At 40.5% G+C, this 72,089-nt stretch overlaps 3 protein-coding genes and 2 long non-coding RNA genes across 5 annotated transcripts; 1 reads left to right on the forward strand and 4 right to left on the reverse strand.

The window, feature by feature from the left end:
* Positions 1-17,436: 17,436 nt before the first annotated feature.
* LOC113737475 (uncharacterized) lies at positions 17,437-19,797 on the reverse strand. Its single transcript, XM_072083809.1, has one exon. The coding sequence runs from the start codon at positions 19,795-19,797 to the stop codon at positions 17,437-17,439; it is 2,361 nt and encodes a 786-aa protein (XP_071939910.1).
* Positions 19,798-23,354: 3,557 nt separating this feature from the next.
* On the reverse strand, positions 23,355-24,360 carry LOC140038700 (uncharacterized). Its single transcript, XR_011842266.1, has 2 exons — positions 24,299-24,360; positions 23,355-23,568 (listed from the first exon to the last, which is right to left on the reverse strand). It is a non-coding gene; the product is annotated as an uncharacterized lncRNA (long non-coding RNA).
* Positions 24,361-32,813: 8,453 nt separating this feature from the next.
* LOC140038701 (uncharacterized) lies at positions 32,814-37,242 on the reverse strand. The gene is made up of 2 exons (XR_011842267.1): positions 36,869-37,242; positions 32,814-33,030 (listed from the first exon to the last, which is right to left on the reverse strand). It is a non-coding gene; the product is annotated as an uncharacterized lncRNA (long non-coding RNA).
* Positions 37,243-56,974: 19,732 nt separating this feature from the next.
* Positions 56,975-58,777, reverse strand: LOC113737477 (uncharacterized). Its single transcript, XM_027264706.1, has one exon. It carries the CDS (start codon positions 58,775-58,777, stop codon positions 56,975-56,977), a length of 1,803 nt encoding a protein of 600 aa, XP_027120507.1.
* A 5,218-nt stretch (positions 58,778-63,995) lies between these two features.
* Positions 63,996-69,275, forward strand: LOC113737478 (uncharacterized). The gene is made up of 3 exons (XM_027264708.2): positions 63,996-65,005; positions 65,112-68,822; positions 68,936-69,275. The coding sequence occupies exons 1-3, from the start codon at positions 63,996-63,998 to the stop codon at positions 69,273-69,275; spliced, it is 5,061 nt and encodes a 1,686-aa protein (XP_027120509.2).
* The last annotated feature ends 2,814 nt before the right edge of the window (positions 69,276-72,089 follow it).

A 72,089-nucleotide genomic window follows, 5' to 3' on the forward strand; every position in this document is an offset into this window, starting at 1 on the left:
TATGCAAAACTTTATTGATAAAACGTCTACCTAAAAACCTTACAAAGCAAGCCTATTTATAGGCTAAAGTGACTGAAACCCTAAAGGGACTAGGAAAGGGAAAAGTCGGCCCATGGTCTTGGGACAAGATGGGCCGGCCCATGCTCTTACTTAAACACTAATCAATTGCTAAATAACTGCTAAGGCCTAAGGCCCTATTCGGCCAACTCATTTGGAGGCCCACTTGACTCTTCATGGGCTTGGGTCATGGTGTAGATAACCCGATTAAAATCCTTCAAGCCTTCGAGGTCTCTATGAGAGTCTTGAGTTAAAGCCGCTATCCATCTCGCCATCCGTGCACACATCAGTCCCCTCCTCTTAAGAAGGATTTGTCCTCAAATCTGGATGGAGATGAATGATACTAACAAGAGTTGCCAGTATGACGCCTCAAATCTCCACATATTGGCCCTCTTGGATTGAATAACACTTGTACATGTTATGATTAATATAATTCGGTGCACATGTCTCTTAGTCAGCTTCAAGGGCCTCTCGAACAAGGACATTCGCCAAGGTAAGAAGGAACGTGTGTAAGGCTTGTGAACGTTCCAGGTTGCAACACAAAGCTCTCCAATTTGTCTTCGAGTATGGGCATTCATGTGCACTTGATATCGATGTTCGTTGGGACTAAAAAAACCCCGAATCTGGTTGTGCAAGATGGTACAGTTCGACCCTAGGCATTGCTGAATCGACTCAACTTTCCAAGCTGGAGGTAGGACACTGAACCACCCATGTTGTACACCCATATAAACATGACCCAGGGAGGTAGGGGTAGCATTCGGATTGTGATTGACGCACTTGTGTGCATCACCCAACATAAGCGGTAGTAATGAAGTGACACGCACTCCATACGAATCACATGCGTTCGCGCCACATGCATCTGGAACAAGTACGAAATTAGGTTGCAACTCCTTAGTCATAGTTGGGGAATTTTGGCCAACTTTACAACCTACAAACACAAAATAACCTTCAACTTGAAACAATTCAGAAATTGGATGAAGAAATAATGGAACATTATTAACTAAATAGTAAGAAGGTTTAGAGCAAGATTTAAATGTGAGAACTCCCTTTGACACTTCAATATTTCTTCCACCAATTGATTCAACTTGAGAGTCCAGTGCTAGTCCTTCCTCATCAAGATCTACGTAAGAGCAACAAGAGTTAGTGCTAGTAACATGCTCAAAATAAGGCAAAGGTGATGAATGAACCATAGGTAAAGGACAAGAAGTAGAATCTGGAATTTCCCTTTTAAGATGAGCTTGAATGAATCCTCCAATGGCGCGGACAGATTTGATTGGACATTGTTCCATGAATTGATACCAAAGAGATTTAGTTCCTAAAAGACAAACTCCATGGAAACTCACAAAGTGTCCAAGTGACTTCCGGATGGAACATGTCATGACCAACTCTACTTGACTTTGTTTAACCTGTACAAACGAGGATATACTAAACAAAACATATGTTATCCGGTTAGCAAACAAAGTGTTCACACGTTCAATGTTTGCAGACATGGTCAACTCTTTTTCTTGACGCTTCACTAAGGCCAAATTGTTCTTGCTTATCCCCACTCCCTTCTTCTCGGACCATTGATCCTTCATTGCACTTGAGTTTTGTTTTTCATTGGGGAGCTCTTGTTCACGGCTCGGCAGCAACTCATTCGTACGTGGCTCTTCAATCAACGAGGGACTAGACTGAATTTTTCCTTTGTTACCACCGATTGGCACATGGTTAAGTTGCTCCAAGTGTGAATCCAGCACTTGGCTAAGTCTTTCCATCATGTAATCAATCAATGCTTTAGTCCGACTTCGGAATTTATCCTTTGATTCACGAAGCTTTGACTCAATTCGTGAATTCTCAAACTCCTCGTCTTGATTGTCACGACACTTCTTAGATGAACCTCGTTTGCTTGAAGGTGACCTTGATTTAGATGCTCTACACAAACTGCGGTGCTCCTTCTCATACTCATCACAATCTTGTTTATACCTTTCATATACACACAAAGCACGGTGGCGTTGCATCTCCTCCCGGAGTGAATGATACCCACGTTGTGAACTGGATGGCATGGAACTAGAGTACTTGAGAGTAGTCTGCTTGGAACCCCTCCTCTTGAGAGGCTCATTCTCCAAGAATTCTTGGTTGTATGAGTAAGAGGCAACTCCCCTAGGCATGATTATGTGACCTGCAAAAATGGTTAACAAAGAAAAGGAATTTTCCTCCCACACACAAGCTCACGTTTGTACACTCGACTCTCGTGTATCACTCAGGCTGATGACACTCTAATGGTCTTACCATTACACTTACGTTGCCGGATTGAGTAACTTGAGCAATGCCGCACAAGGTCCAAGAATTGTTCACCAAGTTTCGCACAAGAGTAACCAACGAGCAAAGATACTTTGGACACACTTGAGATACTGTTTTATGACCTAAATAATGTAGGTGAGCAGCCCAAGATGATCGACACTAGATAAGGCACAAAACTCAAAAGCTGAAATTTTGGAATCCCTAGAAAAAACTCTACCCGATGACCCAAATTTTTTTTTTTTGGAATTTGTTGGGTTGCTGTTTGCGCCCTTTTTGGTCAGGTTTTTGTTGTGTTTTGGGTGCTGCTTTGGGTGAAGAGTCAGTCCTTAGATTTGGTCAGCTCGGGCCACAAGGTCTGCCCAACTATGTTCAAGTTCACGGGCTTCGTTGGAGAGTAGAAACGTGGTGGCGGTTGGCTGGGTTTGGGAATCTGATTTGCTGTGGCGGTTGGCTGGGTTTTTGGGGAAACTGAATTGGTTAGTATATGGGCGGTGGTGGTCGGTCAAGACATTTGGGAAATGATTTTGGTGTGGTGACCGAATGTGAGTCAGAATTTGGGAAACTGAATTGTTCACTGACTTGGTTATATGTGGGCGGTGGAGGTCGACACGAAACGAAAGGAAACGGCACAACAAAATACCAAAGCTAGCGAACAGAATTTTTTTTTTTTTAACAAGGCAGCGGAATTAATGAAAACTAAGACACAACTACGGATATAACGGAAGATACCTCCACCAAAGCTCTGATACCAACTGATACGCTCCTCGATCAACACGTTTCGAGACACGTAGCACGTTTGCCCAAGGATCTAGCGAGGATGTCCAACGCTTGGAATTGCGGGATCTAGAACCAAACGGACGACACGATTTGATTCAAGACGGTAGACGACACTCCGATGAAGGTGAATACTCCAGGGGAATAGGTCGGTAGAACAATCTAGGACAGGACACAAGACTGCTCAAAACCCTTGCCAAAGCAAGTAAAGGGGTCGAATCTCTCTCTCAAGAAGAATCGAAAATATGCAAAACTTTATTGATAAAACGTCTACCTAAAAACCTTACAAAGCAAGCCTATTTATAGGCTAAAGTGACTGAAACCCTAAAGGGACTAGGAAAGGGAAAAGTCGGCCCATGGTCTTGGGACAAGATGGGCCGGCCCATGCTCTTACTTAAACACTAATCAATTGCTAAATAACTGCTAAGGCCTAAGGCCCTCTTCGGCCAACTCATTTGGAGGCCCACTTGACTCTTCATGGGCTTGGGTCATGGTGTAGATAACCCGATTAAAATCCTTCAAGCCTTCGAGGTCTCTATGAGAGTCTTGAGTTAAAGCCGCTATCCATCTCGCCATCCGTGCACACATCACACCACCATCCGAACAAGCAATAAACTTAGAAAGACATCATGCGAAATTCTGGAAAAACATGCAAAACATGGTTCGGCAACCTGGATGTTTTTTTTTCCAGCAATTATTCAAACATGATTCAAGTGTTTCTTTTTTTCGACCCAAACACACAAACTCAGTACCAAACCTTCCATTTCTTCCCTTCAACACCAGGTTAAACATGCAACTTAAGCGTAAAGATTCATTGAGCAGCCATTTCAGCAAACCAAAAGGCACACAAGCTGTCCGCACGCACTGCTGCAACAAGCTGAGAGCTTCATGCTCGTTGCAGCAGCTGTTGTGTTCTTAAACCTAAGCCAACATACTCTGAATCCAAGCCATGGCATCAGCAAGAAAAATTTTTTTTTAACATAAAACTGGAATTTAAGCACAAAAGGATCAAAACACAGGAACTTGCCAATCTGGAAATTTGTTTTACAGCTTGTGTATTCATTTTCACCTACGGGTTCCATTACCAAACACTCACATGATGCAAATCAATTCCAAGCCAGCAAAATATATACATCTTATACCAAATCACGGCAAAGAAACCCACACCAACAAACGAAAAGACAAGACAGCAATGGATGGCACATCAATGAACAGATGATACGAACTCGACCCAACAAGAACCTGTCTTGAAGAACCAAGTCGATCAGGCAGCGGAAGGATCTATCTTGATCAGGCTATGGAACAATAACTACCTTGCTAGACCTAAAGAGAACCCGTCTCTAGAAACCTAGTGGATTGCCTATTGGCTTGAAAGAACAAGATGATGTAATCATCTTGCCTTGAACACCACAAGTATCCAAGCTAAATACTTGATACAGTTCAAGAAGAAACTCAAGTTCCATCAAGGAACTCCATAAAAGGAGACAACTCTCTTTTTATTAATTCATCTTCAATATCATCCTGAATAGTTAAATAAAGTTGGCTATTTATAGCCTTACAAGACTCAAAACCCTAATCTAAATTGGAAACAATACAAGTTTCCTTATTTGACTTGACACAACTTCCTAAATAAATTTGGAAGCAATTAACTACTTTTCTAAAACTCTAATTCAATTAGAATGGGAAACTAACTGACTCAATTGGCTTAACTATGGTCAACATGACCTTAGCCTTTATTTCCCTTAATAACTCAAGACTAACTAACAAGTATTGCTGGAAACTTACTTAAATAAATAACAAGAAATAAGCATGACAAATCTTGAATGATTCTTAAGCCCGATTGCACCATCAACTATCAAACAAATTTCCTTAAACTTCAAAGGGATCCAAATCTTCATGTTCTCATCAACAGATTTACCGAAACTCTGTGGTATTCTTCTGGGTTTCGTTCATCGCATATACAACAGCCATAAATCTTAAACAAGAACTCATGATACAACCTCATGGATAGCCTAAGTTTCTATCTCAAAAACCCTAATTTAACTTCATCAAATCCTCTACTCCCCCCCGACCACAGATTCACAGAGAAATAAACGTAAGGGGGAAAAACTTCAGCACATCCCATATCAAGTAAGCTAAGAACAGACCAAGTGAAAGGTATTACCTTTATCCCCTTCCGAGGGAAAATCAGGGTCTGGGGTGATCGACAAAAAGGGGTCTTTGCTCAACCCGAAAGCTCTACCTTCCGGCTCTCAAGCGTTCCTTCTTTGGTTTCCTCAGCAAAATACCCATTCCTTGGTTTTCCTTTGCTCTCTCTCGCTCACTATCTCTCAATCTACTCTGTTTTTCTTAGTTCCTTGCCCTTTGTTCTTGCCTTTCTTTCTATCCCACCGACCACTATCTGAGTTCCTCACCTCCTCCGCTGTTTTTCATTTCCTCTCCCCCCAGCCGTCCTCTTTTTTGCTCTCTTTTATCAGCCGTCCAAACTCTCCATCTTTTCCAAAACTCCAGCCGCCTCTCCCCATCCTCTTAGACTTTCCCCCCCTTTCCTTTTTATATCAGATTCCCAGACTTAACCTCATCATAATGGTTCAGAAGCAGCTTCAAATCTCCGTTCCCCTCTCAGCCATCGGATTAGCTTCCATTTCTAGATTGCTCTGGGCTTGTAGATGAAAGCCAAGTGTAATTGTACTGTGATGATCTAACGGAGCCCAAAAAATGGAGAAAAGATGGAAGAAAACTGGAAGAAAAACAAGCCAGGGCCGCGCTATTTTTGCTGCCTCGCACGAAACTGGAACGGAATGCAGCGCGAGTGCCTAGCATGAACGCGTGGCTTTCCTTTTTTTTTTTTTTTAATCACTTAATTAAATAACAATAATACAAAATAATAATTTAAACAAAACTTAAATAAAGTGTACAAAACTAGTAACAAAAGATAAAACGAAAAACTAAGATTTTTCCTGTGTTGGATTAATGATTTTTCCTCTCTTTTCCTCTTTTTTCCGATTAATAAACAGTAAAAGGAAATAAAAGATATTTTCCATGCATAATTTTCTCTTTTGACAAATTTTTTTTGCTAAAACCTTACGATAAGAAATAAACAGCTAAAGGGCTAAACTAATGCAAAAATAAAAACTAAACTAAAAATAAAACAACAGATAATAATAATCTAAAATGCTATACAAATGCTAAAAGTCTAAAAACTAAAATCATGGAATTAACAAAATAAAAATAGATAAGGATTATTACTAAAAACAAAAATAAAATTAGGATAAAAAATTTTTAAAAATTTGGTGTCTACAGTTTGCCCCTCTTTGTCTGAGTTTTGGAAAAACTTGAGACAAAAAAGTAGACACCAAATACTTACCTGCAAACCAACCAAACGACTGTTGTTTTTTGAAACGAGAACTGTCCCCTTTTGATGAGACTGACTCGGACAAGCAATTTGAAATGGACTGACCCAAACAGAAAATTTAAAAATCAGGACTGACTCGGCACAGGAATTTAAAATCGGGACTCACCCGGAACAGAAAATTTAAAATCGGGACTGACACGAAACAGGAATTTAAAATCGGGGCTGACCCAAAACAGAAATTTAAAATCGGGACTGACCCGATCAGAAATTTAAATTCGGGACTAACCCGAAACACGAATTTAAAATCGGGATTGACCCGAGATAGAAATTTAAAATCGGGACTGACTCGAGACAGAAATTTAAATTCGGGACTGACCCAAAACAAGAATTTAAAATCGGGACTGACCCGAGACAGAAATTTAAAATCGGGACTGACCCGAGACAGAAATTTAAATTCGGGACCGACCCGAAAGACAGAAATTTAAATTCGGGACTGACCCGAAACAAGAATTTAAAATCGGGACTGACCCGAGACAGAAATTTAAAATCGGGACTGACCCGAAACAGAAATTTAAATTCGGGACTGACCCGAGACAGAAATTTAAATTCGGGACTGACCCGAAACAGGAATTTAAAATCGGGACTGACCCGAGACAGAAATTTAAATTCGGGACTGACCCGAGACAGGAATTTAAAATCGGGACTGACCCGAGACAGAAATTTAAAATCGAAACTGACCCGAGATAGGAATTTAAAATCGGGACTGACCCGAAACAGAATTTTAAATTCGGGACTGACCCGAGACAGAAATTTAAATTCGGGACTGACCCGAAATAGGAATTTAAAATCGGGACTGACCCGAAACAGATATTTAAAATAGGGACTGATTCGAGACTGACCCGAAACAAGAATTTAAAATCGGGACTGACCCGAGACAGAAATTTAAAATCAGAAATTTAAAATCAGGACTGACCCGAAACGGGAATTTAAAATCGGGATTGACCCGAAACAGAATTTTAAAATCGGGAAAAATTCCAGTATACTTATCGTTTTGTTGTGCCTTTGCTCAGACCGGCTTGCAGCTTGTCTGATCTACCTTTGTTCGCTGGTAGTCCTTCCGATACCGACTCCAGTACGAGGTGTGATCGTTTTCCTCCATGCATGAAATTTTCTGCAAAAGAGAAAGGATAAGGAAATTGCCACCATCATTTGACCCGGTTCCCTTTGAGAAACGTGTAATCATGAGTCTTTTGATGCCTTTGTCAACTTCGGCTGTGGTATCTGATTTAGTTGGATTTATTACTTCAAAGACTTTCTGATTCTTCTCAGACTGACCAGGAATGCATTTAGCCATATTATGAGATCTGTGTACTGGGCCCTACTGAATCACGTCCATTTCCAAAAGATGACTGGATCCAACGTATGCTTTGCACAAATCACGGGGATTGTCATTTATTAAAACTCAATGATTAGAAAAAATGATGTATGTAAAATAAGTTTACATATCATGCGGGGATGAATATTCAAAAGGATGCAAACACGATCAATCATGCCTAAACCCATGAAAATGTCATGAATACAAATAATTGAGGAAAAATGAACTTCATGAGAATGTATTTGCAAAAGAATATCTATTCAAAATGAGACACAGCTTTTGGCCAACAGATGTCACATTCGAATCTCTGGATATCTTTGTCCCGGAATGCAATATTGACAGAAGTGTTACAAAACGAAGAGAAATCCAAATGAACCAAGTCACCAGCTGCTCCTCCTCGTGCTTGCTCGTTGCAGAACCCTACCTTGGCGCCCTTTCGGGTTTTCACCAAGGTTGCCCCCACCCTTTTTGCTTTTTGTTTGTTTTTTCTTTTCTTTCTTTTCTCTTTTTTCTTTCTTTTTTTCCCTTTTTTTTCTTTTTGCTTTTGCTTGCTTTTTTTTTTAAAGGGGTGCCCTTTCGGGTTTTCACCTAAGGAACAAAGGAAAAGCTCGACCATGATCGACTCAGGCGTGTGAGTTGAAGATCGCTGGCATCAGTAAATGCGCTTCCCTTATAAGTTTAGGCAAAGGCATTATGGACATCACTTGCCAGTTGATTAGCGAAATCCCTGATAGAAAATACAACAATTGACGAAAGCCAGGACTTTGGGCTTTTGTAATGAGGTCAGGTGGGGTGTTTTTCGAGAAAGTTGAGGCTTGAAAGCAAAGATTTTTAATGAAAAGCGTGAAATAACCTGAGGTTGCATCATTTTGAAGTCATCTCCAATTTGAACGAAAAATGAGGAAAACTTTGCCCCAGTTTGATTGGATTTCTCTCTTTGCATTTTTCATTGCATTTTTTTTCTTCTTTTTTTGTCTTTTTCTTTTTTTTGAACTAAATTTGCCCCAGTGTGGGGTTTGCAATCCTCAGGGGTTACCAAACGAAAGTTATTAGTCTGATAACTCAAAAGGGACGACTAGGGATTGAATGTTTCAAACGTAAAAGAAGATGGCCTAACTTGCATTTCATCATTTGCACGAATTTCTAAAAGAAGTTTTGCATAGTCAAATGAAGAACTTCTTGCACATGTCCGAGTTGATAGGTTGAGGAAATGTTTGTCCATCCATTTCTGCCAAAATGAGTGCTCCGCCAGGTAATACCTTTTGAACAATGAATGGCCCTTGCCAATTCGGAGCAAATTTGCCTTTGGCCTCATCTTGCACTGGCAAAATCCGCTTCAGCACTTTGTCGCCTCCCTCAAAAGTATGCAAATGGACCTTCTTGTTGTAGGCCCGGACCATGCGCTTTTGGTAACATTGGCCGTGACAAATGGCATTAAGCCGTTTTTCATCCATCAAAGATAGTTGTTCATGACGCTGCTTTATCCAATCAGCCTCTTCCAACTTGGTCTCCATTAGAATACGCAATGAAGGGATTTTGACCTCGGCAGGTAGCACAGCTTCCATTCCATACATGAGCGAGTACGGTGTTGCCCCAGTTGATGTTCGGATGGAGGTCCGATACGCCATTAATGCGTAAGGAAGTTTTTCATGCCAGTCACGATGCTTTTCAGTCATCTTGCGAATGATCTTCTTCAAATTCTTGTTTGCGGCCTCCACGGCTCCGTTCATCTGCGGTCTATAGATGGCAGAGTTGCGATGTCTGATTTTGAACTGTTCGCATAGCCCGTCCACCATATCATTGTTGAGATTCTTGGCATTGTCTGTAATCAATGTTTCCGGCACCCCAAATCGGCATATGATGTGATCCCTTAAGAAATTCGCCACCACCTTCTTTGTCACGTGCTTGAATGATTCCGCTTCGACCCATTTGGTGAAGTACTCAATTGCCACCAATATGAATCGATGTCCATTTGAAGCAGGATGATCGATTGTGCCAATCACGTCCATACCCCACATTGAGCAGGGCCACGGAGCAATCATGCTATGCAACTCGGTAGGAGGAGCGTGTATGACGTCACCATGCATTTGACATTTAATACATCTCCGGACAAAGTCTATGCAATCGCGTTCCATTGTAAGCCAAAAATACCCGATTCTTATGATTTTCTTCGCCAACAAATGTCCATTCATGTGAGGCCCGCAGACACCACTATGCACCTCCTTCATCATGTATTGAGCTTCATCTTCATCGACGCACCTTAAGAGGTTCAAATCTGAGGTCCTTTTGTATAATACCTCTCCATTTAAGAAAAACTTGTAGGCCATTCTACGCAGGAAACCCTTGTCATTTGTACTAGCTTCTGGAGGGTAAGACCCGGTTTTGATGAATTCCTTAATATTATTGTACCAAGGGCTATTGCCAGATGTTTTGTCTATGACCCAACAATGAGCAGGCTTGGCTTGAAGTTGAATCCGGATAGGCTCGATTCCTAATTCGTCCGGATATTGTATCATAGAAGATAGGGTGGCCAAGGCATCTGTAAATGCATTTCGGGCTCGTGGGAGATGTCTGAATTCCAAACTTTGAAATTGTTTAGCCAAATTGAGCAAATTATAGTGGTATGGCAGAATCTTTGAATCTTTGGTTATCCATTGCTTCAATGTTTGGTGCACGAGTAAATCTGAATCACTGAAGGCTATTAACTCCTTAACCTCCATTTCCAAAGCCATTTTAAGACCAAAAATACATGCTTCATACTCGGCCATATTATTTGTGCAAGCAAATTGCAATTTAGCGGCTCCAGGGTAATGCTTCCCTTCTAGGGATACAAGAACTGCTCCTATCCCGACTCCAAAAGAATTGGCCGCACCATCGAAAAACAATCTCCACTCAGGGCACTGCTCGCTCATATCTTCTACGGCACCAACAAATAAAACCTTTTCATCAGGGAAATAAGTATGGAGCGGTTAATAATCATCGTCCTTTGAATTTTCTGCCAAATGATCGGCTATAGCTTGCCCCTTGACGGCCTTTTGCGAAGTGAAAACAAAATCAAATTCTGAAAGAATCATCTGCCATTTGGCCAGACGCCCAGTTGGCATCAGCTTCTCCAAGAGGTATTTCAAAGGATCGGAGCGGGAGATGAGGTAGGTAGTATGACTTAGCAGGTAGTGTCTTAATTTCTGAGCTGCCCAGGCCAATGCACAGCAGCTTTTCTCAATAAACGAATAATTAGCCTCATACTGCGTGAATTTCTTGCTAAAATAGTAGATGGCTTGCTCTTTCCTTCCCGAGTCATCGTGCTGCCCCAGAACACACCCTACTGCTCCGTCGAGCACAGATAAGTACATGATCAAAGGCCGGCCCGGGTTGGGTGGCACTAGGACCGGAGGCTGCAGCAAATAATCTTTAATCTTGTCAAAAGCCTGTTGGCACTCCTCATTCCAATGCAACGGCACATTTTTTTTAACAACTTGAACAGTGGCTCACACGTCGCGATTAATTGGGCAATGAATCATCCAATGAAGTTAATCTTTCCCAAAAAACTTTTCACATCTTTCTGCGTTTTCGGCACTGGCATGTCTCGAATTGCCTTGATCTTTATCTGGTCTATCTCTATGCCCTTCTTGCTGACAATGAAGCCTAACAATTTACCAGCTGGTGCTCCAAAGGCGCACTTTGCAGGATTTAATTTCAAATTGTATTTTCGCAACCTTTCAAACAACTTCCTTAGATCCATCAAATGGTCCTCGGCCTTCTTGGATTTGATTATTGTGGCGACCCCACTTTCCCCTAAGGTGAACCAAAGGGTTGGCGGGCCGCCTGCCCAGCTCTCGCCAGGACTCACGCAAGCATTCTAACTTAAAACCTTCCGATGATTAACCTAAACTATTACAAAACAACTTTTCCAGAAAAGGATTATCCTTAAAGCCACATTAACTTCAGAGATAGCACAGGTAAAAATAACCAAACGGTGCTCTTAAACGACCTACGCTACGTACCAAAGTACAAAATCGCACCAAACCGGATAGATACACACATAGATCCCAAAACAAACTTACAAACCAAGTATTCGAATTAGAGATTACACTTTTCCAGCTTCAAGTGGCAATCCAAAATGAAAAGTACAATACTTAGATTACAATCCAATACAATCCGCAAGTTACAATCAAATTATTCAAGTTCAACCATAAGAAATACAAACTACGCAAATACTTTCAACCTTCCCATCCTGTAAGGAAAACAAATAAACGCGGGGTGAGCTAAAGCTCAGTGGTGCCCCAAAACATGCAGTCACATAATTCAAACAACGAGTAGTCATTTAAACAGGCTAAACAATTAAGAAAGCGTGTAACAACACAAGGTAGGATACAGGGGCTCTCAGGAGCCATTTTCCTCGCTTGAACACCGTTCTTCGTAGTTGACCCTCCGTCAACTCTCACTACTTATAGTCCATGTAGATCCACTCATTTTAATCCTAACCCGTCACCATTCATACCTCTACTCCGGGCCCGTACTTCGTCTACCGACGCAGTATACTCGAGATATACCCGTAATAAAAATTGTCGAGGGATTCACCCAACGACTTTATTGTAGTTCGATTCAGATGTCGAGGGATTCACCCAACGACTCACTACATTTAGATTCAAGGTTTTGTAGTTAGATTCAGATGTCGAGGGATTCACCCAACGACTAACTACATTTAGATTCAAGGTTTTTGTAGTTAGATTCAGATGTCGAGGGATTCACCCAACGACTAACTACATTTAGATTCAAGGATTTATTAGGAAATGGTTCACACATGTCACCACTCGAACGGCTAGTGCGATAAAGTACACACTGCTCATTTCGATGGATCAAAACTCATTTCTTTGCAATTTATCACATATCGAGTCAAGAAAGCACTTAATTCAAGTAGGAAAAGAACAGGCAGGGACACTCACCAAGAGTGGAGTTCAGATAACGGGTTGGGAGTCGAAATCCGTGTCCTCGAGAAATCCTAGAAATCAAATTTTGAAACTATAAGTTTCTATGCAGTTTTTAACTTATTTGCAAACGAGTTTATTTAATTTATTACTAGTTACTTCCTCAAGGAATTTCCAAAAATCTATTTAGATTGAAGCTCAGTAAAAGTAGTAAAAGTGTTTCTTACTTTTATACTTAGAGATGGTAACCAGTATTACTTACTAGAAACAAGTCAACAAACTTCTCAAAACAAAGTTGGAAGGTTACTTTGAGTATTTCTCTAAACTACGGCTTTTATAAAACTTATATGTAAAAACTACTTTCCCCTAGGGTAGGGTTTCTTGCCGAGCAAGTATCCCAAGCTTTTCGCTAAAGTTGGTAAAACTTGTATTTTGAAACTTTCATATAGTTGGCTATCCAAGTGCAAAGCTTAGGGAAGGAAAAGAATTAAACTATAACTTAGGGTTTCCGAAAGCTATATAACTTAATTTCTAGAGCTTAACAAGGCTAGTTTGCGTGAAAGGAAATTTTTGAATTGGAAAGTTTTAGGCAAAATGCTAGATATAGAGCTTTATAATATAATGCTAGCTGAAGAATATTTTTTTGGTAAATTTTCGAACGCAGCTACTCGAGTTCGTAAGATCTATACAATTTCCCCGCTCCGATTCCATTTTGAAAACGCAATATATATATCCAAATATGGCAAAAATCACATAGCACGTTACTAAGGCTTCGTCAATCATTAGCCTTAGCTTTCAACAATTGCATTTCCGAATAACATAAAATAGTCAACCAAGGCTTCATCAATCATTAGCACTTGGTTTCAGCAACCCAACATAAGCAAATAAAATAAAAGTAAGGCCTTCAAGGCATTCCAGAAATTTAACTTCCAACATCCGGTAATACTTGTAAAATCATGCTAATGGCCAAAGGCTTCATCAATCATTAGCCCTTGACCTCATCAATCACTTCCAACCACAATTTAATCAGGAATTTAAACCACAAGTAAGCAAGAATCTCAATCCAAATCCAAATCCAGTTTCCCCAGGAAATAGGATATTCAACCAAAACAGTCCACTTTAAAAAAATTCACAGGCAGCAGTACACATAGAGGAAAAATACGAAATTTCTACAAGACAAAGGTCTATGATTCTAGTTTCAAATGCCACTGACGGCACCTTAAACGAATTTTCCTACATCAAGATATATACATTTTACTGGGACTGGTCAGTGGAATCCAAAAATCTGGAATTTCATTTTCCACTTATGAAAAAACTCCCTTTTTCTCTTTTAACCGCCAACATGTTTTATTCGAACCATCCTTACATTTCTTAAAGACTCCCAAACAACATATTCCAGGCATTTACATCCTTCATGCTTCAGGGGAAATTTCCAAAAACCAAGAAATTTTCCAACTCAATTTTCGGCTATCACAACCAAAAATTCCAGCAATTATACACTAACATTTTTTTTTTGTTCCATCATCTAGTATATAAATATTCATTGCTAAACTACTTATACCACGCAATTAATCCACTCTTAGGTATTTCTAAAACATTATAATCCAAGGGAAAAGCACAATAATTTCCAGAAACCAATTTAAACTTCCCAAAAGAAATCTGAAAAATTCGAGTTCATCATACGGCTTCCAAAATTTTCCAGCATCCAATCTGCTTTAGTTCAAACTTTCCCTTGGTTTTAATATGGTGTTCGGTACTCAAGTTCAGCGTTTAAACTCTTAGATAGTAAGTAATCATTTCCATATCAAAATTCGAGTTCAAACTATCATTATTAACATCACAATTTCCAGAATTTTTCCTGCTTGGGCTCGGATGATCTTGCATTGAGGCAGGTTGCCCTCTTAATTTTATTTCTCTATTTTAACGAACTAATTGGCTACATGCAGGGCCTAATTACTTGTTATTAGCTATCTAATTATAATTATAGGCTTAAACCACAAAATTAAAACCAATTTAGGCTGTAATAATCCAAGCAAGCTCACGGCAATTTCAACATTTACACATAGCAGAAATTCTTGTTCAAAAAAAAAAAAATTCCATTCGAGTGCTTAACCTCAGCATGCATGTCCCTAGCTAACTTTTCCTTATTGTAATTGATTAGTTAAACACTTAATCTACCTCAAATTGTCGCAGGAAATCAGAATTAATGTTACGCGTCTAATCCAGCTACTCGGCTGAGATGTTTAACCCCAAAACAGAATTCTTCATGCTATACTCACATCATCCGAAGGCTCAAACCAACATGCATGGTATTCATCATCAAGTTTTACCCAAACTAAAGACATTTAAGAGTTCAAATTATCACCGAAAAACACAAATTAAGCTGCATTGCTCAATCAGCTTCTCGGCAGAAATGGTTTGCCCAAAACAGAATTTTCCACAGCTTTGGTTTCATCATTTGATTACACAAATTAACACATGCAAGGCCACAGCTAGCTTAAGCCACCTCTGATCATCCATATTTATTCCAGAAAATTTACCTCACAGCAAGCTAGTTCACACACGAAATTCTGAAAAAAATCTCTGCTCCCTCTCGGCTCTCACACACACGGCAGGTTTGATGATTCTGGCTTGGTGTAGTGGCTTCAACTGATGGAGGTGGAAGCTGGTGATGTTGCAGCCGTGAAGTTGGGTGCAAATGGAGTTGATGGTTCCCTGATCTCCTCCCTCAGCTTACGGACAGGGCAGGAACGAAATGGAGTTGCAGCTCGCGGCTTCTTCCTTAGGTCGATACTCACGAGGAGCAGCTCTCACTCACTTGCTCTCGGATGCTACAATGAAGGTGAGGTGCAGCTGTGGTTTGATATGTGAAGTGGAATGAATGAAGTGGTGCCGTGGTTATGGAGATGTTTGTGGGCAGAATTGGTGGAGTGTAGGATTTGGTTTGCTTGTAGAATTGGTGAAGTTGTGGTTGGCTAATTGGGGCGGCAGTGGAAGGCTGTAAGAGGGAGTGTTTGGCCGTGCATGGTGAGGTTGTGGTGGAATGGAGGTTTTGTGAAATTGTGAAGGGCACTTTGGTCATTTCACCTTGCTCCCTAACCTCGACTAAACTCTCAATTCTAATCTTAATTCCAACAATAATCCCCAAGTGTGATTTGAAAGCCTACTTATACGTTAGAATACTTAAACTGTTATATCGAATATACGCCGATTACGATTTAGTATAAAGGTTCCTGACATTCTTATTTTATTAATTACTTATTAAAATCAAGTTTGACCTTGTAATAAAAATCTAGCATTTAACATTCTTGTTTTATGAATTAATCTATTAAAATCAAGTTTGACCAATATATAAAAAATCTAACATTTTATGCTAGTATGAAAAGAGAATTTAACCTAGCTCTACGAGTCTTAACTTAGATTAGCGGAACCAAAGAATTCTTTTTTGGAAATTGTATAACTTTCCGCATAACCATGATTTACGTACTTAATTGCGAACAAGTAAAAGTAGTACTAGAGATTAGAAAGAATAAAAAGGGTGTGAAAGACATACGAAATATTATTTATATAAGCATTTTTCAGGTTCTCACAATTATAATGTCATCCACGTAGACCTCCATCTCCTTGTGAATCATGTCATGAAACAAAGTAGTCATAGTCCTTTGATAAGTAGCTCCGGCATTCTTTAAACCAAACGGCATTACTCGATAGCAAAAGGTGCCCTAAGGGGTGATAAATGCAGTCTTTTCTCTATCATCTTCAGCCATTAAGATCTGGTGATACCCAGCAAAACAATCACAGAAAGATTCAATTTCGTGTCCGGCGGTATTGTCTAGAATGATATGGATATTTGGCAAAGGAAAGTCATCTTTAGGGCTGGCCTTATTAAGGTCCCTATAGTCGACACAGACTCGCACTTCTCCATTTTTCTTTGGAACAGGGACTGGATTGGAGAGCCAAACAGGGTAATGGGATACAATGATGATATTAGTCTTAAGCTGCTTTTCGATTTGCTCTTTTATTTTGAGGCTCATATCTGGTTTGAATTTACGGGGTTTTTGCTTTACTAGTGGAAAAGCTGGGTTTGTGGGTATTCTGTGCACCACTACATTAGTCGAAATGCCAGTCATATCATCATAAGACCATGCAAACACATCTTGAAACATAGACAAAAATTCAATCATCTCCTCTTTCTGCTTTTTATTCAAATGAATGCTGATTTGTATCTCCTTAACCTCAGTCTCAGTACCAATGTTAACAACTTCTGTTTCTTCAAGGTTCGGTTTAGATTTCTCCTCATATTGTTCAAGATCTTTTGAAAAAGAATCAAACACTTCCTCACTATCACTCTCGTTTTGAAATTCGGATTCCGTAACTTCCAAATCGTGAGTGATATAGAGATTGTCATCATCAGATTCCAGAACAGTGATATCCAAAGGGTCAAATAATTTTACTTTTGGCCTTCTGAAAGAATTAAGAAATTCGAGACAATAAGTAAATAGACACATGAATGAGCGGCATGATAAAACAAACTATGCACTTTCATAAAACTTCAAATCAAAACGGAAACAAGCTAAAACATAAGTGCAAAAGATACTTTCATTGAACTATTTACATATGCAAGAAAAGTTTTCATGAACTTTAATAAATGACAACCCCCTGTAGATTTACCGAAACTCGTTTCGCACGGGGAAGTACTCGGCGGTCCAGTTGTGTATAGCTCCTTGGGGAATGTCTGGGAATTCGGCATCATCTGACGGGCCATTTTGGGATATTGCTCCCACAAACAAATGAGTCAAGCTTGTCTCCACTTCGTCAATTGGACTGAACTCAGACGTAATGACTTCAGCTGGCTTTGGAAAGGTATAGCGTAATGGCGGAATGTCTAAAGCACCTAACTTGCCTTCCTTTTCTGCCCTTTTGCGTGCTTTCATCTCCTGTATATCCCTAGCAGTTGGACGGAATCCCAAACCAAATTGGTCCTTCTTTTCGATGAGTTCCACGGGCTTCAGCATGCCTTGCAGATTGCGTCCCAACCCCTTATCAAATTCATATCCTCCGCGAATCATCTCCTTGGCCATCATGACACTGGCCGCTGGCAAAAATATTTTGTCTTTTGAGTCCTTACTTGTTACCCAACTCACGGAGACAATATCAACTGCACGATAGGAAGACACAGAGGCATTTCGGTCACCATCCTCCTCGGGCTCGGAATCGGCAATTACAATGCAATCTTCTTCAGCAAAAATGGTTATCAGCTGGTCATTTACCACGAATTTCAATACTTGATGCAAGGAAGAGGGCACAGCGCCCGAGCTATGAATCCACGGTCGCCCGAGTAAAACATTATAGACACTGGGAAAGTGCATAACTTGGCAAGCTATCTGAAATTGAGCGGGCCCCATTTCGACCACCAAATTTACTTCCCATATGGGCTCCCTTTGGGCTCCGTCAAATCCTCGTACTACGGTTTCTGAGGGTTTTAATCTAACATCTTGCAGCCCTAACTTCACCAACGTGCTCCAAGGACAAATATTGAGGGCAGACCCATTGTCGATCAATACTTTAGGCAACATTTTTCCATTGCACCTCACAGCTACATATAAGGCTTTATTATGACCAGTTCCTTCCGCAGGCAGCTCTTCATCAGAAAAAGTGATTTGTTTAGCAGCCAATACATTTTCAACCATGTGCGAGAAATTGTCAACCGAAATATCCTTAGGAATACGAGCCTTAGTCAACACTTCAAGTAATGCATCCCTATGCAAGTCGGAGGAGAAAAGCAAGTCTAAGATGGAAATTTGGGCAGGCATTTTGTTCAGCTGCTCAACCACATTATATTCACTTCTCTTAAGCCTCTTGAGAAAATCCCACGCTTTTCTTTCGGTCACTGCAAGTTTGGTAGTCGGCTCACGATTGCTTACTTGAACTGGGGCGCTAGCAGCGGATGGACTTGTAATCATCCCTGACCTCGTAACAAGAGACACTTCTTCCTTCAAAACTGGTTTACCTCCGATTTGCAAAATGGGCTCACTATAATTCCACGGCACTTGTCGTAGACTTAAAACTGGCACTTGTTCTGGGAATTCAATTATCACAGGTTCTAAGGCCGCACTTTCGGATGGAGTTAGGTCTAAAATGAAGGGTCTTTTGTCTTCCTCATACGATGCCTTCTCTATCACAAAAGGTTGGTCCATTATCCCAAATACTTCTGTCTCATTTGACACGCTTCGGACAAGCTCCTCAAATTCCTTATCATCCATAATAACTCCGACAGTATCAGGGTGCTCCGGCAAGGGGTTCTTGCTCACATTTGGTCCTTGCTCTTCTCTTTTCCTAACCACGATTTCTCCTGCTTCGAGCATGTCTTGAACCCTATGTTTAAGGAGTCGACAATTGGCCGTGGAGTGACCAGGCGCTCCTGAATGATAAGCACAAGTAGCCTGTGGATTATACCCAGTTGGCATGCCATACGGGTAAGTTGGAGGGGGAATCACACCTATTTTACCGGTAGCCTTTAATTGCTCATACAACTGATCCAAAGGCCTGCCAAGGTTGGTGAATGTTCGAGCACGATTTTGATTGTAGGTTTCAGTAGGTTGGGGGTAGTTGTAGGTGGGTCTGTTTGGTGGGGGAAATCTTTGGTGGTAAGGAGGTCGAGGATGAGTTTGTTGAAAGTTAGGTTGAGATACTTGTAAAGGGGCCGTAGGTGGGTTGGCGTAGTTTGGGCGAGGTCGGGGGCGCGAGATATTGGTATTGTAGACAGGGTAAGGATTTGGATAGTAGGGATAGGGTGAATATGTTGGTTTATGTTGAAATCGGGGTCTTGGTGTAGGGTTTTCATCCCATATGAAGGCAGCTTCCCCCTCTTCCTTTTTAAATTGCGGCTTTTTCCCACTACTCCCTTGTCCTTGTAAAGCATCCAACTGGGATTTGAGGGCAGAGACATTGACGATCTTCCCAGCTCTTACAAAGTCATCGTACTCCTCAAGCTTATTGACAATGGCGGCGAACGAGCTTCCAGTCATGCGGAAAATTTCTTCAAAGTACGGCGGATCATGTGCTTTAATGAAAGTGCGTATGATTTCGTCCTCAGTCATTGGTGGCTCGACTTTTGCAGCTATTTTTCTCCACCTCTTGGCATAAGTCTTGTGATCCTCAGAGGGTTTTCTTTTTGTTCCTTCCAACGTGGTTCGTGTCGGAGCCAGCTCGCAGTTATACTCGTACTGCCTTACAAAAGCATTGGACAAGTCAATCCAGGTTTTTACTTCTTCGGGTTTCAGATTGGAGTACCAGTCGAGTGCATCCCCCTCCAGACTTTCCGGGAACAACCTTAGAGGCAGATTCTCATCGTTTACGGGCTTTCCCAACTTGTTGGCAAACAGCCGGAGGTGTGTTTTGGGATTACCCGTCCCATCATACTTGTTAAATTTAGGGGTTTTGAACCCCTCGGGCAATTGCACATTCGGAAAAAGGCAAAGCTCATCGTAATCCAAAACTCCTTGCTTGTTTAACCCCTGACTCTTCCTCATAAATTCATCAAAACGGTCAAGGCGCTTGAGCAGTTTCATATCAACGGGAGCAGAAGATTCTCCCATTTCTGGCTTGGTTTGAACAGTATGGTCTGGCAGGAATGGCTCAGCAGCAGTGGGATAAAAGGTATGTGGCTCGGGTGGTATATTTGAAGTGACGTGGGGTTGTGGGCCTCGCATGTGAGTAGGAAAAAATAAAGGATTAGGGGGGGTAAGTGTATGGTAAATTTGTGGTAGGATAGGTGAAAGTTTTTTCGGGTGGAATAGGGAAGGATGGAGTAACGGTGGCTTGAGTCAAAGGTATGACAAATGGCTCTTGCTCAGACTGCCTGACGGGTACGGGCTCGGGTTGAACTCCGCTGCTAATTAGCTCGTCAATCAATTTCCTTTGGGCCGTCATCTCGGTAGCCATCTCACCAAACTTAGTAAGCATTTCGGTTAGCTGAACTCCTAAACTCGCAGTCTCGGGTTGGGCGGTGGTAGCAGACTTATCCGATGGTTCCGGTTGTGAACTCATGTTTACACGACTCCTCTGGGCTCGACTACGGGATCGCGTTATGATGGGGCTTCGACGAGAAGCTATGTTTAAATATTACCTGAAAATACGAAATGGCTTGCTTCTAGATTTTAGCCCTGGCTTAGCTTTCCCAGCAAAACAAAATAAAATAAAGAAAAAGAAAAAGACAAGAGTTAGTAAATATCCGAAAAAATTCGGATGCATGTCCTATTGGGGAGCCCTTTTTGCGCCAAGGGTAGGCCTAGTATGATGCAACACCTTCAAAATGGGACCCGTAACACAAACCTGTTTTTGACAACAATCCTAAATGAGTGCAAAAGAAAAATCGCTTTCATTGATAAACTTGCCAATATTTACATCATGTCACGAAGACAATTCCGTACAAGATTGCCAAAACTTCTGAGCCTATCTAATACAGAGTCCCTGGTTTCTCTAGCATATGGAATTCTAACATGTTCAGCTTGGTCATACAATTCTCCGCATTTCCTTTTCAGCTCTTGACGCTTTTCTCGTTCATTTTCATACAATTGCTTGTTTTGCTGCGCTATCCCTTTGTATGTTTTGACAGACTTACTTAACTGCAGAATTTCCCTATCCTTTGCCTCAATAATGGCTTTCAACTTTTCCACTTCCTTGGCTGGTTCATCTTGTTTCCCTTGTACAGTGGATCTTCTCACCCAGTCTTCGTATTGTGGAGTCGTCAAACCCTTCTGCTTGAGCTCCGGGACATATTTAAACCTCTCGTCATCAGATAACGTCACCCATGCCTCAATAATCCGATCTTTCATAGGGAATTGACTTGGGCACGTTTCTTCATTAAAAACGGTGGTAAACTCACTCACATCAAGTGCAGGCGGGACTTCTTGGGTACGTCCTAACTGTCTAAGAAACCTCTTTGGTGTGTATGCGGTGATTCCTTGGGTACCCAGTAAGAGAACATATTTGGATGCTTGGGTGCGAAGAACATACTTAATACAATTGGTCCAATCCAACACCCATCTAATATTTTGATCGGTCATATTCTTCAAGAAATCCACAAACTCAGATGCATTACATGGCAGACCCTCTCTGTTAACCCTCTTATTATGTGTGGCTATCCAGTTGTACGCAGACATTAGTAGACTCTCGGGAATAGACGGTCGTCTCATGAAGTGCTCCATACCCCATACATGTAAAATCCAATTTGAACCACAAAAGAACTTTCTCCCTCTCTGACAGGTAGTGCAGGCTACGAAAATATCGGCCAAAATAGTCGGTATAATAGAACACTGTTTATCTTTCACTCCTAAGAATAGGTCGTACAAGATTTTAGTGAGCTTGAAGGCTATCTTTTTGTCTTTCCTAGGGAAAAAATAGATTCCAGCTACAACCAACCCATACACCCAAACTCTCTTTCGTTCCCAAATTTCCTTGGAAGTGAACGAGAAATCTCCTAGGTGCCTCTCAAATCCATCCCTTAACGCGAACCGATAAAATAAGAACTTTGCCTCTATATTTTGGTCCGACCCTCGTATTGCTGATTCCCTTAACCCGGTGAAATGACAAAATTCGGCCTTATTAGACACTAATGGAAATATCACGGCAGTTCCCTGAATCGGTAAATTGAGAAATCCAGCGACCTCCTCAATTGTTATGGTCATTTCCCTCTTTCCTAGTCTAAAAGCGAAACAAGTGGGGTCCCATAGATGCACCAAAGCTTCCACCAAATAGCCGTCGGACTTAATGTCCTTGAAATCCCCGATGTGTCCTAATCGAGCGGCTACCTGGTTAATCTCACTAGGTGAAAGCAACGTGGGCCATCTTTGTACCTCCAACGGTACTACTAACATCTGTTGGACTCGACGAGGACTTTCCAACTAGAAACAAAAGCCGGTGTCAAATACCTTACCTACAGGTCCCACTTCTCTGGTTAAACATGAATTTAAACGTGCAAATCCCAAGATAGGGTTAAATACCCATGGGAATATAGGGTTGGCTTATCCCTAATGTGGGATTCCCTAAGTGGCATTCCCTCTAGGGTTTATGCATGATGCCAGTTTATTAAAGCGGTAAATATGCAATACACAAATGAAACGTGACCTAAAGGAACCCCCTTTTTGTATGCCGGGGTGAGCCTAAAATGAAATGTATTCATGTTACGCATGCGAAGCATCGAATTTAAACGTGTCACATCAAATGGGGTAGGCTCCTAGAGAGTGCCATGCCAGGACCCTTATTTCCTAGGGCTAATGAATGCAATAAAGACAAAAACCAAGAAAAGTTAGTTCAACACATACACATAACACATTGTAGCAAAGCAATATAAAGAGGTAAAGCAATAAAAAGAAAAGGGGGGTTGGATCCTGTGGCGACCCCACTTCCCCCTAAGGCGAACCAAAGGGTTGGCGGGCCGTCTGCCCAACTCTCGCCAGGACTCACGCAAGCATTCTAACCCAAATCCTTTCGAAGAGTATCCTAATCTATTACAAAACAATTCTCCCGAAATAAATCAAAGCATACAACTTAGCCAATAGACGGCTCTTAAACACTTCACGCGTCGCTCGCAAGGATTAAAGACATACTATACCAATACAAACATACATACCGAATATTAGAATTAGGGATTACACTTTTCCAGCTTCAAGTGACAATCCAAAACGAAAGGTACAATGCTTAGCTTAGAAGTCATTACAAACCGAAAATTAAATTCAAGGTGTTCAAGTACATTCATTGGAAATATAAGCTGCTCAAATACTTTCAAACTTCCCATCCTGTAAGGAAAACAAATAAACATGGGGTGAGCTAAAGCTCAGTGGTGCCCCAAAACATGCAGTCACGTAAATCAAACAGCGAGCAATAACTTAAACAAATTGGACAGTTAGGAAAGCGTATAACAGCACCAGGTAGGATACAGGGGCCCTCAGGAGCCATTTTCCTCGCTTGATCACCATTCAGCGTAGTTGACCCTCCGTCAACTCTCACTACTTATAGTCCATGTAGATCATCTCATTTTGATACCTAACCCGTCACCATTCATACCCCGGTCCCGGGCCCGCTCACCGACTAAGGACGTAGTATACTCGAGATATACTCGTCATGGTAGTTGGATACAGAAGTCGAGGGATTCACCCAACGACGCAACTACATTTAGATTTGTGGTAGTTAGATTCATGCGTCGAGGGATTCACCCAACGACGTAACTACGTTTATATTTAGGGTAGTTGGATACAGAAGTCGAGGGATTCACCCAACGACGCAACTACATTTAGATTTGTGGTAGTTAGATTCATGCGTCGAGGGATTCACCCAACGACGTAACTACGTTTAGAATCAAGGATTCAGGAGAAAAATATTTTTGCACAAGTCACCACTCGAACGGCTAGTGCGATAAAGTACACACAGCTCACTTCGATGGATCAAAAACCAGTTTTGCAAATTATCACATATCGAGTCAAGAAAGTACTTTAAACAGGTAAGCGTAGAACAGGCAGGGACACTCACCAAGAGTGAAGTTCAGATATCAAGTTGGGAATCGAATTCCGCGTCCTCGCAAAACCCTAAAAACCAAATTTTGAAACTATGAGTTTTTACTCAGTTTTTAAGCTTATAGATATTGAGGTATATCTAATATACTACTAGTTCACTTTCCTTTAGAAAAATCAAGAATTTCCATGGGTTGAATCTTGACGAAAGTAGAAGAATTGTTTCCTTTAGTTTTCCTTGGAATACTTTTCTTATAAAAGGTAACTAGTATTATTTTCTTGAAATAAATCGACAAATCTCTTAATATCCACGTTAGGAAGTTACTTTGAACATTTCTTTAAAGTTACGGCTTTTGCAAAAATTATCCTTAAAAACTATTTTTCCTAAAATAGGGTTTCTTGCCGAGCAAGTTTCCCAAGCTTTTCACTAAGATTAGTAAAACTCGTATTTTGGAACTTTTCCTATAGTTAACTATCCAAGTGCAAAGCTTAAGGAAAGAAAAGGAATTAAAATAAGACTTAGAGTTTTCAAAAGCTATAGAACTTATTTACTATAGCTATCAAGGCTAGATTGAGCTAAAGAAAATTATCGAGTTGGAAAGTTTTAGGCAAAACACTAGATATGGAGTTTTATAATATAGTACTAGCTGGAAAAATATTTTTGATTAATTTGATCACAGTTACTCGAGTTCGCAAGGTCGATACAACTTCCACAGCTCCGATTCCGTTTCGAAATCATAATATGGATCAAGATATGGCAAAAATCACATAGCAAATTACTAGAGCTTCGTCAATCATTAGCCCTAGATTTCAACAAGTGCATTTCTGAATAAAATAAAATGATCAACCAAGGCTTCATCAATCATTAGCACTTGGTTTCAGCAAGCCCATCATAAGCAAATAAAAATAAAAGTAAAGCCTCCAAGACATTCCAGCAATTAACTTTCATCACCCTGTAGTACTTATAAAATCATTCAAATGGCCAAGGCTTCATCAATCATTAGCCCTTGACAACATCATTCACTTCCAACAACAATTCAATCAAGAATTCAAACCACAAATAAGCTACAAGTTCAATCCAAATCAAAATTTAGTTTCACGAAGAAAACATGACATTCATACCAAAACAGTCTACTTGAAGGATTCCCAGACAGCAGTACACATGGAGGAAAAATAGGAAATTTCTACAGGACAAAGGCTCATGAATCTAGTTTCAAATGCCACTGACGGCACCTTAATCGGATTTTCCTACACCAAGATATAAGCATTTTGCCTAGACTGGTCAGTGAAATCCGAAAATCTGGAAACTCTTGTTCACTTGTGAAAAGCCCCTCTTTCTCTTTTAAAAACCATAAGGCTTTTATTCAAACCATTCATACATCTCTTATAGAATTCTAACACCACATATTCCAGGCGTTTTCAACCATTATGTTTTCAAAGAAAATTTCAAAACCAAGCTGAGGTTCCAATTCAACCTTCGGCTATCCCAAAAGAAATTCTAGCCTTTAGATATCAACATATTTGGTTCAATCTTTCAATATATCCAAAATTTCATTGCCCAACAACTTAAAATTTACATCTCTTATGTATTACTAATCCATTATATTCCAAGGGAGGAATAAAATAAATTTCCAGAAACCAATTAAAATTTCCAAAGACAAACTGAAAATTCTGGTTCATCCCCTCGACTATCAATACTTTTCCAGTACTTAGAGATTTATAAATCCAACCTTTCCTTGGTTAAAACATGGTTTTAGATTCTCAAATTCATCATGTGAACCTTTGGCTAACTAATTAACATTTCTGGTTCAAAATCGAATTCGAATAACAGGTTTAAACATCCCAAAAATTCCAGAAATCTGTCTAGCAAGCTACGGGTGAATCATGCATGAAGAAACTTTCTGTTTTCATTTTATTTTCTCGGTTAAAACATGCTATTAAACTCTCAACTTCCTCATACAATTACTTAGCTAAACAATGAACATTTCCAGTTCAAGAGTTGAATTTAAACCATGATTACAAACCCCAAAATTTCCAGGTTTAAACCTCACGGCTCTTTCTCAAAATTTCCAGCAATAACAATGGTTCTAAAACCAGATTTCCCTTGGTTAAGTTGAGGTGTTAGGAGCTCAAATTTGGCATGTAAACACTTAACTAGTTTATTAGCGTATCTAGCTCAGGAATTACTTTCGATTAACAACAAAAATCCTCCAAAATTTTCAGAAATTTCCAGCTTCAAACCTCGGTTGCTGTGGCATGAAGACTGATTGCATTGTGATTTTATTTCGGTTCTAACCCAACTAATTAGCCACATGCAAAGCTCAATTATCTTGTTATTAGCTAGTTAGTTATGGTTATAGGCTCAAAGCAACAAGATTAAATCAAATGGAGCTACATTATTCAAGGTAGACTCTCCGCAGAAACTTTTCCTCAAAACAGAATTTCTTATGCTCCTTAATTCATCATCCGAATGCACAAAATTAACATACAAAGCCATAGCCAGGTAAATCAACTAGTGCTTAGTCATATAATCCATAATACAGGCTCAGATTATCAAATTTAAATAGATTACAATTGCAATTCAGATTTCTGGTGCACAAAAATTCCATTTCACTAAATCAGAATTTTTCCCAGGTTCCTGATTCCATCATCCAATCACATAACTCCACATGCAAGGCCTTAATTGTATAAATCAACCAAGTTTCAGTTAACTAATCATAATCTCGGTTGCTTATCATCACAACAAAGCAGATTACATCATGCAATTCTTAAATCAGTTTTCGGCCAACCATTTTATCAAAACAGAATTTTCTAGTGTTTTGATTTTATCAATCGACTGCATAAAATCCACATGCAAGGTCATAACTAGCTTAATCACCATATTGTTAGCTAGATAATCATAGGTATCAACTTAGTTCATCACAATGTAGAAGATTAGGTACTACATTTCCGATTTATGCTCACGGAAGTTCCACTTCATCAAAACAGAATTTCTTGCAACTTAATTTTGTCATCCAACCACACAACCCCACATGCATGCTTATAAACAGCTTCATCAACCTATATTCAACTAGTTTAATTCCAGAAATTACCTCAGTTTAAGGCTTAGCTCACACGACAGGTAGCTGCTAAAATTTTTCCCTCGGCTGGCTATGGAATTCAGGTATGGCTGGCTGAGCTTGGTTTGTGTAAGCTGTGGAGTTGGTGGGTGTGGTTGAGCCCAGCTGGTGGGAGATGATGAAGGAGATGGCAGCTCGGCAGTGGTGGAGGAAATAAAGAAGCTCGCACGGTTACCTCCTACTCTCACCCTCTCACGGACAGCTCAAGGCCGCAACTCACACAACACTTTCTCTGGTTTCCTCTCTCAACTTGCGGACAGAACAGGAAAAAAATTTGCAGCTCGCGGACAGCTCTCCTTGGTCGATGATTACAAGGTGAAGAATGGATATGGGGTGGAGTGGTTCACGGTAGTGGAGTGATTGAGGGAATGTATATATTGGGTATTGTGAGTGGGGTTGGGTCGGTAATAGAAGTGGAATGTGCTGGAATGCGAAGTAGGAATTGGGGCCGGCAGCAATTGGAAATGTTTGGAGTTGAAAGCTGGCCAATGCAGCTCGGATGAGTGCTGAGTTAGGGAAAGATGTGCATTGGCCGAATGGAGAGGTTGATTATAATATTGTCCGGCAATTTGGTTTTGGAATTGCATGGTTGTTTTGAGATAGTATAGAGGGTGTTTTAGTCTTTTCACGCTTCATCCAAATTTCCACTTAAGCCCTTAGTTCTAACTTAATTCCAAAAATTATCCCCAATTGTGATTTGAACGCCTAATAATACCCTAGTATACTTAAACCATTTTTATCGAAAATTTATCGATTACCATTTAATATTAAGGTTCCTAGTAATTCCTAACATTATTTAGCGATTAAATTAGTTATCAGAATTTCCAATTATTTATTCCCAAGAAATAGAGTTAGTTAACTCGAAATTTATCGATTTAGTATAATAAAGTCAAGTGAAATAATAATTTAATACAAGTGTGTCAGTTTGCACATAAAAAGTTATTTTTACGCACTTATTGTGAAAACAAAGAAGGATAAGACTATAATTATCGAAATTTTCACGCTTTAAGTATGTTTAGTATATTAGTATCATATTTATCTAAAATTCATTGGTTTTCATCTTAACGCGGAAATTCCTATTAACATTTAACATTATTAACGATTAAAACTAGTTATCGGATATCAAAGAATTTATTTTAAAGTAATAGAATTAATCCAACTCAAGAAATATTAATTTAGTATGGCAAACCGAATAATTCAATATTGGCACAATTATATTATTTATTACCTAGAAATTATCTTTATACTTTTATTGCAAAACAATTAATTACAATACTAGAATTCAAAGAAATTAATTATTAGATCAATGAAATAGTTTACCATGGAAATATGAAGTTAATGTAACAAAACTAAGAAGTTTAGTAGTTTAGCACAATTCTTTTATTTTGCACCTAACGTTTATTTCTACGTACTCATTTAAAAACAATTGGACTTAGTGCTAAAATTTATTAAAGAATTAAAATGTAAATAAAATATGCACTGATATTTATATGTCTATTTTCAGGGTTCTCACAGATCCCCCCCTCGTGAATAGTGTCCCTAATAGGGTAAGGCAGACTCTACCCTAGGTAAACTATCATGGATGCATGCGGTATTGGCTCACTAATGCATCTAGACTCGATAGGTTTTAGGTCCCCGGGCCTTCAGACTTAGAAACCAAAGGTCATCAACCCCAAGGTTCTTTGTCGGCGGCTCGAGCGATTCCCCAGACATTGCTACGCACACGTCGTGTTACGGCTACATGTCTGAGCAAATCTATCAAAAATCCTCAACCTTCGACTAAAAGCTAAAGGCCATCAACACAAAGCTTAAAGCGGAAGATTGAGTGACCCCTCGGATCGTGCTACGCACACGTCGTGTCGCGATCACACGTCCAAGTGGGTCGCCTAATCCTAATTGGGTGGAGTGGCGTGACAAGCCACTAAAAGAAAAATAAATGAAGGGTAAGAAATTAAAGCGTATGCACGTATGCTAGTGCTTGTTTAGAGGGGAGGGATAAAAAACCAACACGAGGCTCTAGGGTAATGTCCCCCCACCCAAATGCAATGCAAAACGCGGAATCACATACATAAACCATTCATCCATCAAAACAATCGTACGCCAAATGGGTAAGTGAGTGAGTTGATACGCGCGAAATGCAAAAATCCTAATAAAAGGAAAAAATGCAATCCTAAACATCCAAATGCGATATATGAAGAGGTTAAAAGAAGAAAAAGATTGACTAAATCAAATTTGCTCGGACTCTCTAAGTCCCCAGTGGAGTCGCCAGCTGTCGCGCCCCATTTTTTATATGATAAATAAATAAAATGGTTTAAAAAGTGAAATTTTGATTTGAAAATGAATTTTTGATTTACAAAGAAAATGAAGAAAAATATGGGTCTAAATGGGACATGAAAATGCGACGATTTGACCCAAAATATAGTTTAAAAAGGGTTTATTGAATGAAAAATGGAGTCGCCACTTGATATAGAGTTAAGGTGTACCAAGTCACCTAAAAAATGAATTGTTTAAAGGAAAAAGGTAGGAAAGAGCCCATTTTAAACGACTCCTTGTCTACGTAAACCAACGAAAAAAGGTTCGGGAGTCACATTTGACGAAGGGGAAGGCAAGGATAAAAATCCAAGGCACCCCTTCGACCTAGCCAAGGCTAGTTGCGTGATTTAGTCAAAGATTTTTTTTATTTTAACCTAAAGATTTATCACATTTGGACGCACTATATGAATGCAAACCCTAGACCTAGGGGGGCATCGGGGGGCAAAATTTCTCTTCAAAGTTTGAATGGTGCCAATCACATTAATTGTGATGCCCAATAATGACCCTTTGGAGAAGTCACGAATAATGCAAAAAATATGAGACTCTAAGAAAAGAAAAGAAATAAAATAAAATAATTATACAAATATACATGTCTTAAAGGAATGCATCATGTCGGGTACGGGGGACTAATGTTCCTGACTCAATTTTCCCTTTTAATAGAGGGAATACGAGCGTGCTAAGGCTAGAAAAGCCAAACTCGTCCATATCCCATATTCAAGGGGTTATTTCCCTATCTAATCAAGCAAATGCACTACCCTAATCCTAATTCTAAAATGAAATGTAATTCTAATGTTATGTATCATACAAAATGGGCAAGTAATATACATATAAGGGAAAATATGAGGAAAGGGGTATACATATATAAGGAAAGTGTCATGCAATATGGTGAAAAAGGCCCTAAAAAGTAAATATATGCATGAGATGAAGTGAGTTGTCACACAATCATGATCTAACGCGTGAATGGCTCCTAAGGGTCTAGCGTTGGATTAGCCCATGTCTACGATTTCCCACTAGCATTGGACTAGTGAGAAAAGTCCGAACAAAGGGCCACAACTAGCATTGGACTAGCATGGATTTGCGAAATTGGCCACAACTAGCATTGGACTAGTGTGGTGACGTCACACATCGGTTACAATCAAATAAATCATGTAAGGCCTAATAAAAGCAGGTAAACACATAAATCACATATAGCACATAACACACAAGCATGATATCTAGATGCAAGACCCTAAGAAAGCGGTAACACATAGCACATAGACATGTAAAACACACATAAGGCAAACAAAGCAAATAAAACCCTAACTATTACATTTGGGGGAAGCCTACTACAATCTAAGAGGGGAAACGAAAAATAAATGAAATAAACCTCACTATTACAACTTGGCATTCAAGTGCCTCCCAAATGATAAAATTGAACTAAAATTAAAGCAAAAACTAAGCAACTAAAGAAATAAATAAAGTGAAAATGAAATAAACACTTAAAGTTATGCAATTGCACACATATACGCACGTAGGGTCAAATAAAGTCAAAAATAAAGGATAGAGTGTACCTCCCTCGCAATGGTAAGCAAATGAAGGAAAAATGGCTTCAAAACAATAAAAGGGTCAAGGCACCAATTAAATAGTAAAGTGTAAACAAAATCACCAAATTCCTCCCAATTGCAACTTAAATGAAACCAAATAATGCATAATTTCCAAGAAAAGTAAATTATGGATCAAATTACTAAAATAGAAAACTACCAAGGACCCAATTGCAAACATTAACCAATCATTCAAGTCCAAACAAAACATTTTGGGACTTCAAGGGTCTAAGAGCAAAGGAAAGGTCAAGTAATGGTTCCAATTGCAACTACTTTAGGATCTAATTGCAAGAAGTTGGAGCATGTTTGGGCTTTTGCAGTATAGCTAGAAATTAAGGGGGAGTAAGGTGCAATTTTAAAAGCTATTTTTGCATGCAAAAACATGCAAAAAGCCACGAAGAAACAATTTTCTGCAACAGAAAGGCATGCGGCAAGCTTAGGAAACTTTCTTCAGCAGTTTCAAGCTTTCAAACGCAGGTTTCATGCAAGACTTCAAGCAAGACCTAGTGAAAAACATCACTCAACATCATTGGGCAACTAAACCCTTACTCAACACAAACCAATCAGGAACACAAACCGTTAAAATCAAAATGAATGACCAAATGGGAGGCACATGTTGCGGCAGAAAAAAGAACAACCAACTTTCTAAGTTTCCTGGTGAGCTTTCCCTTAGCATATAATCTCAAACAGACGTCAAAATCTCGGCCTTAAGCAATGAAACATCAAACTCATCCAACAAGACCAAACTTAGATTGAAAATATGCAATTCTGGAAAAACTTTCTAACAGAGTTTATGCAAAGTTACGAAGAAGCTTATTTTTCTGTAATTTCCAGTCAATGTTGCTTCCGCAACTCTTTGCTCTTAGGCTTTTGGTGGCCAAAACAAAAATCTGAACGTAGCTTGCTTTCAAATTCACATGGCTTTAAACTAGACACAAATTACATACTCACCACCATCCGAACAAGCAATAAACTTAAAAAGACATCATGCAAAATTCTGGAAAAACATGCAAAACATGGTTCGGCAACCTGGATGTTTATTTTTCCAGCAATTATTCAAACATGATTCAAGTGTTTCTTTTTTTTTGACCCAAACACACAAACTCAGTACCAAACCTTCCATTTCTTCCCTTCAACACCAGGTTAAACATGCAACTTAAGCGTAAAGATTCATTGAGCAGCCATTTCAGCAAACCAAAAGGCACACAAGCTGTCCGCACGCACTGCTGCAACAAGTTGAGAGCTTCATGCTTGTTGCAGCAGCTGTTGTGCTCTTAAACCTAAGCCAACATACTCTGAATCCAAGCCATGGCATCAGCAAGAAAATTTTTTTTTTTAACATAAAACTGGAATTTAAGCACAAAAGGATCAAAACACAGGAACTTTGTGACGCCCCACATCTCCCTAAGGCGGACCAAAGGGTATCCGCGGACGCCTGCCCAGCTCTCGCCAGGACTCAAGCAATTCCATTCAATTTAAAACCGAATTAAGCACTTCGATGAGAGCAACATGAATACAATAATGCGGAAGCGTTCAAGCTTAATAAGTCACTTAATGTATAACCAGTACATCGGGTAATCATAAAACGACTTAAATTCAAAGTACACATCAGGGCCCAAACCTTTCAAGTTTTCAATTTCCAAAAGTACAACCCAAACCAGGGCCTAGTCAAAATATATAACAGGAGTCTTAACAAAATTACAACGGATGGTTTCTCCATATTTCTCCAAGAGTCGGTCCTGTTAAGGAAAACAAAACTATAGGGTGAGCTAAACGCTCGTGAGGCCAAGAACACACATGCAAGCACGTAATCAAATAACAATCCCAACTTTAATAAATAAAGCCATGTCTTTTCAATAATCAATCTCTCAAACAGGAAAAGTAATCAGAAACAATTCAAGGATATAGTAGCTCTCAGGAGCTAAGTTCCACTCGATCTGTCGATGTCATTCGTATACTTTCCCGCATTGACCCTCCTGTCAACCGGGTCGGTATTTCCATTTCCGTAGATCACCACTTGCTTTCCTCCGTCCACCGTACACCCCAAGGGCCCACAAGTCTATTTTTAGGGCGATACTCGACGAGTATGCCAAGCAAGACCTCTTATTAGGTCGAGCTTATAATCTCATGGCTCGCCCAAGTTCCCGACCAAGCCCATTGCCGGCTCGAGTCTAAGGACGGCCTATGAGTTTGGGCGTCCCCCATTCATTTGGTAGTCGAGGAGATTCACTCCAACGACACAAGCATTCATGACATGACATTGCATTTCATTCATTCATTCAATACATTTCATTCATTCATTCATTCATTTGAAATTAGAACGAGTGCGATAAAGTACGCACCCGCCCTTATTTTTAAAACTCCCAACAAGTATCACAATAAGCAAGTATCAAATTCATACACTTGACACTCACCGAGCAATTCAATAAGAATTATTTTCCGGAAGTTCAAGTGTCCGCGGTGAGATCCTCTTGAAGGTCTCCTTGCGCGCCTGACAATTTAATGGCGAATAATCATACAATTAACCCACTTATCAGGAAGATTGTACACTAGTACAATCTAAGAATTATTTTGCAAAAAGGAACCTCAATTACACGTAAATCGAGGTTCAACTTGCCTTTTATTAGGTACAATATTATTTGAGTTTTTATCATGAAAATCGTAAGCAAAACGTTTTAAGAATATCGAAAGAATAAAGAGTTCTCGAAAAACTCTATTTCTTTGAAATTGGAAAATTTTCCAGTTTTATGATGAATCTTTGAAAAATCGTAACTCGCTCGATATAAGTCGAGAATTGGAAAACTTTATACCGTTGGAAACCTCTTAGAGAGTACTATAAGTTCCTAGAAGACACTTTTCCATGAATCAAAGTGGAAAGTGGTCAAAAATGAGCTTGAAGATGCAGGGTTGGTTCACAAGGCAGAATGAAGTTGGTTTTTGGCCAACTTTGAAAATTCGGCACGATTCGCACGTTGCAAACCGGCCTCTGAAATTTTCAGCTCAATTAGTGTTGCAAGTGAAGTGTATGACAAAACAAGCGGATCAAGAATCGGAGTCTCGAGCACCGAGATACGGTAGCCCGAAGTTGAGCAAATTCAAGACTGGATGAGAATTTTCCAGATTTAAACCTCTAACTTTAGTAATTCGATTGGGTATCGAAACGAACTTGAATCGGCACCAAAATTGGCAGTATTTCGATACTATATGGAAAGTATCTCTCTATCGATTTTCATGGAAAAATACCTTCGGCAAGGTAGTTAATGAGCCAACCGAAGTTCAAGAAAAATCCTAAGGCAATCTGCCTTGGACTTTCATTTTCCAAATTTCCAATCGTTTAACCAAGAAAGTTATCCAACCATGGTTCATTTGTGAAATAAGGGTCTAAGATACACCCATAATATCTTTGGTAAGTGTTTAATATCAAAAACATCAACTAACAAGTTCACTCCAAGATTTGGTTCCAAACCAGTCCAAACATCATGGTTTTCCAAAACAGAGCAGTCCACTTGTTTCAGTCACAAATCAGTCAATATAGCTCGAAATTGAGCATGGCTTACGCCGTTGGAAAGTACATTCATAGGACTAAAATATCACAGAAGAAATCATTTCCAAATTCGCCACCCATCTGGTTCAAATTCGGGCATCAAGTTGCTGCCTGAACACTTCATTCCAGACGAACAGAGCAACAGGACAGCGAACTTAAAACATTTGGTTCGGCTTGCTCACAAGGAATCAGAACGTGCATTATATACCAAATTAAAGCTAGGAATGTCTAGTTTCAAACGCCACCAACGGCACATGATTTCGACATCCGAGGACAGAGTTATAGCCAAAATACTACTGCTGGTCAGAGCATACGCGAATCAGTTTTCCAGATTTGCTGGTTTCTAAAAAAAATTCATTTGCCCATTCAAACCTCATTATTTTTCAATGAAATTTTTCACACATCTAATACATCCTACAAACATCCAATTCAAGCAATTAAACCATTAAAAATTGGCCTGGAAATGGCCGAACATGGCAGGGGCAAAATCGGAAAGTTTAGCTTCTTACACCCAATGAAGTTTCCACTAATTACCCATCACTAATGCATCATTAAAATCACTAAACCAACAATATAATCACCATTAATCATCACATCAGCAACAACAACCCAAGTGTGGGAATTCCAAGAGCCCACAATCACATTTTTACACCATAATCAAGTAACTAAGTACATGCATGAGCTTAATCTTGCTATATAACTTCCAAAAGACAAGAATTCATGGGTTGATCATTACCTCTTCCTTGGGTGTGCAAGATCAGAAAATTTCGGCCCTCTTGAAGCTCCAAGAAACCGTGAAGATGCAGCCTTTTGTTAGCTAAATCCAACCTCCAAGAGGTTTGCTAAGTGGTCTCCAAGTTTGGTGTGATTTGGAGGTGATTTGGGGTGGTTTTGTGTGAGGTTAGTGTGCAGAATTTTTGTTGCAAATGAGTTAGAGAGAAGGGAGAGCTTGGCCGGCTGTGAGGAGAGAGAAGAGAGAGTGTGTTTGATCTAAGTTAGCTTCTCCAAGAAGATTAAATGTGTGGTGAAAAAAATTGCTCCAAAGTCAACTCTTGTAAGGCTCGTTTGGCACGTTTTTAGGCTCGATTTTCTCGCGCGTTTGGTTCACTAGTGCACTAAACCTCCAATGCATATATATTCATGTAAATATTATTCACTCTTAATTGTCTCGAAATAAGGGTCTAAAGTCCCTCAAATGAAGTCGCGCGTGTGAAAACGCGTACCGTCAATTTTACCGCTATAACGCGAAACTTTCGAAAATTCTTATAACGATTGCACTACTAACTATCACTTGAATATTTATTCATAAAATTACCTATTTTAGGACCATAGTACAAGTCTCCAATATTCCAAGCTTATTGTGCTACTACGCGGATAAAATCTCCAAGCACTATTCACTATTTTTACGAAACGCGCTCTAGGAAACTAATTTTTGAAACGAATCATTTTAAAAATATAACGAAGTTACATTACCATGTATTTAGGTCTAATAAGACTAGAAAATATTCCTTGGAAATAAAATCCAATTAAATAATTTATTAAGCCATAAATTAGGCATAAAATAATAGTTTTTACGAGTCTTCACAAACTTGCCAATCTGGAAATTTGTTTTACAGCTTGTGTATTCATTTTCACCTACGGGTTCCATTACCAAACACTCACATGATGCAAATCAATTCCAAGCCAGCAAAATATATACATCTTATACCAAATCACGGCAAAGAAACCCACACCAACAAACGAAAAGACAAGACAGTAATGGATGGCACATTAATGAACAGATTTACCGAAACTCTGTGGTATCCTTCTGGGTTTCGTTCATCGCATATACAACAGCCATAAATCTTAAACAAGAACTCATGATACAACCTCATGGATAGCCTAAGTTTCTACCTCAAAAACCCTAATTCAACTTCATCAAATCCTCTACTCCCCCCCGACCACAGATTCACAGAGAAATAAACGTAAGGGGGAAAAACTTCAGCACATCCCATATCAAGTAAGCTAAGAACAGACCAAGTGAAAGGTATTACCTTTATCCCCTTCCGAGGGAAAATCAGGGTCTCGGGTGATCGACAAAAAGGGGTCTTTGCTCAACTCGAAAGCTCTACCTTCCGGCTCTCAAGCGTTCCTTCTTTGGTTTCCTCAGCAAAATACCCACTCCTTGGTTTTCCTTCCGGCTCTCAAGCGTTCCTTCTTTGGTTTCCTCAGCAAAATACCCACTCCTTGGTTTTCCTTTGCTCTCTCTCACTCACTATCTCTCAATCTACTCTGTTTTTCTTAGTTCCTTGCCCTTTGTTCTTTCCATTCTTTCTATCCCGCCGACCACTATCTGAGTTCCTCACCTCCTCCGCTATTTTTCATTTCCTCTCCCCCCAGCCGTCCTCTTTTTGGCTCTCTTTTATCAGCCGTCCAAACTCTCCCTCTTTTCCAAAACTCCAACCGTCTCTCCCTATCCTCTCAGACTTTCCCCCCCTTTCCTTTTTATATCAGATTCCCAGACTTAACCTCATCTTAATGGTTCAGAAGCAGCTTCAAGTCTCCGTTCCCCTCTCAGCCATCGGATTAGCTTCCATTTCTAGATTGCTCTGGGCTTGTAGATGAAAGCCAAGTGTAATAGTACTGTGATGATCTAACGGAGCCCAAAAAATGGAGAAAAAATGGAAGAAAACTGGAAGAAAAACAAGCCAGGGCCGCGCTATTTTTACTGCCTCGCACGAAACTGGAACGAAATGCAGCGCGCGTCTTTCCTTTTTTTTTTTAATCACTTAATTAAATAACAATAATACAAAATAACAATTTAAACAAAACTTAAATAAAGTGTACAAAACTAGTAACAGAAGATAAAAAGAAAAACTAAGATTTTTCCTATGTTGGATTAATGATTTTTCCTCTCTTTTCCTCTTTTTTCGATTAATAAACAGTAAAAGGAAATAAAAGATATTTTCCATGCATAATTTTCTCTTTTGACAAATTTTTTTTGCTAAAACCTTACGATAAGAAATAAACAGCTAAAGGGCTAAACTAATGCAAAAATAAAAACTAAACTAAAAATAAAACAACAGATAATAATAATAATCTAAAATGCTATACAAATGCTAAAAGTCTAAAAACTTAAATCATGGAATTAACAAAATAAAAATAGATAAGGATTATTACTAAAAACAAAAATAAAATTAGGATAAAAAATTATTTTAAAATTTGGTGTCTACAATTGCCTTCGAGTATGGTTGTTCTTTTGCAGGAATTCGAGGATGTATTCCCTGACGAGGTCCCTGACGGCTTACCACCCATTCGAGAGATTGAACATCAAATAGACCTGATTCCTGGAGCACCCCTACCCAACAAACCAGCTTACCGTATGGGTCTTGAGGAGACAAAGGAGCTTCAAAGGCAAGTGGATGGCCTTTTGGGTAAAGGTTGGGTAAAAGAGAGCTTAAGTCCTTGTGCTGTGCCTGTGGTTCTTGTCCCCAAAAAGGATGGTACTTAGCCCATGTACACTGACTGTAGGGCTGTAAATGCTATCACTGTCAAATACCGTCATCCCATTCCTAGACTTGATGATATGCTTGATGAACTCGATGGTACTATCATTTTCACCAAAATTGATTTAAGGAGTGGCTATCATCAAATTAGGATGAAAGAAGGCGATGAGTGGAAAACGGCCTTCAAAACCAAACATGATCTCTATGAGTGGCTAGTCATGCCTTTTGGATTGACTAATACCCCTAGCACCTTCATGCGACTAATGAACCATGTTTTGAGAAATTTTATTGCCAAATTTGTCATTGTTTACTTTGATGACATTCTGATAAACAACCGCAGTGAACATGAGCATTTGGAGCATGTGAGACTAGTTCTTGAGACACTTTGACAGGCGCGTCTATACGCTAACCTTAACAAGTGCACATTTTGTGCTAATGAGCTTGTGTTTTTGGGCTATGTAGTAAGTTCGCAGGGCATCAAAGTGGACGAGTCCAAGATTGAGGCCATCAAGCAATGGCCAACTCCTACATCCATCCCTGAGGTGCGCAGCTTTCTTAGATTGGTGGGCTTCTATCGGCGCTTTGTCAAGGACTTTAGCACCATTGCCGCCCCAATGACTGCCGTGACCAAGAAGAATGACAAGTTCCATTGGGGGGAAGCCCAAGAACAAGCATTCCTTACCCTCAAAAACAAACTCACACATGCACCTGTCTTAGCATTATCGAACTTTAACCAGACTTTTGAAATCGAATGTGATGTTCTGGTGTAGGCATTGGCACCGTTCTGATGCAAGACAAAAGGCCTTGTGCCTTCTTTAGTGAGAAACTGGAAGGAGCCGCCTTAAACTATCCCACGTACGACAAGGAGTTGTACGAACTGGTGAGGGCCTTGGAGACCTGGCAACACTATCTTCGCCCTCGGGAGTTCGTGATACACACCGATCACAAGTCATTGAAGTATCTCAAAGGGCAACCTAAGTTAAGTAAGAGACATGGCAAATGGGTAAGCTTCATTGACACCTTCTCCTATGTCATTAAGTACAAGACTGGCAAAACAAATGTGGTAGTCGATGTCTTATCACGTAGACACTCTTTGCTTGTCTTTCTTGATGCTAAGTTGTTAGGCTTTGAAATGATCAAGGAACTCTACACACATGATCATGACTTCGGTGATATATATGCTGCGTGTGTTAAGAACCCGCATGGGAAATATTTTTTGTATGACGGATTTCTTTTCTATGTGGATAAGCTGTGCATGCCTAATTCTTCTGTTCGTGATCTTTTGGTTAGGGAGGCACATAGTGGTGGTCTCATGGGCCACTTCGGCATTATTAAAACCCTAACCATGCTACAAGAGCACTTTTACTGGCCTCATATGCGTAGAGATGTCGAACGCATGGTTGGTAGATGTGTCACTTGTCATAAGGCAAAGTCTAAAACAAACCCATACGGCCTGTATACCCCATTACCTATCCCTCTTTATCCTTGGGTAAACTTGTCTATGGACTTTGTCTTAGGACTGCCTAGATCACCAAGGGGCAATGATTCCATCTTTGTCGTGGTTGATCGATTCTCTAAGATGGCTCATTTTATCCCTTGCCACAAAACTGACGACGCATCTCATATTGCTACTTTGTTCTTCAAAGAAATTGTCCGTCTGCATGGCATGCCTAAGACCAGTGTTAGTGATAGAGATGTAAAATTCTTGAGTTACTTTTAGAAGACTTTGTGGGCTAAACTGGGCACTAGATTGTTATTTTCCACTACTAGTCATCCACAAAGCGATGGACAAACTGAAGTTGTCAATCGCACACTTGGTACTCTACTTCGGGCCTTGATTAAAAAGAATCTCAAATCTTGGGAAGAGTGCTTGCCCCACGTAGAATTTGCCTACAATCGCATCGTTCATAGTGCTACACACTACTCACCTTTTGAGATTGTTTATGGCCTTAATCCCTTGACCCCTCTTGATTTGGTACCCTTACCTTCCTCTGAGCACACAAGCTTAGATGGGAAAAAGAAGGCTGATTTTGTGCATAGGTTACATGAAGCTGTCCGAGTAAACATTGAGAAGCGTACTCAGTAATACCTCCAGCAAGCCAACAAGCACCGTCGTAAGATGATTTTTGAGCTTGGAGATTGGGTTTGGCTACACCTGAGGAAAGAGCGATTCCCCAAGCAGCGTCAGAGCAAACTATCCCCAAGAGGTGATGGACCCTTCCGAGTGCTCCAATGAATCAATGACAACGCCTACAAATTGGAGCTACCTGGGGAATACAATGTTAGCGCGACCTTCAATGTCGCGGACCTGAGCCCATTTCTTGACGAGGAGGATCCTGATTTGATGGCAAATCCTTCTCAAGAGGAGGGGACTGATGTGTGCACGGATCTCGGCCCACGCAATAACCTAGTCTGAGTTTCATTGGGCCCAATCACACGTGCACGGGCCAAGCTATTCAAAGAATCCCTCCAAACCCTTGTCCGCACTGTCCAAGACCAACATAGGGTCCATAGAGATATTGAAGGCTTGAAAAGAGACACTCCAGTTATCTACACCTTGATCCAAGCCCATGAAGAATCAAGTGGGCCTCCTAGAGAGTCGGCCTAGTAGGGCCGAAGGCCTTCGTACTTGTTAGACTAGATTCATTTGTCTTAGTAGGTCATTGGGCCGGCCCATCTTGTCCACCAAGATGGCCGACCTTCCTTCCCCTTGTTTCTCTAGGGTTTTTGGTAAATCTTAGCCTATAAATAGGCTTGCTTTGTAAGGTTTCAGTTAGACGTTTTATCAATAAAGTTCTTAGTGTTTCGTTTTCTTCTTAGGAGAGAATTCGAGCCTTTAACTTGCTTTGGCAAGGGTTATTGAGCAATCTTACGACTTGTCCATGATTGTTCGTCCGACCTATCCCTTGGAGTACTCACCTTCATTGGAGTCATCGTTCCACTGCTTTAAACCAACTCGTGTCGTCCGTGTTGATTTAAGGTCCCGCAAACCAAGCGTAGGACAACCTCGCTAGATCCTTGGGCAAACGTGCTACGTGTCTCGAAACAAGTTGATCGAGGAACGTATCAGAAGGTGGCTGGTGTGGAGTGTTTTTTGGGGAAAATGAAGCTGCAATTAGCTACTCATGTTGAGGTTTGAAGGTACTTTTGGCAAGAAGCTACTTTATTTCGTTAATATTGCACTTGAATGAGATTAGTGCTTATTTGTAGTAGATTTCATGGAAGATTTTGTAGTTTTGTATAGTAGATTAGTGCTTATGTGTAGTAGATTTTATAGTTTTGTAGTTTTGTATGATGAATTCCAGCTTTGCTAGGGAATTTTTGGGCTGTCCATGAGGATTTCCAGCTTGTACAAGCACTTTTGGCTTTCTTTAAGGAATTTCAGCCTTTGTTAGTAGTTTTAGCTTAGGGCTTGAATTTTGCAGCTTTGATATGTCAAATTGCAACCTTGGGATGTCATTTCAGCTTTGTTGTGGTTGATTCTTGAGCTAGAAATTGGCTATATTGGATGGTTTTGTGGCCTTAAATAAGTGTACTTTATAGCTTATAACTTGTGGTTGTGATTGAGGTTGGATTGCTACAAATATTGGTATTGAGTTTGGATGGAAAGTAAAGAAAACAAAGGGAAGTGCTGCTGAAAATTTTCTGCAGGAACCCTTGAGCAGTCTTAGGAAATCAGCTATATCTTGTTGTAGAAAAGTCAAAATTAGTTCTGTTTGTTACATTTGAAACTAGAGTTAGAGTACTATCAACCAACAAAATTTCAGCCTTTTCGTCAATTCCCATGAATATCTGCGCTTTTTCAAATTTGACTGAAATTGTATATCTGTTCTGTCTTTTACTGGATGAAGTAGCAACTTCAGGCTCAAATTTGGCTGACTTATGGACTGAATCAACTTTTAGACAAAACATGAAAGTTATAGGGATTTGAGTTAACTTTCTACCTACAAAATTTCAGATCAATTGGATATATTTTAGCTTATGATTTGGCCAGAGCACTCCTGACTGCGCAAAAACTCTAATTTTCCTAACCTATTTTTCATGTGTTTCTGACCGTCCAATTTTGACCCTAAAATTGTGAGAACTAGGTATCAATGTTTTCATAGGAAATGTAGGTTTCTATCTTAACTTCGAAACGCCATAAGATTCATCTCAATCCGATAAGTGTAGCTTCAGTTGTGATTAACATGCCAAAAGGTGAGAGGAACTTGATGATTTTAGAATTTCCTTTGCTTGACATGATATTTGTGATCTAGGGCTTGGACTTGAGCAAGGAAACTATCTATGATGGATGAGGATCATGAGGTGTGGTTGGTGAGTGATTCCAAAACTGTTTCCAAAGTTACATTTTGAACTATTTCTTGCACTGTTTACTCGATTGCATATCATGTGCGCTTGCGTGTGTGCCATGCAATGATTTGGCTCAAATGAGTACTTGGAAGTCTTGTGCTTAACACCAATGTCTCCACCTTAATGACACTTGACTTGTCTTGAATGTTGGAGCACCGATAGCTCCCTTGTATTGCTTGAAATGTCACTTGATCTATTTGAGCGTTGGATGTTTAAGTACAATGATTTCACTAGCTCACAAAAGCAATAAACTTACATTTGATCACTGATTCATGACATCATCTAAATGCACTATTGTGAAACTTATTTGATTATTGATTTTTACTGGACACTCGCTGAGCTTCTAGCTCACCCCAAAATATTTTTTTCCTCTCCACAGTGTTCGAGGCAAATGAAGCACTTGTATTAACTTATTAGTGTGACTAAATGGAATATCTCAAGTATATTTTGAGTTTCATTTCACTTGTGGTATATAAATTCGTGGAGTATTTGATGTAGTATTTGAGATTTACATTGTAATTTATTTGAGAACTGTAGTGAGTCCTGGCGAGAGTTGGGCAGGCCGTCCGCCGAACCCTTTGGTTTGCCTTAGGGGAAGGTGGGGCTGTCACAATGTTCATATGAAATTACAGCATATTTCTTACGTGTTTAAGTGTTAAATGTTGCCTATAATTGCTCTTAGGAAATTGCCACCGTTTTAAGGCGAGTGTGTAATTTATCTCACTCGACCTGCTAAAATGACAAATTACTACCGTTTACCAATTTACTTGATTACTTGCGCATGTTGTAAGTTCTATGTTGAACTGGATCCTGCCCTTGGTTACTAACCTGCTCGAGCTAGGACTGGGCTCAATCGGATAGGTTGGAACCCTGGACCACCGTTTCGGTATACTCAAATATTATCACTAGAGGGATAAGGTGATGACCAGACAAACCGAGGGGATCTGAAGTTATAAGGTGAAGTTGACCGAAATGGTTCCATTGGAACATCGTATCCTTCAATATGTGTTTATTTCAGTATCATGATAACTATCTTACTGTAAATGTGCCAATGTGAAATCTTGAACCGTATATGTATCATGCTTAACTTACATGATTTATTAGAACTGCTAGAGTGTCTTGGAACCTCACTAGACTGTTTAGCTCATTCCACATTTTTTGTTTTCCTTAACAGGGTTCAAGACCGAGTGTGCTCGCGAATAGTACTAAGTTGTTTTCTTTTGAAGACCTTAAATTGCATTATAGTAGACGACTGTAGTACATATTCTTTTGGATTGTATTTAAGCTTGAAGGTTAACTAGTTGTGTTTTGGAGTATTTTAAACGTATATTGAAATTATTCGAAGAATTTCTTGATTTGTATTATGGATCGTAATGAGTCCCGGCGAGAGTTGGGCAGGCGTTTCGCGGATACCCTTGAGTTCGCCCTTGGGAGAAGTGGGGCGTCACAGGCTCAAGTAGCAAGGTCGGTCAATTGAGATTTTGGCCGTCCCCCAGTTTAGTTATAAGTCGAGGAGATTCACTCCAAACGACATTCACTTAATCAATTACAATCCAATCATGAACAGTTCAGTTGTACAATCAGTTAAAAGAGAACGAATGCGATAAAGTACATACTCGCCTCAACAATTTTCAATCATTCAATCTATAAGAAGCAATTTACATAATTACAAGAAGTCATGCACTTGGCACTCACCAAGTCAAAACAAAAGTGAGTGAGCGAGCAATTCAGTCTCTAGGCATCCGCTTCGAGATTCTCTTGAAGATCTCCTTGAGCTCCTAAACAATATAACAAGTACTTTCACTCACAATCATGTATTAATCAAGAAAGAAGGTTCACTTATTTAGACTAAATTAAAGTCTCAAAAGAGAACCTTAATCACTCAAAATTGAGGTTCAAAAGTGAGGATTTAACAACACAAAAGAAACTGATTTCCTCCATGAAATTGAGTTTAAAACGATCAATCACTATCAAAAAATAGGGAAAAGTTTCCAAAAACTCATTTCCCATCAAGTCGGAAAATTTCAGTTTTTGGCATTAAATTTAGAAAAATCAGAACTTGCACTCAGTAGGTCCAAAATTAGAAAACTTTACACCGTTGGAATCTTGGTTCAAAGTACTAAAAGTTCCTAGCAGACACTTTTACAAGATTCTAAATGAAAGGCATTCAATTTTTAACTCAAAGTGGCTGATCTGAGCAAGCAAGACAGTTTCAGTCATGTTTTTCGGCAATCTTTGGAATTTCGGCAAAATTCACAGAAAGTGAACCAACCTTTGAAATTTGTAACACAATACAAGTTCCTAACAAAGTTTCAAACAGGCCAAATGGAACTAAATTTGAATTTTTGAGCATTGAGATATAATAGTCTAAAGTTGGCAGGAATTTGAGCACAAGTCAGGAATTTTCTAGATTCGAAAAGCAAAATTTGGGACATCATTTGAGTAACGAAATGGTCTTAGAATAACACCAAATTTGGTACACCTAAACTTCCATATGAGGACTATTTCTCTATCAAATTTCACGTAAAAATTCACGTGGGAAGGAAGTTAACAAAACTACCAAAGTTTAGGAAATTCTCAACCAAATCTGTCCTCTTGCTTTCTTTTCCTTTTTCAAATATTTTGCACCATGAAATCAGTCCCAATTCAGTTCATTTGTGAAAACAAGGTCTAATAACATCTAATAAACAATTGTAGGTAATTGATACCAAAATTTTTGAAACAAAACATCCCAAACCAAACTTAACCATTCATCTAGCATAAAGAGAAAGATTTCCAGATTTCCAGCTTTGTCATGGTTTGGAAGTTAAACCATATCTCACTCAATACAACTTGAAAATTGAGAATGGTTGGTGGCGTTGGAAACTAGATTCAAAACTCTACATTTCATTAGAACAAGTCTTTTTCAAAATCGATTCACAAGTGAGAGAAAATAGAGCCACAAAATACAGCATCTACCTTTCTCTCGGACAGACCATCAGAACAGAACAGTAAATTTTGCCGAATCACTACGGCTCACTCAGTTTGAACTAGAGGGTGAATTTTATACCGTTGGAAAGCTACAATTATCTGGTTTCAAATGCAGCAAACAGAACTCGATTTTGACCTTTGTACAAAGAGTTATGTTTGATCAAAGGTACACTGTTCGGACAGATAGAACTCATTTCTAGATTTCTTCAAATTTCAAGTTTTACTCAACCAAATCAAATGATTTTTGGTAAAAACTTTCTACACATAATATTCCACATATATACATTAGTTTCATAGTCATTTGAGTATCAAAATTTTGAAGCATAGGCAAGGCAATAACAGGATAGATTCGGCCAGCATCCATGCGCAATTTTCCTTCGATCTTTTCTTTATTTCTCACCATAATCTTATCATCTACACACATAACAATCATATTCAAGCAATTACACCTCAAGCCCGCTACCTATAAGTCACCTCAAGATCTCTACCTAAAGATTAAAGCAAAATAAAATGGGTTCCTTAAGTCCTCTACCTAGATTCATGCTTAGGGTTCAAACCCTTGCAAATCCAATCATAAATCTTGTATTAAATGGAGAGATTAGAGGAATGTGTCGCGCCCCATTTTTTTATAAGGAAAAATAAAAGACGAGTTTAGAAAAATGGCTTTTGATTCAATTTTTGATTGAAAAAAATGATTTTTGATTTAAAAAGAAAATGGGCCTAAATGGGACTTGTAATGCGACGATTTGGACCCAAATTATAGTTTAAAAAGGATTTTTGAAATAAAATCGGAGTCGCCACTTGGTAGAGAGTTAAGGTGTACCAAGTCACATAAAAAATGAATTTTAGATAAAATTATGGAAAAATCCTTTTCAAACGACTCCTAAATCTACGAAAATCAGAGAAAGTGTTCGGGAGTCACATTTGAAGAAAGGGAAGGCAAGGATAAAAATCCAAGGCACGCTTTCAACCTAAGCCAAGGCTAGTTGTGTGATTTAGTCAAAAATTTTCTTATTTTTAACCTAAAAATTTATCACATTTGGATGTACTATATGAATGCAAGCCCTAGACCTAAGAGGGTATCGGGGGGTCGAAATTTCTCTTCAAAACTCAATTGGTGCCAATCACATTAATTGTGATGCCCAATGTGGACTCTTCGAAGAAGTCACGAATAATGTAAAAATATGAGACTTTAAGAAAAGAAAAGAAATAAAGTAATTATACAAATATACATGTCTTAAATGAGTGCATCATGTCGGGTACGGGGGACTAATATTCGTGACTCAATTTTCCCTTTAATAGAGGGAATACGAGCGTGCTAAGGCTAAAAAGCCAAATTCGTCCATATCCCATATTCAAGGGTCTATCCCTAATCTAATCAAACAAATGTACTATCCTAATTCTAATTCTTAAATGAAATGCAAATCTAATGTTATGTATCACACATAGGGGGTAAGTAATATACACAAGGAAAATATGGGGGAAGGGATATACGTATAAGAAGGGATGTGTCATGCAACATGGTAAAAAGGCCCTAGAAAGTAAAGACATGCATGAGATGAAGTGATTTTATCACACAATCATGATCTAATGTGCGGATGGTTCCTAAGGGTCTAGCGTTGGACTAGCCCTTAACTAACGTTCTCTCACAAGCATTGGACTTGTAAGAGCTCGAAAGGAAGACCATGACTAGCATTGGACTAGCCACGGTAACGCACATTCCATCCACATAATCAAATATAATACTAAAAGCAAATAGGCATGCAAAACACATAGCTTCACATAGCACGTAACACATAAGCATGCTTGTCTAGATGCAGAATCCTAGGGAAAGCGATTAAACACATAGGCATATAGGCACACACAAACACATAGCACACAAGCCCTATCTATTACAAAAGGGGATGCCTACTACAATCTAAACGGGGAAGACTTGGAAAAGTAAATCCTAACTATTACATTGGCTAGCTAAGACATGTCTTCAAGAGAGGCGCCAAAGCCTAGCTATTACAAATTGGGGTTCAAATGCCCTCAAACGACATGCCAATTAAAGAAGGGCGAAATGAAAAGAAAGGGAAACAGGCAATGAAACATTAATATAATGACAAGCGAATTAAAACATGCACATTCACATAAAACATATAGGAGCACGTAGGAGAAATAAAATCAAGGAGATAGAGGTTACCTCCCTTGCAATGGTAATGACATGAAGGAAATATTAGCTTCAAAACAATAAAAGGGTCAAGGCACCACTTTAATCAAGAAATAATCACATGAAACGAGCATAAGCATGAAATTGAATCAATCCAAGGCGTTTAAAAGGAAGGTGATCAACCCATGTAAAATTAAAACAAGTAATGACATGATTGCAAAAACTAAAGAAGTTTGAGGGGTCAATTTGATTGATTTTTCCAATTATTTGGGCCATAGTGAAATAAGAGGAGACTTAGGGGCCAGAGTGCAATTATCGAAAATTTTTTCATGCAAGTTCATGCAAAGCTACGATACATTGTCTGCAACAAGAAACGTTCCTGGTGAAGCTTTCTGCAACCAAAACATTATTGCAACTTCCATTTTTGCAAGAAGATATCAATCACAACACAAATTTGATCAAAACCCTTCAACCAAACATCCAAAAACCTAATCTAAGCAACATGACACACAATTTCAACATTTAAACAAACCAAAACATAGAAGGAAAATCATGCAAACACTGGAGAATTTTATGCAAAATGGTTCGGCAATCCTGATTTGTTCATTTTCCAGCAAGTGTTCGAACATGATTCAAATGTCTTAGACCCAAACATGCAAACCCATCTTCAGTCATCCAATTTTCTCTCATCAAGTAGGTGATGAGACCCACTCGGCGGGCTGGGCTGTTACGGGAAAGAAAAACAGCAATACACAACAGCAAACACAGCTTTCTATTTACTTCAGCCCGTATGTATTTAGGTGTGAGAAACTCAAAACCAACTCACTAATTGGACAAACAAACACAAGTGCTAGGACCTCATCCCATTGTTGTTAACATGATCATCTATCCTAGGAGGTTCAATCAAATCAACTAGGCCAGAAATGCAGCAAAGAAAGGAGTGAAACTTGCTGTAAAGTCAGTTATGCACACGATCAAATCGTTCCATTGAGGTAGATAAATGAAACTAGACTATGAACCAAAAACATGCAACTTCAGTTTGGTTCAAGCACAACAAAAATGTAGGAGGAACAAAACAGGGAGCGTCAAAGCTACAAGTTCTTTCCTAGCTTCTGGTTTACCGAAACCTTTTACAAAGAAAAATCACCCTCCAAACACTGTAAACTTACTCATTATCAAACATTGGACCCAAAAATGAAAAGAAAAGCTGCAGCAACAAAACTGACAACTTCAAGCTTATTGCAGCAAACATTATATACAAAACATTCTCATGGCCATCAAACCGAGAGTTCAAGTAAAGAAACAAAAGGACAGACTAAGAGGTCATGCGAAATCTGTAAAATTTTGCAACTCTTCTATGTTTACTCTATTAGATTCACAGACCGCACAAACCCATCTCCATCTAACAAAATCGCGCAATCATACAACCCAACGCTAAACAAACCCAGTCAACAGCAACAGGAGGCAAAACTGTGAAGTTTTGCTATGTTTTCAACCTCGGCAAACATCACACAAGTCAAGCAAGCATAACAGTCCCATTGTGAATCATAAACCCAAACCCAAACTTAAACCAAACCTACGAAAACGAAATGAAAGGCTACAAAGGACAACTGAAACAGCAGATAGCAAAAGGGTTGCAAACCAACAATTGAAGAAAACAGTTTCTAATTCTAAGAGATAAGGATATTACCTTAGTCACAAAATGAGTCGGGGAATGACCAAGAAAGGATTCGGATGATTCTGCCAGGCCTTCGAAGGACGTCAATGGGAGAGCAGTGATGATAACGCAGCACCGTCCTCGCAACCCCAAATCTCCTTTCTTCCTCACTCTGTCGCCACTCTACTTCTTCGCTTCCTCCGCCGTCACAAGACTCTACCTATGCTCGTCTTTCCTCAGCTGTCCCAGATTCTTTTCGATCCACCGTTCTCCTCTATTCTCTTATCTCTTATCCTTTCTCTCCAGCCCTCTGTCAAACCCTAGCTCTCTCTCTTTCACCTTCTCTCTAGCCGTCCTTCCTATCTTTTTTTTCTCTCCGTCGCTCCCTAGTTTTCCTCTACCCTTTTCTTAATCAGCCGCCGCCCAGAAGTTTCTCCCCCGCCGTTCCCCTTTTTCTTTCTTGCCGTATGTTTTCTTTATATAGGGAATCACCAGGTCCCTAAAACCCTCAAAATTCATCTTGATGGCTCACAAATGATTTCAACTCCCAGCCCCCCTCCTAGCCATTGATCATGGCTTTGAATTGGAGCTCCTAGATGGAGCCAGATGGCCGGTACTTGCCTAATCTAACTTAGCCAGAAAACACAGTAATGAAAATAGAAGAAAGGCAAGAAACCGCAGAAGCTATCTTTTTTTCATTTTTTCATTTTCATCATTCATTTTTTTTAACAAATAAAGCCGTAAAAGTCAAATAAAAATAAGATTAAAACAAATGAAATGCCCTAAAAAATTTAATTTTGATTGACGGTTTTTCCTTCTTTTTCTCTTTTTTTTCATGAATCATTTAATTAAACAACAATAACCAAAAATAACAATTTAAATAAAAACTTGAATAAAATGAACAAAAAACTAGGAACAAAAGATAAAACAAAAGGCTAAGATTTTTTCTGTGTTTGATTAATGATTTTTTCTCTTTTTTTTCAATTAATAAACAGTAAAAAAGAAATAAAACATATTTTATTTTTTTTGTGAATAATTTTCTCTTTTGACAAATTTTATGCTAAAAGTCTTAAAAATAAAGATAAACAGCTAAAAGGGCAAAAATGAATACAAAATAAAAATAAAAACTAAAATAAAATAATAGATAATAATAATAATCTAAAATGCTATACAAATGCTAAAAAAAAGTCTAAAACCAAAAACATGAAATTAACAAATAAAAATAGATAAAAATTATCACTAAAAACAAAAATAAAATAGAATAAAAATTATTTAAAAATTTGGTGTCTACAGTTTGCCCCTCTTTGTCTGAGTTTTGGAAAAACTTGAGACAAAAAAATAGATACCAAATACTTACCCGTGGTTATCCGGCTGCAAACTAGTCAAATGACTGACGCTTTTGGAATGAGGACTGACCTGAAACAGGAATTTAAAATCGGGACTAACTCGAGACAGGAATTTGAAATCGGGACTGACCCGAGACAGGAATTTAAAATCGGAGAAATTCCAGTATACTTACCTGAAAATAGCCCAATTCAAAATTTTTTTTTTTCATTTTCAAGGTTACGTTTTTGCTTCTGAGCCAAAGGTTGATTCTACATTACCGTTTTGTTGTGCCTTTGATCAAACCTGCTTGCAACTTTACCGATCCGCCTTTGTTTGCTGGAAAACTTTCCGATACCGACTCCAGTGCGAGATGTGATTGTTTTCCTCCATGTATGAAATTTTTCTGTAAAAGAGAAAGAATAAGGAAATTGCCACCATCATTTGATCCGGTTCCCTTTGAGAATCGTGTAAACATGAGTCTTTTGATGCCTTTGTCAACTTTTGCTGTGGTATCTGATTTAGTTGGATTTATTACTTCAAAGACTTTCTGATTTTTCCCAGATTGACCAGGTATGCCTTTAGCCATATTATGAGATCTGTGTAACGGGCCCTGCTGAATTATGACCATTTCCAAAAGGTGACTGAATCCAAGGTATGTTTTGCACAAATCACGGGGATTGTCATTTATTAAAATTCAATGATTAAAAAAATGATGTATGTAAGATAAATTCATATGTCATGCAGAAATGAATATGCAAAAGAATGCAGACACAACCAACGGTGCTTAAACCTACAAAATGCCATGAGTACAAGCAATTTGGAAAAAATGAGCTTCCTAAGAATGTATTTGCAAAAGAATATTTTACAAAATGACACAGCTTTTGGCCAACAGATATCATATTCGAATCTCTAGATATCTTTGTTCTGGAATTTCAACATTGGCAGAAGCATTACAAAACGAAGAGAAATCCAAATGAACCAAGTCACCAGCTGTTCCTCCTCGTGCTCGCTCATTGCAGAACCCTACCTTGGCGCCCTTTCGGGTTTTCACTAAGGTTGCCCCCACCCCCTTTTGTTTTGTTTTGTTTTTCTTTTCTTTTCTTATTTTTTTTTGTTTTTTTTTTTTTTTTGAGAGGTGCCCTTTCGGGTTTTCACCTAAGGAACAACGGACAATCTCGACCATGATCGACTCAAGAATGTGAGTTGAAGATTGCTAGCATCAGTAAAATGCGCTTCCCTTATAAGCTTAGGCGAAGGCATTGTGGACATCACTTGCCAGTTGATTAGCGAACTTCCTAATAGAAATACAGCAAGTGACGAAAGCCAGGACTTTGGGCTTTTGTAATGAGGTCAGGTGGGGTGTTTTCAAGAAAGTTGAGGCTTGAAAGCAAAAATTTTTAATGAAAAGTATGAAATAACCTGAGATTGCATCATTTTGAAGTCATTTCCAATTTTGAACGAAAACTGAGGAAAATTTGCCCCAGTTTGATTGGATTTTCCTCATATTTTGTCTTTTCTTTTTTTTCTTTTTCCCTTTTTCCAAAAACTAAATTTGCCCCCAGTGTAGGGTTTTCCCTTTCTTTTGATCCATTTTTCAAAATAAATTTGCCCTAGTGTGGGGTTTACAATTCTCAGGGGCTGCCAAACGAAAATTATTGTTCTGATAGTTCAAAGGGGATGACGAGGGATAAAAATGTTTTGATTGGGAAAAGAAGATGGCCTGACTTTTGTCTCGTCGCTTGCGTAACTTCTAAAAGAAATTTGCATAATCAAATAAAGAACTTCTTACACATGTCTGTGTTGATAGGTTGAGGAAATGTTTGTCCATCCATCTCTGCTAAAATAAGCGCTCCACCAGGTAACACTTTTTGAACAATGAATGGCCCTTGCCAATTTGGAGCAAATTTGCCTTTGGCCTCATCCTGTACTGGCAAAATTCGTTTTAGCACTTTGTCGCCTTCCTCAAATGTACGCAAATGGACTTTCTTGTTGTAGGCCCGGGCCATGCGTTTTTGGTAACATTGGCCATGACAAATAGCATTAAACCGTTTTTCATCAATCAAGGACAGTTGTTCATAACGCTGCTTTATCCAATCAGTCTCTTCCAACCTGGTCTCCATTAGAATACGCAATGAAGGGATTTCGACCTCGGCAGGTAGCACAACTTCCATTCCATACATGAGCGAGTAGGGTGTTGCCCCAGTTGACGTTCGGATAGAAGTCCGATATGCCATTAGTGCATAAGGGAGCTTTTCATGCCAATCACGGTGCCTTTCAGTCATTTTGACGATGATCTTCTTCAAGTTTTTGTTTGCAGCTTCTACGGCTCCATTCATCTGCGGTCTATAGATGGCAGAGTTGCGATGTTTGATTTTGAACTGTTCGCACAGCCCGTCCACCATATCATTGTTGAGATTCTTGGCATTGTCTGTAATCAATGTTTCCGGCAGCCCAAATCGGCATATGATGTGATCTCTTAAGAAATTCGCCACCACCTTCTTTGTCACGTGCTTGAATGATTCTGCTTCGACCCACTTGGTGAAGTACTCAATTGTCACCAATATAAATCGATGCCCATTTGAAGCAGGAGGGTCAATTGTGCCAATCACATCCATACCCCACATCGAGCAGGGCCATGGAGCAATCATGCTATGCAATTCGGTGGGAGGGGCACGTATAACATCGCCATGCATTTGACATTTAATACATCTCCGGACAAAGTCTATGCAATCCCGTTCCATAGTGAGCCAAAAATACCCGGTTCTCATGATTTTCTTAGCTAACAAATGCCCATTCATGTGAGGTCCGCAAACACCGTTATGCACCTCTTTCATCATGTATTGAGCTTCGTCTTCATCGATGCACCTTAAAAGGTTGAAATCTGAGGTTCTTTTGTATAATACCTCTCCATTTAAGAAAAACTTTGAGGCCATTCTACGCAGGAAAACCTTGTCATTTGCACCAGCTTTTGGAGGATAAGACCCGGTTTTGATGAATTCCTTAATATCATTGTACCAAGGGCTTTTGTCAGATGTTTTATCTACGACCCAACAATGAGTAGGCTTGTGTTGGAGTTGAATCCGAATAGGCTCGATTCCTAATTCGTCCGGATATTGTATCATAGAAGATAAGGTGGCCAAAGTATCGGCAAATACATTTCGGGCTCCTGGGAGATGTCTGAATTCCAAACTTTGAAATTGTCTAGCCAATTTTAGCAAATTACAGTGGTATGGCAGAATCTTTGAATCTTTGGTTACCCATTGTTTCAACATTTGGTGCACGAGTAAATCTGAATCACTGAAGTGATGAGGAGGTCGAGAGAGCTATCCAAGTGGAGCAAGTAAAAGTGCCATTGGGGCCTATGACACGAGCCCGCGCAAAGAGATTGAATGAAGCACTACAAATATTTGTTCGTGCAGCCCGAGCGACCAGTGGAGAGCCAAAGGCTATTGAGGGCCTCAACGAAGCTAGAGATGTGATCTTACTCACAGCCATTCAAGAGGATTAGCTACCCAAGATTCGGCCAAGGGCCCATGGCCCTTCATCAGTTAGTAGGGTGTAATAAAGAGGTCCAACACGCCTATGGGTTGGACCTTAGTCGTTGTCAGTCTTTGGCCATAGGCTAGGCCATGTGGGCCACCTTTTTGGGCTAGTGGCGGCCCAAAGGGAAGCCCAAGGGAGGGCCGCTTTTCCTTCAACTTTTTTACAAGCTTTGTTAGGTTTTTAGTTACGGCTACAAATAGCCTTAAGTCGTGGTTTACATTCAGTTTTTGACAATTAATAACAATTACATTGAGAGTTCTCTCAAGCTTCATTGAAGCACCTTGAATATCTTAGATTTGTATCTTAGGTATTCAATTGACTTATCAATCTAGGACTGCGCTAGATTGTGGCGTCTTCTATAATACCGAGGTTCGTTGACCACGTGATCAACGGGTTTAGGTGATCCGCTGCGTTCGTCGTCTTCAACGTGAGTCCCTACCTTCTAGATCCAAGTCTTTTGTACGGGTTGCATCACACGGTTGGTGCCGTTCGTATCATGAAGGCTATTAACTTTTTAACTTCCATTTCCAAAGCCATTTTAAGACCAAAAATACAGGCTTCATATTCAGCCATATTGTTTGTGCAGGCAAATTGCAATTTAGCAGCTCCAGGGTAATGCTTTCCTTCTGGAGATACAATGACGGCTCCGATTCCAGCTCCAAAAGAATTAGCTGCACCATCGAAAAATAATCTCCATTCAGGGCATCGCTCGCTCATATCTTCTACGGCACCAACAAGTAAAACCTCCTCATCGGGGAAATAAGTATGGAGCGGTTGATAGTCATCTTCGTTTGGATTTTCTGCCAAATGATCAGCTATAGCTTGTCCCTTGACGGCCTTTTGCGAAGTAAAAACAATATCAAATTGTGAAAGGATCATCTGCCATTTGGCCAGACGCCCAGTTGGCATCGGCTTCTCCAGAGGTATTTCAGAGGGTCGGAGCGGGAGATGAGATAGGTGGTGTGACTTAGCAGGTAGTGCCTTAATTTTTGAGCTGCCCAGGCCAAAGCACAGCAGCTATTCTCAATAAATGAATAATTAGCCTCATACTGCGTGAATTTCTTGTTAAGATAGTAGATGGCTTGCTCTTTCCTTCCCGAGTCACCGTGCTGCCCCAGAACACACCCCACTGCTCCGTCGAGCATAGATAAGTACATGATCAAAGGCCAGCCCGGTTTGGGTGGCACTAGGACCGGAGGCTGCATCAAATAATCTTTAATCTTGTCAAAAGCTTGTTGGCACTCCTCATTCCCATGCAATGGCACATTCTTTTTTAACAACTTGAACAGTGGCTCGCACGTCGCGGTTAATTGGGCAATGAATCTCCCAATGAAATTGATCTTCCCCAAAAAACTTTTCACATCTTTCTACATCTTTGGCACTGGCATGTCTCGAATTGCCTCGATCTTTGCCGGGTCTATCTCTATGCCCTTTTTGCTGACAATGAAGCCTAATAATTTACCAGCGGGTGCTCCAAAGGCGCACTTTGCAGGATTTAACTTCAAATTGTACTTTCGCAATCTTTCAAACAACTTTCTTAGATCAATCAAATGGTCTTCTGCTTTCTTGAACTTGATTATAATGTCATCCACGTAGACCTCCATCTTCTTGTGGATCATATCGTGAAACAAAGTAGTCATAGTCCTTTGATAAGTTGCTCCGGCATTCTTTAAACCAAACGGCATTACTCGATAGCAATAGGTGCCCCAAGGGGTGATAAAAGCAGTCTTTTCTCTATCCTCCTCAGCCATTAAGATCTGATGATATCCAGCAAAATAATCACAAAAAGATTCAATTTCATGTCCGGCAGTGTTGTCTAGAATGATATGGATATTTGACAAAGGAAAGTCATCTTTAGGACTGGCCTTATTAAGGTCCCTATAATCAACACAGACTCGCACTTCTCCATTTTTCTTTGGAACAGGGACTGGATTCGAGAGCCAAACAGGGTAATGGGATACAATGATAATATTAGTCTTAATCTACTTTTCAATTTGCTCTTTTATTTTGAGGCTCATATCTGGTTTGAATTTACGGGATTTTTGCTTCACTGGTGGAAAAGCTGGGTTTGTAGGTAATCTGTGCACCACTACATCAGTCGAAATGCCGGTCATATCGTCATAAGACCATGCAAACACATCTTGAAATATAGACAAAAATTCGATCATCTCCTCTTTCTGCTTTTTGTTCAAATGAATACTGATTTGTATCTCCTTAACCTCAGTCTCAGTGCCAATGTTAACAACTTCTGTTTCTTCTAGGTTCGGTTTAGATTTCTCCTCATATTGTTTAAGATCTTTTGAAAAAAGAGTCAAATACCTCCTCACTATCACTCTCGCTTTGAAATTTGGATTCCATAACTTCCAAGTCGTGAGTGATATAGAGATTGTCATCATCAGATTCCAGAACAGTGATATCCAAAGGGTCAAATAATTTTATTTTTGGCCATCTGAAAGAATTAAGAAATTTGATACAATAAGCAAATAAACACATAAACGAACAACATGATAAAAACAAACTATGCACTTTCATAAAAACTTTAAATCAAAGCGGAAACAAGATAAGAGCATAAGTACAAAAGATGCTTTCATGGAACTATTTACATATGCAAGAAAAAGTTTTCATGAACTTTAGTAAACGACAACCCCCTTTAGATTTACCGAAACTCCTTTCGTACGGGGAGGTACTTGGTAGCCCAATTGTGTATAACTCCTTCGGGGATGTTTGGAAATTCCACATCATCTGATGGACCATCTTCGGATATTGCTCCCACAAACAACTGAATCAGGCTTGTCTCCACTTCGTCAATTGGACTAAACTCAGATGTAATCACTTCAGCTGGCCTTGGAAAGGTATAGCGTAATGGCGGAATGTCTAAAGCACCTTGCTTGCCTTCTTTTTCTGCCCTTTTGCGTGCTTTCATCTCTTGTATATCTCTGGCAGTCGGACGGAATCCCAAACCAAATAGGTCCTTTTTTTCGATGAGTTCCACGGGCTTCAGAATGCCTTGTAGATTGCGTCCCAATCCCTTATCAAATTCATATCCTCCGCGAATCATCTCCTTGGCCATCATAACACTGGCCGCTGGCAAAACCATTTCGTCTTTTGAATCCTCACTTGTTATCCAACTCACGGAGACAATATCAACTGTACGGTAAGAAGACACTGAAGCATTTCGGTTACCATCCTCCTCAGGCTCGGAATCGGCAATTACAATGCAATCTTCTTCTTCAGCAAAAATGGTTATCAGCTGGTCATTCATCACAAATTTTAATACTTGATGCAAGGAAGAGGGCACAACACCAGAGCTATGAATCCACGGCCGCCCGAGTAAAACATTATAGACACTGGGAAAGTGCATAACTTGGCAGGCTATCTGAAATTGAGCGGGCCCCATTTCGACCACCAAATTTACTTCTCCTATGGACTCTCTTTGGGCTCCATCGAATCCTCGAACTACGGTCTCTGAGGGTTTTAATTTGACATCTTGTAGCCCTAACTTCACCAAAGTGCTCCAAGGACAAATATTGAGAGCAGACCCATTGTCAATCAGCACTTTAGGCAACATTTTGCCATTGCACCTCACAGCTATATATAGAGCCTTGTTATGCCCAGTTCCTTCTATAGGTAGCTCTTCATCAGAGAAAGTGATTTGCTTGGAAGTCAGTACATTCCCAACTATGTGCGAGAAATTGTCGACCGAAATATCCTTGGGAATCTGAGCTTTAGTCAAAACTTGAAGTAACGCATCCCTGTGCAAGTCAGAGGAAAAAAGCAAGTCTAATATGGAAATTTGGGCAGGCATTTTGTTCAGCTGTTCGATCACATTGTACTCGCTTCTTTTAAGCCTCTTGAGAAAATCCCATGCTTCTTTTTCGGCCACTGCGGGTTTTGGAGTCGGCTCATGGTTGCTTAGTTGGATTGGGGCGCTGGCAGTGGATGAACTTGCAATCTTTCCCGACCTCGTAACAGCAGACACTTCTTCCTTCAAAATTTGTTTACCCCCGATTTGCAAAACGGGCTCACTATAATTCCACGGCACTTGTTGTAAACTTAAAACCGGCACTTGTTCTGGGAATTCAATTACCACAGGTTCTAAAGCCGCACTTTCGGATGGAGTTAGATCTAAAATGAAGGGCCTTTTGTCTTCCTCATACGATGCTTCTTCTATCACAAAAGGTTGATCCATTATCCCAAACACTTCTGTCTCATTTGACATGCTTCGGACAAGCTCCTCGAATTCCTCATTATCCATGATAACTCCAACAGTATCGGCGTGCTCCGGCAAGAGGTTCTTGCTCACATTCGGTCCTTGCTCTTCTCTTTTCCTAATCACGATTTTTCCTGCTTCTAACATGTCTTGAATTCTATGGTTGAGGAGTCGACAATTGGCAGTGGAGTGATCAGGTGCTCCTGAATGATAAGCACAAGTAGCCTGTGGATTATACCCAGCAGGCATGCCATAAGGGTAAGTTGGAGGGGGAATCACACCTATTTTACCGGCAGCCTTTAATTGCTCATACAACTGATCCAAAGGCCTGCCTAGGTTGGTGAACGTTCGGGTACGATTTTGATTGTAGGTTTCAATGGGTTGGGGATAGTTATAGGTGGGTTTATTTGGTGGGGGAAATCTTGGATTGTAAGTAGGACGTGGACGAGTTTGTTGAAAATTTGGTTGAGATATTTGAAAAGGGGCTATAGGCGGGTTGGCATAATTTGGACGAGATCGGGGGTAAGAGATATTGGTATTGTAGACAGGGTGAGAATTTGGATAGTAGGGATAAGGTGGTGATTATGTTGGTTTGTGTTGAAATCTGGGTCTTGGTGTAGGGTTTTGATCCCAGATGAAGGCAGCTTCCCCCTCTTTCTTTTTAAATTGCGGCTTTTTCCCACTACTCCCTTGTCCTTGCAGAGCATCCAACTGCGATTTGAGGGCAGAGACATTAACAATCTTCCCAACTCTTACAAATTCATCGTACTCTTTAAGCTTATTGACAATAGCGGCGAACGAGCATCCAGTCATGCGAAAAATTTCTTCAAAGTACGGCGGATCATGTGCTTTAATGAAAGTGCGTATGATTTCGTCCTCAGTCATTGGTGGCTCGACTTTTGCAGCTATTTTCCTCCATCTCTTGGCATAAGTCTTGTGGTCCTCAGAGGGTTTTCTCTTCGTTCATTCCAACGTGGTTCGTGTCGGAGCCAGCTCGCAGTTATACTCGTACTGCCTTACAAAAGCATTGGACAAGTCAAGCCAGGTCCTTACTTCCTCGGGTTTCAGATTGGAATACCAGTCGAGTGCATCCCCCTCCAGACTTTCCGGGAACAGCCTTAGAGGCAGATTCTCGTTATCTATGGGCATTCCTAACTTGTTGGCAAACAGACGGAGGTGCGTTTTGGGATTGCCCGTTCCATCGTACTTGTTAAATTTTAGGGTCTTGAACCCCACAGGCAATTGCACATTTGGGAAGAGACAAAGTTCATCATAGTCCAGCACTCCTTGCTTGTTTAACCCTTGACTTTTCCTCATAAATTCGTCGAAATGGTCTAGGCGCTTGAGCAGCTTCATATCAACGGGAGCAGAAGATTCTCTCATCTCTGGTTTGGTTTGAACAGTATGGTCTGGCAGGAAGGGCTCAGCAGCAGTGTGATAAAAGGTATGTGGCTCAGGTGGTATATTTGAAGTGACTTGGGGTTGTGGACCTCGCATGTGAGTAGGAAAAAATGAAAGATTAGGAGGGTAAGTGTATGGCAAATTTGTGGTGGCATAAGTGAAAGTTTCTTCGGGTGGAATAGGGAATGATGGAGTAAAGGTAGCTTGAGTCGAAGGTATGACAAATGGTTCTTGTTCAGGTTGTCTGACGGGTACGGGCTCGGGTTGAACTCCGCTGCTGATAAGCTCATCAATCAATTTCCTTTGGGCCGCCATCTCGGTAGCCATCTCACCAAACTTAGTAAGCATCTCGGTTAGCTGAACCCCTAAACTCGTAGTCTCAGGTTGAGCGGTAGTAGCAGACCTATCCGATGGTTCCGGTTGTGAACTCATGTTTACACGACTCCTCTGAGCTTGACTACGGGATCGTGTTATGATGGGGTTCCGACGAGAAGTTATGTTTAAATATTACCTAAAAATTTTGAAAGGAATCGCCTTTAGATTTAACCCTTGCTTAGCTTTTCCAAAAAATACAAAGAAAAAGAAAAAGACAAGAGTTAGTAAATATCCAAAAAAATTCGGATGCATGCCCTATTGGGGGGCCCTTTTTATGCCAAGGGTAGGTCTAGCATGATGTGACACCTTCAAAATGGGACCCGTGACACAAACCTATTTTTGACAACAATCCTGTATGAGTGCAAAGAAAAATCGCTTTCATTGATAAACTTGCCAATATTTACATCATATCACGAAGGCGGTTTCGTACAAGGTTGCCAAAGTTTCTGAAGCTATCTAATACAGAATCCCTAGTTTCTCTAGCATATGGAATTCTAATACGTTCGGCTTGATCATACAATTCTCTGCATTTCCTTTTCATCTTTTGAAGCTTCTCCCGCTCATCCTCGTACAATTGCTTGTTTTGCTCCGCTATTCCCTTGTGTGTCTCGACAGACTTACTTAACTGCAGAATTTCCTTGTCCCTTGTTTCGATGATGGCTTTCAACTTTTTCACCTCCTCGGCTGGTTCATCTTGTTTTTCTTGTGCAGCGGATCTTCTTACCCAGTCTTCATATTGTGGAGTCGTCAAACCCTTCTGCTTGAGTTCCGGGATGTATTTAAAACACTCGTCATCAGATAGCGTCACCCATGCCTCAATAATCTGGTCTTTCATAGGGAGCTCGCTTGGGCACATTCCTCTATTGAAAATGATGGTAAGTTTACTCACATCAACCACAGGCGGCACTCCTTGGGTACGTCCTAACTGTCTGAGGAACCTCTTTGGGGTGCATGCGATGATTCCTTGGGTACCCAGTAGGAGAACAAATTCTGACACTTTAGTGCGAAGTATTGGCCTAAAGCAAATCGTCCAGTCTAACACCCACCTAATGTCTTGATCCGGCAGCATCTCTAAGTATTCGACACATTCAAACGCATCGCTCGGCAGACCCTCTCCGTTGACTCGCTTATGATGCGTGATTACTCAGTTGTACCCAACCACTGGCAAACTTTCAGGAACGGACGCTCATCTCTTAAAATGTTCTAGGGCCCAGATTTGCAAAATTACATTAGCCCCATAAAAGAACTTTTCCCCTTTCTGGCAGTTGGTACAAGCTAGAAAAATGTCCGCAAAGATGGTCGGGATTATGGTGCATTGTTTACTTCGGATTCCTAAAAAGAGGTCCTGTATAACCTTTGCTACCTTGAAAGCTATTTTTTGATCTTTTCTTGGGAAGAAATAAACTCCAGCCATAACTATTCCATACACCAATGGCCTTCTGCGCTCCCATACATCCTTGGATGTGAATGAAAAATCCTCCCTATATCTCTCGAACCCGTTTCGTAGTGCAAAATGCTTAAACAAAATGTTCACGGCAATGCCCTGGTCTGACCCTCGCAATACCGACTCTTTCAATCCTATGATCTTGCAAAATTCTATCTTGTTTGAAATGGACGGGAAAACCAAGGCGGTTCCATGCAAAGGTAAATTGAAGAGGCCAGCTATTTCCTCAAGTGTCACTGTCATGTGCTTATTGCCTATCCTAAAGGCCGAACATTCTGGATTCCAAAGATGTACTAATGCCTCTACTAGATAGCTATTGGGCTTGATCTCCTTAAGGTCTCCAATCGGTCCTAAATGTTGAGCTACTTGATGCAATTCACTGGGTAGCATAAGGGCAGACCATCTTTGAATCTCGGTCGACGGTATCAACAACTGATAAATTCGACGGGGGCAATCCATCTAAAAATGGAAGAGGCGGGTTGTCAATTACCTTACCTACGAGTCCCATTCTCCGGTTAAAACATGAATTTAAACGTGCAAATCCCAAGATAGGGTTAAATACCCACTGGAAAATAGGGCTGGCTTATCTCTAATGTGGGATTCCCTAAATGGCATTCCCTCTAGGGTTTATGCATGATGCCATTTTATCAAAGCGAGTACATATGCAGTACACAAATGAAACATGACCTAAAGGAACCCCCTTTTTGTATGTCGGGGTGAGCCTAGAATGAAATGTATTTATGGTGCCAATGCGAAATATTGAATTTAAACGTGTTATATCAAATAGGGTAGGCTCCTAGAGAGTACCATGCCAGGACTCTTATTTCCTAGGGCTTATGAGTGCAATGGAGACAAAAACCAATAAAAGTTAGTTCAATCAGATAAATGCACATAACACATTGTAGCAAAGCAATACAAAGAGATAAAGCAATAAAAGAAATAGAGGGATTGGATCCCTCCTCTCGTGAATGGTGTCCCTAATAGGGTAAGGTAGACTCTACCCTATGCAAACTATCATGGATGCATGAGGTTGGGGCTCACTAATGCATCTAGACTCGATAGGTTTTAGGTCCCCGAGCCTTCAGACTTGGAAACCAAGGGTCATCAATCCCAAGGTCCTTTGTCGGTGGCTCGAGCGATTCCCCAGACATTGCTACGCACACATCGTGTCACATGTCATGAGTGAATCTATCGAAAATCCTCAACCTTCAACTAAAAGTTAAAGGCTATGAACCCTGTGACGGCCCCACCTCCCCCTAAGGCGAACCAAAGGGTTCGGCGGGCTGCCTGCCCAACTCTCGCCGGGACTCAGTCGTTCACTAAAGTCCTCAAATAACTTACAATATAAATCTCAAATATACATCAAATTCTCCAATAATTACATTTCATAAGCGAAGCGTCCACGCTTCCGCTGCGCCACTCTGATTCTTGATACCAACTATGACACATGAGGAAGTCCAAATTCAAAGCACAAATGAGATAATTCATCCGATCACAGGAATAAGTACTACAAGCCTTCCTTTGCCACGAGCCTTGTGGAGGGGAATAAAATATTTTTTGGGTGAGCTAGAAGCTCAGTGAGTAACCAGTAAAATCATTAATCAAATCGGTTTCACAATAGTTCATTTCAATGATGTCATAAATCAATGATGTCATAAATCAAATAATAAGTCAAGAAACAATTACAACATTTACAATACATTAAATATGGAGTATCAATAATTCAAGAAACATTTACAATGGAAAGCGTAGTAACATTCATTAAAAGGATATGGGCTCACATGGAGCTATTCGTTTGTTCGCTCGTTCCCCTGACATTTCCCCTTATTCCTCCAATCGTTTGAAAATACATTTTTTTGTAAGTAGAATCCCTCGTTCATCCTTTTGTTCATTCATTCATCCTTTTCCGGACGTTGACCGGACTCCACCCATCCGGACGTAGCCGGACTACAAAGGTAATACTCGAGTATACCACATTCACCCAGGGTCACCAAATCGCCTGACCGAGTCCGCTTTTGGCTCGAGTCGATCGGTAACGAAGGGCAGGGCCCAGTTCAGCCAAACGGCTTACATTCATGCGCAACTAGCATTTAATCATTAATCATTGAAAATTTCACATTTATTTAGGTCGAGTGCGATAAAGTACACACTCAAAGAACCTTCAGGCATGTAGTTATTCATATGGGCAACGAGGCTGATTTCCTTAGAGTCTGGGCGTGAGGAATTTGGTATGTTTCAGGGTTCCCAATGCGTGTGTTCAAATGGTCTCCAGCTTTCCATGTGGACAAAGAACCTTCAGTTGTTCCTGTTTGGTTTCAACTTCCCAAACTGCCGCTACATTATTTTCAAAAGGAGGCGATTTTTCAGATTTCTTCGGTCCTCGGTATCCCGTTGTTCGTCGATGCCGCAACTTCGGCTGTGGCAAGGCCAAGTCTTGCTAGGGTTTGCGTCGAAATTGATTTACTCCAGCCACGGCCATCTCGGATCTGGATTGGTAATGGGAACTATGATGGTTTCTGGCAAGATCTGGTCCCAGAAAATATTCCCAAATATTGCCCACATTGTTTTCGGCAGGGTCATGGAGTGGATGACTGCCATGTTCGCAATCCTGCGCTGCGGCCTCCTAAGGTTGAGGGTCAGCGACGTGACAGGCAGCCCATGGCAGCGGAAGGTGGACCTAGGCAGCGTGAGGAGGCAACACAGAAGGGTGAATTTTCGGAGGGGCCTGCTGTGGTCATGGAGGCAGCACAGGGGGGTGGCAGTGCGGAGGGGTCTGCTGTGGCCAAGGAGGTAGTACAGGGGGGTGGCAAATCGGAGGGGCCTGCTGTGGCCAAGGAGGCAGCACAGGGGGGTGCTAATGAGGAGGGGCCTGCTGTGGCCAAGGAGTCAGAAGGGGTGTGGATAGAGGTAGGGGTAGAGCGGGTGGCAAATGGAGCAGTGGGTCAGAACCAGGGTATCGGTCATCAGATGCCCCTACTCAATGAGGTCATTGGGGAGGGTTCAGAAGCGCCAGGAGGTGAACCGATGAAATCCATTGACATGCAGGCGCATGCCAGGCGGAATGAGCAGGAATCAGAACCTGGGTTGGAGCAGGTCCGAAGCGGTCGACAGGTGGAACAGCAGGGCGTGGCGAGTGATAGTTGTGAGGAAGAGTTCGAGGATGATTTTCACACGATGGCAGGTTCATTATCGCCCAGGTTGGTGTTCGTGCGTGAGAGGGAAGCAGTTAGCACATTGGATGCACTAAACATTGTGTGGTATACTGGGCAGGACAAGTCGGGAAAAAAAGCAAAGGGGTTACGGGCTCGTTTCAAGTCGGACAGACAATTGCGGTCTACCACCGCAACCAATAACTCTTTCCAGGTACTTCGTAATGATTAATACACTATTATGGAACATTAGAGGAGTGTCTAAGCTCCCAAATTTACGGAGATTAAAAAGCATTAGTAAAGAGAAGGGTGTTCAGTTTGTGGCAATTTCTGAGCCAAAATTAGAGGCGTCGCGAGTTGAGGATATTAGATTGAAACTTGCTTTTGATTTTGCACATGTTAATGATTCGGGAGATTTATGGATTTTATATAAGTACCCTTTCAATTGTTCAGTGTTGGGTAATTCTACTCAGCACATTTCGTTAATGGTATCCCACCCGTGGCTACCGGGCTCTATGATTTTTTCCTTTGTGCATGCTGCGTGTACGGAGGAGGGGCGGAGGGAGCTATGGGCGAACCTCCTGTTGGATAAACCACAGGCATTGCCGTGGTGTATAGGGGGTGATTTCAATGTTATTGTGGAAGCTTCGGAAAAGAAAGGGGGGAGACCTTTTGCGGTGTCGGAGGGGGTGGACTTTTTGGCTTTCATGCAAGATGCAGAGGTTTTTGATGCGGGCTGCTCAGGGTCCAGATTTTCGTGGTGTAACAATAGGAGGGGGAGAGCCAGGATTTGGAAAAGACTTGATAGATTACTCATGAATGGGGAGATGGCAGAAGCGGTTTCAGTGATTTCGGTGGTTCATCTTGCACGCCATCCTTCTGATCATGCCCCGTTGCACGTTTCTTTTACGTCGAGGCTAGACAATGGGGCACGGCCTTTCAGATTTCTTAACATCTGGACTACCAAACCTGAGTTATTGGATGTCATCAGGGGAGCATGGGTTGTTGATGTGCATGGGTCTCCATTACGAGTTTTATGTTTAAAACTCCAGGCAACTCGGAGGGCAATTCAGCATTGGAAAAATCAGAAATTTGGGTCAGTTGGTAATGCTGTTCGGGAGGCGGAAAATAGGTTAGCAAGGATTGAAGGGTCAGTGGAAACATCTAGGCTGGAGGAGGAGGATCCGGCAGAACTAAATATGGCTCGGGCAGATCTTAGCAGAGCCCTGGCAGTGGAGGAACAATTCTGGAGGCAGAAGGCAAGAGTAAAATGGCTGGGGTGTGGGGATCGGAACACCAGATTTTTTCACGCCGTGGTTAAACAAAGGCGGGTGCAAGGGGCGATACATAGGGTGAAGGATTCTAATGGGTCTTGGGTGGACAGGGATGAGGACATTGCACAGGTTGCGGTGGAGTACTTTTCGAATCTCTTTTCAGGGCCGGTGGATACTGGGGGTGGTGATCTAATGCATCTGATTCCTAAGCTGGTTTCAGACGAGGAGAATGAAAGGCTGGCAGCTATACCTAGCATGGAGGAGATTCGGCATTTGGTGTTTTCTATGGATGGGGAAAGTGCTGCGGGGCCTGATGGGTTTACAGGGAAATTTTTCTCCTTTGCATGGGAGGTTGTGGCTCAGGATGTGTACAAAGCGGTAGTGAGTTTTTTCTGTGGGAGTCACCTGCCAAAATTCCTCACCTCCACTTCAATAGTGTTACTGCCTAAGGTGTCGAACCCTCAAGATTTTTCAAATTTTAGACCCATCAGCCTATGCAATTTCTGCAATAAGTTGTTATCAAAGTTGTTGGTGAGTCGCATGGCCTTGGTTTTGCCAAAGCTGATATCCCCCCAACAGACGGGGTTTGTCAAGGGCCGAAGCATTTCTGATAACTATTTGCTGGCTCAGGAGCTCATGGCATCTATAGGCAAGAAGGCGCGAGGGGGGAACGTTGCTCTTAAATTGGACATGACTAAGGCGTATGACCGGATGTCGTGGTTCCATGTTATCTCCATGTTACGAGCTTTTGGTTTTTGTGAGCAGATTATTGATATGATTTGGCGCCTGATCTCGAATGTTTGGTTCTCCATTATCATTAATGGGTCTGCACAGGGGTTTTTTAAATCTAGTCGTGGATTACGCCAGGGTGACCCACTGTCGCCTGTGTTGTTCGTCATTGGCTCGAAACTACTCTCGCGAGGTTTGAATGAGCTAGCTAGCCGTCGGAATTATATAGGGTTTAGGGTCCCAACCGGCTGCCAGGCCATTACTCACCTTGCATTTGCTGATGACATACTGGTTTTTACAAATGGGTCTTCAATGGCGCTTCAGCAAGTGAAACGAGTGATTGAGAAGTATCAACAATCTTCTGGTCAGTTGGTCAATCCCCAGAAGAGTGGATATTTGGTACACCCGTCTATTTCCCCGTCGCGGAGGAGGGTGATTGAGAGGCTTACTCATTTTTCAAGGCAGGATTTTCCAATACGGTACCTGGGTTTCCCGTTGTACTCAGGAAGGGGTAAGGCAGCGTATTTCGGTGAGGTGTGTCAGTCGGTTGTGGCTAGGGTGATGTCTTGGAAGTCAAGGTTGTTATCCACAGGGGGAAAGTTAGTCTTGATAAAGCATGTGCTCTCGGCAATTCCTGTCCATTTGTTGTCGGCCGCTGTGGGTTTCGGTTCGGTGTTCAGGCAAATTGAGCAGGTATGTGCAAGGTTCCTTTGGGGGTCGTCAGGACAGGTGTCAAAATTCCAATGGATAAGTTGGCCTCAATTGTGTCTCGCCGTTGATGAGGGAGGTGTGGGAATCCGAAAACTTAGTGAGGTTTACTCGGCTTTCTCTTGTAAGTTGTGGTGGAACTTACGGGCAGGCACATCTCTCTGGGCTGAGTTCATGCGGGCGAAGTATTGCAAGGGGCAGCATCCGTGTCAGGTGGAGATAAAAAGGCAGGATTCGATGACTTGGAAAAGAATGGTGAACATCAGTCGGCAGACGGAATTATCCATGGTCTGGTTGGTAAAAGGGGGTTCATGTAACTTTTGGTATGATAACTGGTTAGGGAGTGGAGCTTTGTGTCTTAAAGTTCTGGTTATTTCGGAGTTATCATTTCGGGATTTCATTTCGAATGGGTCCTGGGATTGGCAAAGGCTTAGATCAGTAATCCCGGCTGAGCTGATTTACTCATTTTCCCAACAACCGGTTCCGGAGGGGGAAGAGCAGGATGAGCTGGTTTGGCGTCACACGGTGTCAGGAAGGTTTTCTCTAGCGTCTGCTTTTCAGGAGGTTCGTCGCGCAAGTCATTATTCCGTTCTGCATTCTCGGGTATGGCATTCTTGGCTTCCGCTCAAGATATCTTTCTTCATGACACGATTGCTTTTGGGGAAATTACCGGTGACGGCCGCCTTGGGAAGGGTAGGGGTTCATTTGGCTTCAAAGTGTCTTTGTTGTTTGGAGGGGGCGGAGGAGACACTTGATCACGTCTTCTCAGAGGGGGATATTGCGCGTGAAGTTTGGGAGTTTTTTGGTAGGATTGGGGGGGTGTCACGGCGGGGGATTTATGTTCGGTCTTGGCTTGCGGCTTGGTGGATGTCGCATCCAAGGGCGGAGGAGGGTCGTTTTCTGTTTGGAATTATTCCTAGTTTTATTTGCTGGCACATCTGGAAGGGGCGTAATAGGGCAATTTTTGAGGGGGTTCCGATGAGTCATGCAAAGGTTTGCCATGACATCCTTCAGGATCTGGAAGGGGTGGCCGAAGGAAAATTTCATCAACGTGTGGGGAGGAACGTTTTATTTCAGTTTCTGGGGGGACTAGCAACCTCGCCCCAGAGATTTTATGCTCAAGCGGTAAGCTGGCGGGCGCCTGAGGGGGGAACGCTGATTTTGAACACTGATGGTTGCGCGAAAGGAAATCCTGGAGCTAGTGGTGGTGGGGGGTGTTACGAGATTCATTAGGGTTGCCGCTTTTTGCGTTCTCGGAATCTTTCGGGGTAACAACGAGTCTATGGGCAGAAGTTCTGGCCCTGGCAACGGGCCTCCGTCTTTGCAGGCAGAGGGGATATACAGATGTTACCATTCAGGTGGACTCTCAGGTGCTGGTAGGGATTCTGCAGAGAAGGGTCCAGTGTCCATGGCAGGTTCGTGTTGTGGTCGAACAGATTTGGGGTTTGATCCCGGACGCGGGCCAGGTCTCGCATTGTTATAGGGAGGCAAACAGGGTGGCTGATAGGCTGGCAAACGTGGGCGTTACTCGACAGATACAGAGCATTATCACTTACGAGAATTTTGATGAATTACCAGCTTTGGCGCGTGGTGAAATTCGTTGTGATAGGATAGGAATACCGTCCATTAGGCGACGGCAGTTAAAGCGGAACACTAGGCTAGGCTAGGTTGGACGTTTGTACACTTTTTTGATGGAATAAAACTAATGAAAATTATTATCAAAAAAAAAGTACACACTCGCCTAGAAAACTCGTTTTAACAATCATTGAAAGCACTTAACACATTATCAATCAATAATAACAAGCCAATAAGTCAAGGAATATAGCAAACAAGGAACACTCACATGCAAGCATGCATGATATGCAAGAAAACAGTTCAAAAGTAAATAATGCAAGAAAACAGTTCAAAAGTAACTTTGGAAACAGTTTAAAAGTAAATAATGCCAGAAAACAGTTCAAAAGTAACGGTTCATAAATAACTTTAAAAATAGTTTGAGGTCACTCACCTCCATGGCTCAGAAACCATCCATCATATATCATTGCCTTACTCAAATCCAAGTCTTAGATCACAAACTCAATGCAATCAAGTCCTTTCAAAGCTCGGACAACACTTCCTCTAAATGCTAACTTTTCCAGCCATCATGGCTTCATTATTTTTCTCATTCAAACCCAAAGGTACACACACAACAATAAGTTTATTCAATAGCCATTCAGCAAGCTCCCAGTAGTACAAGTACAAGTCAAGCTAGGGAAAAGTCCGGAAATGAAAGTTAAGCTCAAAACCAGAAAAATAGTTTTTAACATCATTTTGCGGTTTTGGCACCAATGGCACTACGATTACCGGATGAAGGTGTAAGATACACTGTTTCGAAGCTAAAAGACAGGGCTACAACATTACAGAAGGTTACTCAACCCAGTTTCGGGTGTAACCAGGTCAAAAATGCAAGAAACTACACCAGAACCGGAAAAACAGATTCACAAATTGCATTCTGGGGTAAACATCATAAATCAGGCTACCTAAGTCCAAATCCAGTAATTCCAAATCCATCTGAAAGCTTAGAAATAGGGTTACAATTCATCAGAAGACCTCAACAACCAATTCGGAATCATTCCCAACCAAAATAACCCATTACAGAAGCAATTCCCAAATTCGGGTAAAACCAGGACAGCAAGGGTAATTCCGTATTTTCACAAGCTACGCTGCTCCGATTGACCTGAAATTTTGTATGCACCTCTAAAATATCATTCCCTACAACTTTCATGTTTTAATCCAAGGCCAATTCGGCCTCTATCTATGAGCTACAAAACCGGGCAGAATGTAATCATCATAAACCCTAACTTTCCAAAATTTCTTCCAAAACAGAAATTGTTTGCAATTAACCACTTTTTCCACCTTCTAGCTTCCTTAAATATCATTTCCAATCATCATACATGACCACATAATCATATTCATATGAAAACAGAAAAATCCCCAATAATTACAAAACTTCACCAATTCAACCAAAAATCAAGATATAATCCATAAAATTGCATCTTATACTACCACCAATCATGAATTAAGCATCATTAGAGGAAGGAGAGGGATCCTTCACCACTCACCTTAGCAACACAAGAAAGAGAGCAACTAGTCACCTTAGCTTTCCAAACTACTTCACAACCAAGCTCAACTCCACCAAACTAAGAGGTTTTATGGAATAATTGGAAGATTAATCGGTTTAATTGAAAGATTGGGCAAGATTGGAGACTAGAAAATTGAGAGCTTTTCTTTCCTTTTTGCTTGATAAAAGTCGGCCAAGAAGCTTGCAAAATTGAAGTAATTTTGGTCAATTTTTAGTATTTATTTGGTAAAGGTAAAGGTAAAGTTCAATGGTCAAAGTCAAGAGTGAATTGGATGGTGACACTTGTCACCTTTAGGTTTAAAACTTATCTTTTTGTCTCTCTAATACAAATCTCTTAGCACCTTGTAAAATTAATATCACTTAATACAAAACTCCAACAAGTTGTCAAAAATATATTGCATTTACCGCACTTGCGGGTCCCACGTTCATAAAACACTTCAAAATTAACGTGGACTAACTTGTATCAAGAAAATAATTTGAAAACTATATTCCTTTATAAAAATGTATAAGAAATTAATATATTGAAGAAAGTACAAAATTATCGACAAGGAACCAAAATATATAAAAATTTTCGGGTTCTCAAACTCATTCTTTTCGGGACGTCACAAACCCAAAGCTTAAAATGGAAGATTGAGTGACCCCTGGGATCATGCTACGCCCACATCGTGTCGCGATCACAAGTCCAAGTGAGTCGCCTAAAATCCTAATAGGGTGAAGTGGTGTGACAAGCCACTAAAAGAAAAATAAATGAGGGGTAAAAAAATTAAAGCGTATGCACGTATGCTAGTGCTCGTTTGGAGGGGAGGGATCGAGAACCAACGCGAGACCCTAGGGTAATGTCCCCCCATCCCAATGCAATGCAAAGTGCGGGATAAAATAAACTATCCATCCATCAAATCAAACGTAGGCGAATGGGTGAGGAAGTGAGTTTATATGCGCGAAATGCAAAAATCCTAAAAAAGGGAAAAATGCAATCCTAAACATCCAAATGTAATATATAAGAAGGTTAAAAGAAGAAAAGAATCGATTAAATCAAATGCTCGGACTCTCTAAGTTCCCCAGTGGAGTCGCCAACTGTCGCGCTCCATTTTTTTATAAGGAAAAATAAAAGACGAGTTCAGAAAAATGGCTTTTGATTCAATTTTTGATTGAAAAAAAAGATTTTTGATTTAAAAAGAAAATGGGCCTAAATGGGACTTGTAATGCGACGATTTGGACCCAAATTATAGTTTAAAAAGGATTTTTGAAATAAAATCGGAGTCGCCACTTGGTAGAGAGTTAAGGTGTACCAAGTCACCTAAAAAATGAATTTTAGATAAAATTATGGAAAAATCCTTTTCAAACGACTCCTAAGTCTACGAAA

This window comes from Coffea arabica, chromosome 3e, assembly GCF_036785885.1.
Source record: "Coffea arabica cultivar ET-39 chromosome 3e, Coffea Arabica ET-39 HiFi, whole genome shotgun sequence".
Lineage (NCBI taxonomy): Eukaryota > Viridiplantae > Streptophyta > Magnoliopsida > Gentianales > Rubiaceae > Coffea > Coffea arabica.

Excerpts from the sequence above, each read along its gene's own strand:
- LOC113737478 (XM_027264708.2), top strand. The coding sequence starts at position 63,996 with ATGCGTGTGTTCAAATGGTCTCCAGCTTTCCATGTGGACAAAGAACCT. Across the intron at positions 65,006-65,111 it reads GATGCACTAAACATTGTGTG|GTACTTCGTAATGATTAATA; the intron begins GTATACTGGGCA and ends AACTCTTTCCAG. Across the intron at positions 68,823-68,935 it reads GGAGCTAGTGGTGGTGGGGG|GCAGAGGGGATATACAGATG; the intron begins GTGTTACGAGAT and ends CCGTCTTTGCAG.
- LOC113737477 (XM_027264706.1), bottom strand. The coding sequence starts at position 58,777 with ATGCCTGCTGGGTATAATCCACAGGCTACTTGTGCTTATCATTCAGGA.
- LOC113737475 (XM_072083809.1), bottom strand. The coding sequence starts at position 19,797 with ATGACTGGAAGCTCGTTCGCCGCCATTGTCAATAAGCTTGAGGAGTAC.